Source organism: Arachis hypogaea, chromosome 5 (genome assembly GCF_003086295.3).
Source record: "Arachis hypogaea cultivar Tifrunner chromosome 5, arahy.Tifrunner.gnm2.J5K5, whole genome shotgun sequence".
NCBI classification, from domain to species: Eukaryota; Viridiplantae; Streptophyta; class Magnoliopsida; order Fabales; family Fabaceae; genus Arachis; species Arachis hypogaea.
This window is the reverse complement of record NC_092040.1, coordinates 27,742,531-27,814,619: the sequence shown is the minus strand read 5'-3', so window position 1 is coordinate 27,814,619 and position 72,089 is coordinate 27,742,531. Positions and strand designations below refer to the sequence as shown.

The 72,089-nt window shown below is 32.7% G+C and overlaps 4 protein-coding genes and 3 long non-coding RNA genes across 15 annotated transcripts; 4 read left to right on the top strand and 3 right to left on the bottom strand.

The window, feature by feature from the left end:
- Positions 1 to 4,745: 4,745 nt before the first annotated feature.
- Positions 4,746 to 5,996, top strand: LOC112803353 (uncharacterized). The gene is made up of 3 exons (XM_025846851.1): positions 4,746 to 5,286; positions 5,377 to 5,748; positions 5,845 to 5,996. Exons 1-3 carry the CDS (start codon positions 4,746 to 4,748, stop codon positions 5,994 to 5,996), a joined length of 1,065 nt encoding a protein of 354 aa, XP_025702636.1.
- A 4,328-nt stretch (positions 5,997 to 10,324) lies between these two features.
- Positions 10,325 to 15,764, top strand: LOC112801037 (uncharacterized). 9 transcript variants are annotated; one of them, XR_003201688.3, is made up of 7 exons: positions 10,493 to 10,950; positions 11,086 to 11,186; positions 11,885 to 12,135; positions 12,230 to 12,448; positions 13,380 to 13,532; positions 13,911 to 14,295; positions 15,458 to 15,764. It is a non-coding gene; the product is annotated as an uncharacterized lncRNA (long non-coding RNA). The 9 variants fall into 9 exon arrangements; XR_003201686.3 differs by having other exon boundaries at positions 11,072 to 11,186; XR_003201689.3 differs by having other exon boundaries at positions 10,494 to 10,950; positions 11,072 to 11,186; positions 11,885 to 12,087.
- An 8,509-nt stretch (positions 15,765 to 24,273) lies between these two features.
- LOC112801036 (metalloendoproteinase 2-MMP) lies at positions 24,274 to 25,562 on the top strand. Its single transcript, XM_025843546.2, has 2 exons — positions 24,274 to 24,773; positions 24,945 to 25,562. The coding sequence occupies exons 1-2, from the start codon at positions 24,343 to 24,345 to the stop codon at positions 25,312 to 25,314; spliced, it is 801 nt and encodes a 266-aa protein (XP_025699331.1). The 5' UTR covers positions 24,274 to 24,342; the 3' UTR covers positions 25,315 to 25,562.
- Positions 25,563 to 32,419: 6,857 nt separating this feature from the next.
- LOC140184860 (serine/threonine-protein phosphatase 7 long form homolog) lies at positions 32,420 to 35,156 on the bottom strand. Its single transcript, XM_072238050.1, has 5 exons — positions 35,076 to 35,156; positions 33,413 to 33,834; positions 33,119 to 33,256; positions 32,945 to 33,035; positions 32,420 to 32,857 (listed from the first exon to the last, which is right to left on the bottom strand). Exons 1-5 carry the CDS (start codon positions 35,154 to 35,156, stop codon positions 32,420 to 32,422), a joined length of 1,170 nt encoding a protein of 389 aa, XP_072094151.1.
- An 18,123-nt stretch (positions 35,157 to 53,279) lies between these two features.
- On the bottom strand, positions 53,280 to 55,103 carry LOC140184567 (uncharacterized). The gene is made up of 2 exons (XR_011881637.1): positions 54,889 to 55,103; positions 53,280 to 54,364 (listed from the first exon to the last, which is right to left on the bottom strand). It is a non-coding gene; the product is annotated as an uncharacterized lncRNA (long non-coding RNA).
- Positions 55,104 to 60,273: 5,170 nt separating this feature from the next.
- LOC112801035 (uncharacterized) lies at positions 60,274 to 61,818 on the bottom strand. The gene is made up of 2 exons (XR_003201684.2): positions 61,448 to 61,818; positions 60,274 to 60,771 (listed from the first exon to the last, which is right to left on the bottom strand). It is a non-coding gene; the product is annotated as an uncharacterized lncRNA (long non-coding RNA).
- A 6,870-nt stretch (positions 61,819 to 68,688) lies between these two features.
- Positions 68,689 to 70,640, top strand: LOC112801033 (metalloendoproteinase 5-MMP). Its single transcript, XM_025843545.3, has 2 exons — positions 68,689 to 69,395; positions 70,129 to 70,640. The coding sequence occupies exons 1-2, from the start codon at positions 68,758 to 68,760 to the stop codon at positions 70,553 to 70,555; spliced, it is 1,065 nt and encodes a 354-aa protein (XP_025699330.1). The 5' UTR covers positions 68,689 to 68,757; the 3' UTR covers positions 70,556 to 70,640.
- Positions 70,641 to 72,089: the final 1,449 nt, after the last annotated feature.

Genomic DNA, 72,089 nt, shown 5'->3' with positions numbered 1-72,089 from the left:
ACCATTATCCATTCTGAGCGTTTAACGCCAGAAAGGATAGGGGGAAAAGATTTTGTTTTCACTTCAATTTTTTTTTCAAATTTTCATGTTTTAATTCATAATTTTTGCACAAACATATTACAAATTTTCATCTCTCAAATTCAATTTTCAAAAATTTAATAATCTTCTAGATTCTTTTTTAATTTTCTTTCAAAATCTCTTTCAAATCTTTTTCAAAAACTCATTTATCTTTTCTATTTCTTTCCAAATATTTTCCAACTCATCATATCCTCTTTTAATTCTTAGACACATCAACAAAAATTCAGATTTAACTTCTTTATATCTTTTCCATATCTTTTGAACTTTAAAATCTCATCTCTTTTTTCATATCATGATTCATCTTTTACAAATCATATCTTCCTATCATATCTTTTTCAAAAATTTTCGAAACCCACCCCTTCCCTTTTAAATACAGGTTCGGCCATCCCTCATCCTCCACCATTCAAATCTGTCTCTCCTTTCCTTTCTTTTGCTTGAGGACAAGCAAACCTCTAAGTTTGGTGTATTTTTCCGTGATCACTGAGCAAAAACTCACCAAGATTATGGCCCCTAGAGGAAAACAAACCACTTTAAGAGGTAAGAAAGAGAATAATCCAAAACCACTTTGGAATCAAGAGAGGTTCTTGACCAAAGAACATGCACCATTACCACAAAATAATGGGTTTGAGGTCAGTGATCCCAGAAGTTAAGTTCGATCTAAAAGAAGATGAGTATCCGGAGATCCAAGAACAGATTCAAAACAGAGGTTGGGAAATTCTGGCTAATCCTGAGACAAAGGTTGGAAGAAACATGGTCCAGGAATTCTACTCAAATATAAGGTTAACAGATAAATAGAGAATGACGGGAACTGCCTTTCATACCTTTCGAACTATGGTCAGAGGGAAGATTATTTACTTCCACCTTGACAAAATAAGAGAGGTCTTCAAGCTGCCTCAACTACAAGATGATCCAAAATCCTTTAATAGGAGAATGGTGAGAGTAGATAAGCGTTTGGACCAAGTTCTAGAGGACATATGCCTCCCTGGAACCAAGTGGATAACCAACTCAAAAGGTGTCCCAAACCAACTCAAGAGAGGAGATCCCAAACCAGTCGCGAGGGGCTGGTTGGACTTCATTGGGCATTCTATACTGCCCACTAACAACCACTCTGAGATCATTGTCAAAAGAGCAGTGATGATTCATTGCATCATGCTGGAAAATGAAGTGGATATTCATAATCTGATTTCTTGTGAGATTTACACAATTGCAAATAAAACTCCACTGAAGCCAAATTGGCTTACCCAAACTTAATCTCTCTGCTATGTAAAGATGCTGGGGTAAACATGGGAGTGGATGAGTTCATCCCAGTTGAGCATCCAATCACTAAAAAGTCAATGGAGGGACAACAAGTACACGACAACTCCATCAAGAGGAGGGCACAGGAGTTCCTCCCAGAAATCCCTCAAATTGACTACTGGGCCCGCCTAGAAGCATCTGTCACCAAGCTGCAAGAAGCTATGGATCAACTTAAGGAAGAACAGCAAAATCAAAATAGCATGCTCTGCAAGCTGCTTAAGGAACAAGAAAAGCAAGGGCGTGAGCTATAGGAGCTGAAGCGCCAAAAGCTCTCCCTTGAGGGACCAGATACCCCACAGATTGAAGGAGCACCCATATCCCAAAACAAAGGTTGTTGAGTCCTAATCTTAAATCTGTGATAACTTTTACTATTAGAAACCTATCTTAAGAATTACATGAGTATTAGTGATTAGGGTCTTTATTTTTATTTTTATTTTTATTTTTATTATTATCTCCAAGTAAGCTATAATTTGTTCTTCATATCATCACTAAACATGAATAAAATAGTAGATTTTCTCTAGAGTAAGGAGGCAGTTATTTCAAGTTTTCAATAAGAAAAATTCTAATTATTTTTATGTGGTGGCAACACTTTTTGTCTTCTGAATGAATGCTTGAACAGTGCATATTTTTCATAGTGAAGTTTATGAATGTTAAATTTGTTGGCTCTTGAAAGAATGATGAAAAGAAAGAGAAATGTTATTGATAATCTGAAAAAATCATGAAATTGATTCTTGAAGCAAGAAAAAGCAGTGAAAAAATACAAAAAAAAGAGAAAAAAAATGGCAAAAAAAAGAAAAAGAAAGAAAAAAAAAAAGCAAGCAGAAAAAGTCAATAGCCCTTTAAATCAAAAGGCAAGGGTAAAAGGGATCCAAGGCTTTGAGCATTAATGGATAGGAGGGCCCAAAGGAATAAAATCCTGGCCTAAGCAGCTAAACCAAGTTGTCCCTAACCATGTGCTTGTGGCATGAAGGTCCAAGTGAAAAGCTTGAGATTGAGTGGTTAAAGTCGTGATCCAAAGCAGAAAGAGTGTGCTTAAGAACTCTAGACACCTCTAACTGGGGACTTTAGCAAAGCTGAGTCACAATATGAAAGGTTCACCCAGTTATGTGTCTGTGGCATTTATGTATCCTGTAGTATTACTAGAAAACAAGATGCTCAGGATCACAGCCAAGACTCATAAAGTAGTTGTGTTCAAGAATCAACATATTAAACTAGGAGAATCAATAACACTATCTGAATTCTGAGTTTCTATTGATGCCAGCCATTCTGAGCTTCAAAGGATAAATTGAGATGCCAAAACTATTCAGGAGTAAAAAGCTACTAGCCCCGCTCATCTAATTAGAATTTGAACTTCACTTAAAACTATGAGATGTATTACCTCTTGATCTTATTTTTATCCTATTTTATTTATCTAATTGCTTGAGGACAAGCAATAGTTTAAGTTTGGTGTTGTGATGAGCGGATATTTTATACTCTTTTTGGTGGTATTTTCTTGTAGTTTTTAGTATGCTTTAGTTACTTTTTAGTATATTTTTATTAGTTTTTATGCAAAAATCACATTTCTGGAATTTACTATGAGTTTGTGTATTTTTCTGTGATTTCAAGTATTTTCTGGCTGAAATTGAGGGACCTGAGCAAAAATATGATTCAGAGGCTGAAAAAGGACTGCAGATGCTGTTGGATTCTGACCCTCCTGCACGCGAAATGAATTTTCTGGAGCTATAGAAACCCAATTGGCAAGCTCTCAATTGCGTTGAAAATTAGACATCTTGGGCTTTTCAGCAATGTATAATAGTCCATATTTTTTTTGAGATTTGATAGCGCAAACTGGCATTTTAACGCCAACTTCTTACCCTTTTCTGGCGTTAAACGCCAGAACTGGCATAAAAGTTGGAGTTAAACGCCCAAAATGGAACCAAAGCTGGTGTTTAATGCCAAGAATAGCCTCTACACATGAAAGCTTCAATGCTCAGCCCAAACACAAACCATGTGGGCCCCGGAAGTGGATTTCTACACTATCTATCTTAGTTTACCCATTTTTTGTAAACCTAAGTTACTAGTTTAGTATAAAAACTACTTTTGGAGATTTATTTTGTACCTCATCATATTTTACATCTGAATTTGTATCTTCTACGGCATGAGTGTCTAAACCCCATGGTTGGGGGTGAGGAGCTCTGCTGTGTCTCGATGGATTAATGTAATTATTTCTGTTTTCTATTCAATCACGCTTGTTTCTATTCTAAGATACTCATTCGCACTTCAACATGATGAATGTGATGATCCGTGACACTCATCACCATTCTCAACTTATGAACGCGTGCCTGACAAACACTTCCGTTCTACCTTAGATTGAGTGTGTATCTCTTGGGTTCCTGGTTCACGAGTTTGAGTGCCTCTCCTGACAACAAAGTGTTCAAATCCGTGAAACCAGAGTCTTCGTAGTATAGGCTAGAATTAATTGGCAGCACTCTTGAGATCCGGAAAGTCTAAACCTTGTCTGTGGTATTCCGAGTAGGATCTGGGAAGGGGTGACTGTGACGAGCTTCAAACTCACAAATGTTGGACGCAGTGACAGTGTGCAAAAGGATCAATGAATCTTATTCCAGCACAAGTGAGAACCGACAGATGATTAGCCCTACGGAATCCGTAGTTAGACTATTTTTACTGAGAGGACGGACGATAGCCATTGACAATGGTGATCCACCAACATACAGCTTGCCATGGAAGGAGCTTTGCGTGCTTGAAGAAGACAACAGTAGAAAAGAAGAGATTCAGAAGACAGAGCATCTCCAAAACCTCAACCTGTTCTCCATTACTGCATAACAAGTATTATTCATTTCATGTTCTTTTACTTTTTACAAACAAAACTCTTTTCATTATTAATCTCCTGACTAAGGTTTACAAGATAACCATAGATTGCTTCAAGCTGACAATCTCCGTGGGATCGACCCTTACTCATGTAAGGTATTACTTGGACGACCCAGTGCACTTGCTGGTTAGTTGCGCGGAGTTGTGAAAAGTGTGAATCACAATTCCGTGCACCATTAGGTCTAGTAACATTGTGCACGTGGTTACTGATAATGCTGCGAATTATGTATCTGCTGAAAAACTCATTCATGAAAAGTATCCAAATATTTTTTGGTCTCCTTGTGCTGTTCGATCACTGCATCAATCTTATTTTGAAAGACCTAGCAAGTATGCCTCACATAGCTGACCTTGCCTCTTGTGCTTCAAAAGTGACTGTGTTTATTTAGAATCATATGATTTTCTTGTCATGGCTTAGAAAAAGAAAAGATTGGAAATAAATTGTTCGACTAGGAGTTACACATTTTGCTACTGTTTTCATTACTTTGAAAAGTATATATGATCATATGGAACACTTGCAAGCGTTGGTGGTGGACAAATATTTCACTTCTCATAAATTATCCAAGAGTGTCAATGGAAAGATGGTTACCTCAATTATCTTGGATAGTAAGTTTTGGGACGATTGTATTACTATTGTTATGCTTGTTGGTCCTCTTATTAAGTTATTGAGGCTTGTTGATGCTGATGAGAAACCTTCTCTGGGTATCGTGTATGAGGGCATGCAAAGAGCCAAAATTGCTATCAAGACAATGTTTAGAAATAGAAAATCTGCATACACACCTTATACAAGTATCTTGAAAATGCGGTGGGATAAGCATTTGAAGCGTGACCTCCATGCAGCAGCATACTTTTTGAATCCAGATTTCTTCTATAGTGAGGCGTTTGTTGAGAAGGCAAATATCTTGAAGTCTTTGCTTGATTTATTTGATATTAAAACTCTTTGCAATGACTCAGTTGCTGCAATGCAAGAGATACAGTTGTATCGAGATCGAAAAGGAAGTTTTGGAAGGGAAAGTGCTTTGAAAGCAATTAAGAGACTTGAACCTGGTAAGTTATTATATTTCTATGTTCAATTTACTTTGAAGGTTTTTTAAAATATTGAATGAGAATTGATGTTTGACTTTCATATCCTGGTAGGTGAATGGTGGAGGCTACATGGTGGGAGTGCTCCTAACTTGCAAAAAATGGCAATTCGTCTTCTTCATCAAACACCTTCATCATCCGGACATGAGAGGAACTCGAGCCTCTTGGAACAAATCCATTCAAAGAGGAAGAACCGATTAGAGCATCAAAGGCTAAGTGACATTGTTTATGTGACTTATAATCTACGCCTTCAATCTAGAATGCATCGCAAGAAGAAGAATTATGATCCAATTGACGTTCAAAGCATTGACACAGTAGATTTTTGGGTAATGCCGAATGAAGATGATCTTGAATTTACTAATGGAGACATCGAAGGCATTGAAAATTTAATTTACACGGATAATGCTATGCCTTCATATCCTAAAGGTAATTGAAATAGCAAAACTTGTTTCATTTACTAAAGATATCTGTTGTAAAGTTATAACTTTAATTTTTTCTTGGTTTTCTATTTTATTTTATTAGATGGAGGAGATGTGGAAGTTGATGTGGATTTGCCTAATGTTGCTGATTCTTCAAATACAGCTTCTTTTGGTGGTACTTCTGATGATGGTGGCTTTGGATTACCTATTTATGATGGAGATATTGGAACACTTAATGATAATTATGATTTTTGATGAGTTGCACCTTTGATTAGTTGAAAACTTGCTAGTAATTGTTTCTTTTGAATGTAGAACATTATGGATTTGTTATTATGTGCGTTTTTTTTAGTTATAAACTTTGATGTTTGAAGTTGTTTGTGAACCTCTAATATTAAGTTATGGATAATTTATTATTTGAAATTTGAAATTTTATTAAGTTAGAAATTATTGAATTTATATATTTAAAATTATTTTTAGATTTTTTAATAATTTTATTTAATATTTTATTAAACCGGTTCAACTCCAGTTGAACTCCGGTCGAACCAGTGAACCATTGAACCAGTGACCTCACCGGTTTATTAACCGGTCCGGTTCTCGCAACCTTGAGTATATGGGACAAGTCAAGCATGGATATAAATATACAAGCAGATTGATGTCTTTTTTACAAATATTAATTACTATTTTATTATGATAATTGTTGTCAAACAAGGAATTTATTATTTTGTTAAGAATTATTGATGAATATGTATTTAAAGTACTAACTGAATCTTTTAATATCTATTTTAATTAAAATTTTATTATTAGTTATTTTGTCTCTTTTTGAATTTTTTTTATGTGTTCAAATTTATTTATTAATTAAAATTATTACACATGTACAAACAAAAAAAGTTATTGTGAAGTTTATCTTTTTTGTATTTTCCCTAAAAAAATGACTTTTATTTTTGCCAAAAAGGCAATTCTTCTACTAGTTGCATATTGGCTTTAAGCAACATTTTAATAAGTTGCATATTTTGAATATCCAAAAGAAAAGGCAATGTTTTAAAAGGTTGCATATCCAAAAGAAAAGGCAATGCTTTTAAAGGTTGCATATTCAAAACTAATAGGCAACACTTCAAAAGATTGCAAATTCAAACTTATAAGCAACGCGTAAAAGGGTTGCATTTTATGGCAAATAGGCAACACTTTTTAGTAGTGGCCAAAGTATGAGAGAAAAGACAACACTGCAAAAGTGTTGTCTCAAACACACCTCTGAAGTGTTGTTGTTTTTCAACCAAAGGCAACACTTATCAAGTGTTGCTCTCAAAAGCGTTACTTTTGAAACAAAAAAGTGTTGCCTTGATCTAAGGCAAGGACTGCATATGCAACGCTGCCCAAAAACGTTGCCTTAGGTCCAAAAGTGTTAGATAAAAAATAACCTTTTGTCAGCCTTTATGCAACACTTTTTAAATGTTGCCTCAACCTGAAAATGTCGTAGGGAGGGAAATCAGTAACCAATGCCCAAGCGGCTATTGTACTTGCTACTGGAGATGCTTCTGACGTAGTCAATGAAGAATTTGCAAGCATTGATGCAGAATATATGGCTAAAAATGCTGTTGCTGCACATAGTGCTTTGGTAGCTCAGGTTGAAAAAATTTTAATAGAGAGGGAAAGGATTAACAGTGTTGAAGAAATGGCTGACGAGGCAAAACTAGAGTCATATTGAGTTTGCTGGGATGATGCCATTGTGGTAATTAGAAATTATGTTGGTTGATTACCTTTAATTTGTTCATAGTTGCTTATATGTGATAATAATTTATTGGGATTTGGTGGCATATATACAGCTAGCTTTGAAAATTTTCACTTGATAATTTTCGGTATATTTTGTGCTTTATTAACAAAGAAATTTTGCTCTGTGATTGGTTTTCTAGTTATTTGATCAATGTTTTTTGCAAATGTAAGAAAAAATAGGTAGGTAATTAAGAATCTCCATTGTTCTAACTCTATGTTCTGTGTAAAAGTTACTATAATATTAAGTGCTTTTTTTTATTGTTGTTTTGGCCTCTAATAATGTATTCTAGTACTTCGCTCTAATACAAGAATAGTGGCTAAATGTACCTAGTACTATCACAAGAAAAAGCAATTGTTTTAAAAATATTTTCTATAATAATAATAATAATAATAATAATAATAATAATAATAATAATAATAATAATAATAATAATAATAGAAGAGGCAACGCCTAGATGCCTTAGGAATAATAGAAATGGCAATGCTTTTAAACTGATGCCTTAGGAATAATAGAAATGGCAATGCTTTTAAACTGATGCCATAGTTGAGTGCAATATACAATGTTGCCTAGGATTGCTATACTAATAGAATAGGCAACGTTTTTCATTAGTTGAAAAATTAATAAAAAAGAGAACACTTAATAAGTGTTGCATTAAAGTTTGATCAAAAGCGTTGTTTTTGTTTTAGAATAGACAATGCTTTTAAAGAGTTGCTTTTAGAAACGTTGTTTTTGAAACAAAAAAAAAACATTGCTTTGACTTAATACGATGGCTGTGTCTACAAAGTCTTCCTAAAATATTGTTTTAAGTCTAAAAGTGTTGTTATAAATTAAAAGTAACTCCTTTTTAATTTTTAGGTAACACTTTTTAAATATTGTTTCAGACAAAAGATATTATAATAAAAAATATCTTTATGTTAAAAAGAAAACTCAGAATAAATATCATTAGAATTGCTCTCGGTGATGGTGTATAAATAACCAGCTGGATAAATAATAATAGAGGTAAAATTTCTCATTATTTTTCCTAAGATTTTTTTTTCAGTCTTCACGCACCACAAGAGAGAAAAATAACGTTGGAAGTCCTCTCCATTTTCATGCAACGCTCCCTTTTCCATGCATTTTCATGTTAAGCCATTTTTGTAAACAATAAAAATAGCAAATTCTTTATTTTTATATTATTAAATTAAATATTAATTTTTTAATAAATTAAATAATTATATATAACCATCATAGCAAGCACCACTACCACATTTTTATCTATTGCAACATATTTTCAAAACAACACTTTAAAAGAGTGGCCTAAAATAAAAATAGATAACACTTTATACTAAATGCTAGTAAATAGAGCGCTATTACAACATATTTTTAACCAACATATTATAAGTGATGTCTTAGATAAATTAAAAGACACTTAACAAGTGTTGCTCTATCAAATATATAAGACAATTATTATAAAATCAATAGGTTACATTTTATAAGTGTTGTCTTTAAATTTATTTTAAACTTCGACTCTTAAGTGTTGCCTAAAATTTTTAATACCTCTCTCAGAAATAAATCTTATAATTGGTACATAATTTAGATTTGCTTCCCAGTATCCAGTTCTCCACCGATTTTGAAATAAAACGAATCCAACTTAGCAGGAAATAATAGAAGTATTTCTCAGACGAGAACGAGCAAGGAAAGGGGCTAGGTTTAGGGTTCTACATTGTGCTGGAAAAAGTGAGCACGGTAATGGGAAGGGACACGAAGAATGACAAAGAGAACGAGAGAGAGGGAGATCAGGCATCGAAGAAGGAAGAGGAGAAATATGGAGAAGGCGACAATGGAGAAAGAAGTCGCCACCGCCGCTTCCTGCACCTCTAGAGCTATCTCTGCCCTGCGCTGCTGTTGTCGTTTCTAACTTGCGCTGCCGGATCCGTCGCTGCTGTAATCCCTCTTCTCTGCCTTGCGCTGCCTGAGCCGTCTCTGGTCATCGCTGCTCGATGGCTCATCAATGCCTCACGTCCTCGCTGCTCTGCCTGAACCGTCTCTGCTGTATTTCTCACTGCTCACTGCAATCATGTCTCAGGTTAGGGTTTTTTCTCTTCCGTAATCTTAGGAAGCTAATTCTATTATCAGATTGGGGAAATTGAGGAATGTTTTTAGGATGTATATATGTTCTTTGAGAAGGTCTAGTGTATGTGCTTATTGAATATGCTTTTTCGAGTCGCTAGCATATAATGCTATGCTTTGACGTTCAAGGCCCAAACATGTTCAGAAACAACTGTATGTACTGTGTATTTTTCCTTTTCTTTCTATTTTCACTTTCATCATCATGATGTGCGTCTTTTCTGAGTTTCTTGTGCTGAATTTTCAATGTTTTCCCTAGCTTGTGGTCAATACGGGCAACCGCAGAAGCTTTCAAAGTTGCTGATGTTCCTGCCAAGGTTTTCGTTCTTTTGATGGAAAACAGTCAAAATACTGAGGAGATTTTTCCATTTTACACACAGATCCTCCAGTTCCAGGCTCAGTGGTATTACTTTCTTAAATTCAAGCTAAGTGATATACATATAGTGGTCACTACAAGAAAAATACCCATTCAGCCACACTTTTTTTAAGCTACATTTGAAAAGCGTAGCCTATTCTATGAATAGGCTACGCTTTTCTCCGTGTTGCCTTTTTATAAGAGAAAAGGATACACAATTGCAGCATCATTTAAAAAGTGTAGCCTTAGGTATTATCGAAATCACTTATAAAGCGTAGCGATAGATTGATACCTATAGATTCACTTTTCGTATCAAAGGGAACGCTTTTAGAGGGTAGCCTATTTATTAAGTTTTGGGTGCATTTTAAAAGTGATGCCTAATGTATCTAGAACTAAAAACTTAACACTTGTAAATTTTTTTCCTCTTAACACTTCTAATTTTTTTCCCTCTTAACTTTTTATCCAGCTTACACTTAGTGAAAATTTTCCCTCCAAGAGAAGAAAACCCCGATCTATGCTCACAAAGAAAAACAAAGAAATTAAAGAAAAACCCTCAGCTATGCTCACACTCAGCTCACAAAGAAAACCATTTTACTAAAAGAAAACCCTCATCGTCTTCACCCTCAGCTCGCTCGTCATCGATCACCCGCAGAAAACCCTCCTGCCTCGCGAATCGGAGCTCACCACTGACCTCCACTCACCACTCACCGTCACACACCACTCAACACTAACCACTGAATGAACGCTCGAAGCTAAGTCGACCTCTTGCACAGATCGTAGCGCGCCGCCCAGACCGTTCATCTACCTTCGTAGTCCCTGCTCTCACCATCGCTGGTCACCATCGTCGTATCTGCGCTCATTGTCGCCACTCAACCAAGTTGTCTCTGCTCTCACCGTTGCATGTCACCCTTGTTGTCTCTGTGCCGACCGTCGCCGCGCGCCTATCATCGTCGTTCTCTCTGCTCACCATCGTCGAGAAGGTGTGTATAGATTTTCATTTGGTTCTGAATTTGGAGGTTTAGGGTTCCGATTTAGGGTTTTTAATTTGGGGGTTTGGTACACTAATTGCCTGTTATCAGTGAAATCTGAAGTTTGGTTTAGTTCAAGTGATGCAGTTGTTGTTTACTGAAATCTGAATTGAGTAGATCCTGGAAAAGCTGTCCTTAATGGTGCTCTTCTTTGAATTCTGTTGAAGAACTAATTGAGGATATCGTAGGTAGCAATTTATAACTATTCTGTTGTGTTTCATGAATATAGTTTTCCTTTCTTAGAATCAATGAATAAGTTAGTGTGATAGAGAATTTTCTGACTAACATGATATAAGTTAGAAATTAAATTATTGTAGTTGGTCTATCAATTTTTCTTGAACTGTTGCCAGATCTTTCTATTCCCATATGCTCTATTTTAATGTTCACTAAACCTCTATGATAGTGATGCTATTAGCATTAGCACTAAGTCATACTTATTATCATTAATGGAAAATTACAAATTATAATTTTTTCATCTTCATGACCTGCTTCCTTATATATACGCCTGCTGAATAGTGTTATCAAGTTTAAAAGCATTCAAACTACATTAAACAGTTGAAAGAAAGATCAAAGAACTTTGATACGAAATGCAACATAGTTAATTAGTTATTAGATCTCTGCTTATCTGAGACAAAATCCTACTTAGTTTATTGAAATTCGATTGTTTTTAGGTTTTTTTATACTACAACATCTAAGAATATCAATATGTATCATTTCTCCTTTTGTTCATGGTTGGTTTTTTCATTAGCTTATTCATTGATACTGAATCCTTGCCAGAAATATCATTTAAATTTTTTTTCCTTTAATCAAAACTCTCAACTTCTAATTCTAGTATCTTTAACATGCAATAGTTAGTTGATGTTAAATTACTAAAATTCTGGGTCAGGTAAGGATCAGGATTCCTAAGATCACAGCATGATCTTTTGCAGAAGAATTACTAACTAGATCCTAATTTTGAATGAGTTCAACCATGGAAAGACTTTGACCTATTGAAGCTTAGTCCATTGTAAGACATCAAGCCACAATTTTCTGTAGTTTCCTAAGGAATGCTTGAGCACAATATTGGTGGCTTTTGATTTGACCAGAGAGGTAGTTCATAGTTGCAAGCTTGATCCTTGTGTTCAGAGAGTTTTATCAGTATGTTAAACTTGTGTTCCATGTGATTGTATTTGTATTTCTCTTACTTGTTTATTTTGAGTTTTTGACCTTAATTATGTGATGAATGTTGCAGGCAAGACGAGCTTTGAGGGCAGTGGTGAGGCTGCAGGCTATATTTCGCGGAAGGCTAGCGAGGAAGCAAGCTGCTGTTACTCCAAGGTGCATGCAGGCTCTTGTTCGAGTTCAAGCTCGCGTCCACACTAGGAATGTGAGGAACTCTCCAGAAGGGAAAGCCGTGCAGACACTATTAGATCAGTACCGCAACCAAGCTGATCCTATCAAGAAGGCTGAGGTATTGTAAAAGCTTTTTAAATTCCTCCCCCCAAAAAAGATTCTATAATGGAGAAAAGTACTCATGTCATCCAAAGATATATACATAACACTCAAGTTAGTCCTGCACTGATCTTAAATGTCATTGTAGTCTCTCTTTTTTGAAATTGATATAAATTTTTAGTTCTCTTAGACATCAATATGTATCATTGCCAACTTACTCATGTCATCAAAGCAAGATCCTTCAATTTTCACTCTTTATACTTGTCTGATTTTGTAGTTGATGGTTTTCCACCTTTTTTAGCAAATTGAGATGAATTTTTTTCTTTTGAAAAATAATCTCCTAAAGATTGGCTCTGTACAGTGATGAGTATAGTTTTGCGCCATGTACTATCTAATTAAGATGCATGCCACTTTATTATTGTGATAACAAATGATTATTGTTTGTCTACTTTAACTTTAATCTTTGTTGATTGAGATTCAAGAAACTGCATGTAATTAAACAGGATTAGATTAAAGAGAGGTTGCATTTATTTCTTTGGTCTCTTTAATTATAGTAACAAAAAAGGTCAAAACCCAATGAAATTGAAAATGAATTAAATCTGAAGTATTTGACTGAAAAAAGGAAACATTAAAACTCTCTCCGCTTAAAATTTCTTGATTCCTTCAAATTTGTGTGAAAAAATCAGCTTGCATAAAGTTAATTAGAACTATTTCCCTAAAAATTACTATTATTACAACTCTTTTCATTATTAAAGAACACTCTTTGACAACTGGATATATAGTTGCATTGCTTCCAAGGATACTTTCACATTTTTCAAGAGCATCGTTGTAAAGATGAAACAAGAGAACTTTTAACAAAGGAGCTAGATAGATCGATTAATAAGTTATTGATTAGACTTATTGATGACATCTAAAACAAATTAAATAGACATACTCTAAATCCAATGCAGGGTTCTTGGCCACATCGCAGGCGAACACCGGAGAATTCTGTGCCCTAACTCCACTGGAGCTGAAGAACAGAGCCACGAAACAGAGCAAAACAGAGACCTTGGGTGCTCTGTTTTCCGAAAGAGCCATTCCCATTATGGAATAGCCAAACAAAGGTACACTAGTTATGAATATCATGAACTATGTATATATATAATATTGATATAACATGCTGGAGTGGATCATAGAGCAGAAGAATATTATTTAATTAAATAATTGGAGTGGTAAGAAGTAATAAGTAATAAAGTGTTATTTTGTTGTAGCCCGTGAATGTGATGGGTGTTTGGTAAGTGGGAAGAAGAGATACCCTATTATTAAGGTGTAGGTGCTATTGTCAGAGAGTAACACAGAACAAATCAAGGAATCTATATACTAGTTTTCTTTTTGAATCAGGACCTCCTCTAAGCTTAAACTAGTCCGTGAAACTCAGCAACCTCTTTTTCTTTTTTTACTTGAGACACTCATTTTGTTTGGATGCTCAACTTGCACCACAGATATATTTTTGAGGAAGCTGCTGGTGAAACAGATGAGGAAGCTTTTGAGTCTTTATTTGGAAAAGAACAACCAGGTCGGGTTAGGTGCTACGGAAGATCTATTACACGACGTGACTTAAAAAGGCATGCAGAAATTTCTGACCTCAAGCAACAACACCAGGAGGAAGTCACATCTTTGAAGGCTGAACTTGGAGAGATGAAGGCCAAACAGCAGCACCAAGAGGCTGACCTTCATGGATTGCGAAACATGATTAAGTTACTTGTTCAGCGATCTGAACCTGGAATGAGGCCGGAAGAAATTGAAGCTTTGTTACAAGATGCCCAACACTCTCCAATTGATGCAAATAGCGCTCATGGATCAACACATATTCCAAACATGAATATGGTATGACCAGTTTTTTCTTATTCCCTAATATTTGTTTATATATTGTTAATTGTTAATTAGGATTTTGAGTTTAAAATTTTTATTTGTTAGAACTTAGGAGGATGCCATATCTTTTTAATTTGAACTGAAATTGAAGAAGATGGAAGCTGTGATTTGGTTTTTTTGGTTTTGTTTTTTCATTATTTAATTTTAATATTATTGTTATCAGGGTGAAAGCTGTAATTTTTCTGGTTTTTCTGCTTTTTCTGATTTTTCTGGTTTTGGTTTTCTGATTTTTCTGATTTTAGTTTCCATTTAGTATGAAGTTGTGTTAGTCCGTTTTATAGTTGTCCTTTATGGTGATTTAATTAAATTGAAGAAGATGGAAGCTGTGATTTGGTTTTTTTGGTTTTGTTTTTTCATTATGTAATTTTAATATTATTGTTATCAGGGTGAAAGCTGTAATTTTTCTGGTTTTGGTTTTCTGATTTTTCTGATTTTAGTTTCCATTTAGTATGAAGTTGTGTTAGTCCGTTTTTTAGTTGTCCTTCATGGTGATTTAATTAAATTGAAGAAGATGGAAGCTGTGATTTGGTTTTTTTGGTTTTGTTTTTTCATTATGTAATTTTAATATTATTGTTATCAGGGTGAAAGCTGTAATTTTTCTGGTTTTTCTGCTTTTTCTGTTTTTTCTGGTTTTGGTTTTCTGATTTTTCTGATTTTAGTTTCCATTTAGTATGAAGTTGTGTTAGTCCGTTTTTTAGTTGTCCTTCATGGTGATTTAATTAAATTGAAGAAGATGGAAGCTGTGATTTGGTTTTTTTGGTTTTGTTTTTTCATTATGTAATTTTAATATTATTGTTATCAGGGTGAAAGCTGTAATTTTTCTGGTTTTTCTGCTTTTTCTGATTTTTCTGGTTTTGGTTTTCTGATTTTTCTGATTTTAGTTTCCATTTAGTATGAAGTTGTGTTAGTCCGTTTTTTAGTTGTCCTTCATGGTGATTTATAGTATCCCCCGGAATGTGATTGTTATTTTAAAGCAAAAGACTTTGGTGATATGAAAAGTAGAGTAGTTTCAATTATCCTATGCCTCTCGGATATTGTATGTGTTATTAATCTGTTAATTACTTTTTTCTTCTTGTACTTTTTCAAATTATAATTATTTTTCTATATAATTATGCAGGATAATTCTGAAGATGTGAATGAAGATGTGAATGAAGATTGAGATGCTTATCATAATGATTTATTGACAAAGGTGGAAATTAAAAGATGTATGGTTGATGATGATGTCTTTTATTAGAAGCTAAGATACATTTATGTGATATAATATTTTGATTTTTCCTAGTTTATTAGTAGTAAACTCTAAGTGCATTATATGAGTATACTTATTCTACTTTGAGATGTATGAATGCTCAAAATTATGATCATTCCAATATTTTTGGTTCATTGTATACTTATATTTTGTTTCAGTATAATTTTTATTGTTTAAAGATTATTGTATGGTATTATTTTGGGCGTATACATTTTTATTTTATAATAATTAACTAATTTAATTAACGATACAGGATTATATATATTATATTCTCAAATATTAGAGTTTAGATAAAAAAATTGTTAGAAATTTCTGTTTATATATATATATATATATATATATATATATATATATATATATATATATATAAATAAACAGAAATTTTAAAAAAAATGAGGGACAAAAGGCTACACTTATATAGAGTAGCTATAGGTATACTATTTGCTACATTTATAAAGTGATGCAGTAGCTCTGAAAAGTGTAGCCTATTCCTTAGAATTATGGTAACTATTAGTGCTGAAAAGCGTAGCCTTAGGTTCTGAACAGCATCACTTAAAAAGCGTACCCTATTCTCAAAGGCGAGAAGCGTAGCCTTTGCTACAGAAAAGCGTAGCCTTTGAGAATAGGCAACACTACTATAGGCATCGCCTACAAAAGTGTCTCCGAAGCTTAAAAAGCGTAGCCTTTTCCTAAGGCATCATTTTTTTTTGGTTTTGGCTACACTTTTTAAGTGTACTTGAATGGGTGTTTTTCTTGTAGTGGGTATTAATTTCTTAAATTCAATCATGATTAACAATAAATGCAAAAATGAATAAAGTGCTATGTGTATATGCAGGTCTATATTGTGTATATAGGGGAGAAGAAGAAGAATAATTGGGATGAAATTTCCACACAGTCATTGCATCATTCCATGTTACTAGAGGTTCATGAGAGGTTATATAAACTTATGTACCTATTAATTGTTGGCTGAGAATGCTTCCAATTCAATCAATTTATTGCTAGGTTTTTCACAATGCTTCCAATTACCTTCCCTTTTTTCTTTTTCTCTGCCTAACTAAACTTACTTCTTCAGGGAGGAGGAAGAGGTTGATAGATTCAACAAAGTTCAAGAGAGTTTCTTTACAAGTTCTTCAACTCTCAGTATACTTGAATTCATGTTAGTGTTCAAAACTATTATACTTAGAACTTTCATGAAAATAAAGCAATTAGTGATGTGTTGTGTGCAGTAGAGATTCTTTTTCTCTCCATTTCTTACATTGATAAATTCCTATCTATAAACTCTGCTTCTCCATGCTCGGTGTTTCTTCCATGCTCATTGCATCGTAGGCATTCATTCAACGCTTTTCTTTATGGTATATCTTATCAAACTTCATAATTCTAATTAATTAATTAATTATTATTTTTTTCAATTCTCAATGTTCAGGAAGTACGAGGAAATTAACCATTGAATGTGCAGGAATTCTGCTACATCACTGAAGATACATACACGAAAAACAAAGGAATTCTCTCTCTGGAACTTTGTTTGCAGCAATTGGAAACCTAACAAATCTTCGTCAAGTGTGAGGACTCAGAACAAATCTTCTTTCCAATTTTGCATTCATATTTGTCCCTTTCAATGCTTCTTTTTTCCGTAGCTAAGCTTTCAACTTTTTTCTTCTACAAACACTACATGTTTATCTTATTTTTCTTCTTGTTTTGGTTATTACAATTACTAGTTTCTAAGCAGTGCTTGTCCTTATGTGTATTCACCTCAACATCTGTCTTTTTCTTTTTCTGTTCCAGTATTCCTTTAGTTTTTGTTTTCATATCTGTATTATTGGAGTTTGTATCACCTTCTGAGAAACCTAAGCATAATTCTCCACATTATGGGTAGGTTACTGTAGAACAACAATATCTCAGGTCAAATTCTGCCAGAGCTTAGAACCCTTCCAAAGCTTCAGACATTGGATCTTTCCAATAATTGATTCTCTAGGATGATTCCTTCCACTCTCGGCCAATTAGATAGTCTCCAATACCTATGAGTAGTTTCTTATTTTGTTTTTCCTTTTATTATCATTTTTAAGGAGTAAATTGATTTATTAATTTTGTTACTAATTGTGAGTAGTTAATGCAAATAAGTAAAAATTAAACAAAGGTATTTAGATGAAAATGATATGATGATAAAGGTAATATAGTAGATCTTTCTTTGTTGCTTTTAGATTCTCATGCCCACCCCAGCCCAGGTCAGGTCAGATCAGCGAGCCCCATGAATGAATGAATGAATTGAAGGAAAGAAAGGTTCAAATTGGGGCTGGGATAGAGAAAGCTTGGTGTCTTTTTATACGGTTATGGACTCTGATATTATTTTCTGGTCTCTTTCTCAGGTTTGACCCAGCAGAAAGGACGCCATCTATAATCAAAAGGAAGCACAGCAAATCGAAAGGACGCCATCATTTGACCCAGCAGAAAAAGCAGGAGATTAAGGAAGCTTCTGAGTTATTTGACACTGATGGCTCAAGTTTTTTGCATTCTATCTATAATCAAAATAGTAATGACTATACTTTAATGTATATTTTTAAATGCTAATACTGTAATTTTAGGTATTATTGATGCCATGGTACTGAATGTTGCCATGAGGTATGTTTTATCTTTCACAAGATTAAAATTTTTAGTAATACTTCTTGGCTATGTAGTCTTCATAACAAAATATCATCTTTTTCAGGGCCCTAAGGTTCGAGATGACAGAAGAGGTATTATTAGCTATATGCTCAATTATGTGTTCCTTACTTATGGTTGAATGGAGTTTCGTAAGAGAAAGTGGTTTGTCTATAGTGCTGTATGAGACATCATCTTGTCATTCTTTCACAAGAATATAACACAGAATCAGAAGAAGATAATTTTGAAGATGACTTTGAATGATTTATACTTTTTTCCTTCATTACACTAAATAGTAAGGAAGTGGAAGTGGAATGAAAGATGTATCACTCTTTTATATATGTGTCTTATGGCATGTCCTCTTGTTTATTTCTATTAAATAGTAGTCTTCTTTTTTTTATTAACATACTGCAAAAACAGCCCTCTTGTGATTAATTTTATTTCCTCTTTATTTTAAGGTTCTAATAGAATATGTTTATTTTGTTTTATTTCAGAAATACAATGGAAACAAGAACTACTCCAAAGCAGAGAAAACTGGTAAAACAGTATCATTGGCCTCTGCATTTTCCTTGTTTTGTCCACAAATTTCTGTAGGTTCCAACGGCAGTGATCTTGATTCACCCGCACATGTGAAGGTGAATGTTGAAGTTAATGATTTGAGGTTTGTTTTTGCATTATCTCTATAAATCATGAATGGTAATGTCTAAGTGGTTTAGAAGATGGTGTTATCTGCATAATATAAGGTTATTCTCCACATGTATTCAATGGGGCAGCAAAGCACTGACTCATACTATCAAATGGAGTTTATGCACAATTTCTAGTTTGCATTTTATTTATAATGGAGATTATGTTTTATCACTTGAAAAAAAAAAGAAGAAAAGTAAAAACAACGGAGTTTATGTACAACTTCTAGTTTGCATGTGATTGTAGTCATATATTTTTGGCAATTTCCATGAATAACTCAAATCTTTTTCCCTTTTGTCCTCCTTTTGATTTCTTCCTTTTTGATATCTGACTCCAGCAATCTCTAAATTACCCTTCTCTTTTGTTTTTGACAATATTATACATTTATACTATTGTTCTTGCTTTTATATCCGTGTATAGCCTGAGAAAATTTTCAGGATTTTGATAGTTAAGTGTTCGATACGGAATAATACTTGAAAACATTGTTGCTTTTTATATCACTTACTGTCCAAGTTTTCTACATTTTTTGATGTAACTTTTCGTATCAACATAACATATATTTATATGCAGATCCTGGAGCCAAGCATGAGGCCGGATACGGTGCTTTTATGACTGGTTGCATCTTTGATATAATATCTATAATATTATAATATTTAATATCATCAAGAAATTTCTATTATTATAATTTTTCAGTTTTAATGATAAGTTGCTTATTTTTTGTTGTGTTTTATTTTGTTGAAAATTATTAATAAATATGTATTTGAAATACTAATTGAACTTTTTAATATTTATTTTAATTAGAATTTTATTATTAGTTATTTTGTCTCTTTTATAATTTTTTTTATTGTGCACAAATTTATTTATTAATTAAAATAATTACACATGTATGAACAAAAAATTTTATTGTAATTTTTTTTTGTATTTTTTATTACAAAAATAACTTTTATTTTTGCCAAAAAGGCAACTCTTCTATTAGTTGCATATTTTGAATATTAGACAACATTTGTATGGTTGCATATCCAAAAGAAAAGGCACACTTGTGTAGGTTGCATATTCAAAAGAAAAGGCAACACTTGTATAGATTGCATATCCAAAAGAAAGGGCAACACTTATATAGGTTGCATATCCAAAAGAAAAAACAATACTTTTAAAGGTTGCATATTCAAAACTAATAAGCAACACTTCAAAGGATTGCAAATTCAAATTTATAAGCAACGTGTAAAAGGGTTGCATTTTTTGGTAAATAGGCAACACTTTTTAGTAGTGGCCAAAATATGAGAAAAAAGATAACATTGTAAAAGTATTGTTTTAAACACACTTTTGAAGTGTTGTTGTTTTTCAACCAAAGACAATACTTACTAAGTGTTGTCCTCAAAAGCGTTGCTTTTGAAATAAAAAAGTGTTGCCTTGATCTAAGACAACGGCCTTATATGCAACGCCCCTCAAAAACGTTGCCTTAGGTCCAAAAGTGTTGCTATAGATCAAAAGTAACTTTTTGTTAGCTTTTAGACAACACTTTTTAAATGTTGTCTTAATCTGAAAATGTTATAGGGCACCTAAATATTGAGCAAGTGCAGCATTGGAATTTGGAGCGTGTAAATACGTGTCGTTCTTTGTGGGGAAGCAAGGTGAAAGCTAAGGTAGTGTTTGATTAATTTTTAATATGACAATATTAATGGCATGTGATTTTTTACTGATGAAGGCCACCGTCAATAATTGTAGAATTTAGAAAAGACAGAATTTACGCGCTAGCAATGATAAACTACTACAGATAGAAAAAAAGAATCCAATGACTTATATATAATGATGGACTGCCGAAAGTAAATTGTTGAAAGATTAAATTAAGAATTCAATATTTAATGTTCTCAAAAACCCATCTGATTAGTTAGAAAAAGAACGTGTTGTATTTACTTTATTATTACAGATTCACATAATACATATAGAAGAATAATAATGAGAAGGAGGGAACGAAAAAAAGAAAAAAAGAAACAAGTAAGAGTATAATATGGTTTTACATAACACAAATAAAAGAACAAGCTAAGAGAATTGTTAGAAGACTAATCTTTTTATTAATATTATTAGTTAATATTTTATTTTTATATTATTAAAAATTTATTATTTTTAAAATTTAATATTAAAATATTTTTGTTAATCAAATATTTAGAGAGACAGAGAGAGAAGCTATGTAGGCACTGAGGCACGTATGTAGCATGAGGCTCCTTTTATAAAGGGTAAAAAACTTTAAATTGAAAGTTAAAAGTTAAAACTTTTTGTCGTGCTGCAGGCTTTTCCTGATGTTAATTGATTAGATCTAAGAACATCTAAGTATCTAACATTAGTTTTCAACCAAAGTATCTGGTCATAATTTGGGGAAGTAATACTGATATTACAAATTTATATTATATTTTACTATTAATTCGAAATTAAAACGGTTCGCAATTGTGATCCAAAGTTAAATATGCAGATTGATGGCAAATTATTGTATATGCATAATTTATTTTTTAATTGAAGAGTATATATCGAAATAAATTTTTAAGAAATTTTCGCATCTAATATTTTCGTCTTTAAAATTTTTTTATTAGGTTGAAGTTTTTAAATTTTATAAAAATAAATTATATAAACTTTTGTTTTATTCAAATACATTATTTTTATTTGGATAAATAAGTTCTCAAAAATATGATGGAAGAACTTATATACCATATTTTTATAAAATTCAAGAATTCTAACATAATAAAATGTTTTAGGGACAAAAATATTGGATACAAAATTTTTTAGAAATTTATTTAAGTATATACCATTAATTAAATTATAAACTATATGGATTAACAAGTTATTTTTTCCATGATATAGAAGATAATAAATAATATAATTAAAAAAATTAAATTTGACACATATCCCATTTTGGACACGTTGTTTTTAGTAGGAAAAATATTTTAGTTCATTATTTTTTGCCATTATTTGATTAAAAAATTTTGCTAGAATCTCTGGACCAACAAAATATAGGTAATGTGTCAAAGATAATGATATTCCCTTAATATATTTCCATCCATCACTCTAGAAAAATCTAATCCATGAAATATTTAACTTAATTTTCATTTATTTTTAAAAATTCAATTGAGAAAAGGGCCTGCTACACATACAAGTAAAAAGGTCGTACAAGTTTTATAAGTTATCAGCCCAAACTTTATTAACACGCGCATTAATTCATTTTGAATGGAGCGTAACTACACGCGCCCCACTCAAACGGTTCTTCTTCTTCTTCTTCTTCTTCTTCTTCTTCTTCTTCTTCTTCTTCTTCTTCTTCTTCTTCTTCTTCTTCTTCTTCGTTTTTTTTTTCGATTTTCATGGTTTCTAAAATTCTTCTTCTTCTTCTTACTGCACGTTCTTCTTCCTCTTACTCTTCTTCTTCTCCTTTTCTTTCGTTTCTGCACGTTCTTCTTCCTCGTTTTCCTCTTCTTCTTCTTCTTCTTCTTCTTCATTTACGTCTTTTCTCTCTGTTTTCTTTTTTTTTTTCGATTTTTCGTGGTAAAATCGTTTTTGAAGAAGAAGAAGTAGCAGAAGATGAGGAGGAAAAAGAGAAAGAGTTCTGAATTATGCATAAGATGTACTTCAACGAATTTTGGGTGTATTTTTTTAAATCCTTTGGGTGTATTTTCTGTAACCCTTTGGGTGTATTCCTATAATCATTTGGGTGAATTTTTGTAACCGTTTGGGTGTATTTTCTGTAATCCTTTGGGTGCATTTCTGTAATCATTTGGGTGTATTTGAGTGATATCTGACTGATATCTATAAGTGTATCTGACTCATATCTATGGGTGTATCTTACTGATATCTATGGGTGTATTTTTCATTTCAGAAAAAATGGCAAGCATTACAGAAATACACCCAAACGATTACATAAAATACACCCAAGAGATTACAGAAATACACCCAAACGATTACATAAAATACACCCAAGAGATTACAGAAATACACCCAAACGATTACAGGAATTCACCCAAACGATTATAGAAATACACCCAAAAGATTACAGAAAATACACCCAAAGGATTTAAGAAATACACCCAAAATCATGCATAATTCAGAACTCTTTCTCTTTCTCCTCCTCATCTTCTGCTACTTCTTCTTCTTCAAAAACGATTTCAGAGCTTGATGTCAAAAAATAATAGAAATCGAGAATAATGAAAAAAGAAAACAAAGAGAAAAGCACGTGAAGGAGAAAGAGAAGGCAAGAAACAAAAGAAAAGAAGAAGAAGAAGAGGAAGAGGAAGAAGAACGTGCAGCAAGAAGAAGAAGAAGGTGCAATGAAAACGTGTCGTAACAGTATGTGGAGGAACTAACGTCAACGACGAAGAACAAAACGTGCCGTAACAGTATGTGGAGGAACTAACGTCAACGACGAAGAACAAACCAGTGAGAAAGGAGAAGAAAAGAACGATAAAAAAAAAAGAAAAGAAGAAGGGATGTAGTGCATGTAGGGAACGTAGCACTTGCAGCGAATTTTGGGGATTAGAGTTTAATTGGCTTGTAAGTATTACAAGCCCTAATCGCTTGTACCCAGAGTTTTCCCCTTGAGAAAAATACACTAATTAAAAGGAAGGCCAGTGTATTAAAAAGTTAGAGAGGTGAATCTAGTAATTGCGTTGAATTATAAGTTAGTCTAAAACCCTTGAGAAAATGAGTTGATTAAACAATGCAAGGTTATAATTATTTTTAGGTGAAAACATTTCATAACAAAACCTTGATTTTTGGTTCTTAAATTTAACATATGTTGTTATAACTTAGCATTATCAAATGTTCATTCTCACCTCCCAATTTTAAATTCTGAAATTTTTTTATTATATATCCCAAATCTTTCAGAAAATGAAAATGAATAAATAACTTTAAAGCTAAAAAAGATTGACTATTGTTATTCAAATATCATTTTTCAATAAAATATTACTTCCTAAACATTTTCTTTTAAGATCGAATATGTCCAACAAAAATATTATATATATACTAAAATTAGTCATCAAAATTAATTATTATGTATTTATATATAATATATGTAGTTTATTTTATATTTTAATATATATTTTATATTAGTAATTAATTTTAATAATTTATTTTAATAGGAACGCATATGTATTGTATTTGTGTATCCAAAGCTAGCCTAACAGATCTTGCGCTCAAATAAAGTCAATTTTATAGGGGCTTTTAAATTATTTAACTTTCTTTTTAAAATAAAAAATTAAATATTTAAAATTTATTAAATATTACTAATATATCTCTTTTGGCAAATTAAGCAAACCATAGCAATCAAATGACCAAGTCCACCATAAGTAAATGCACGCGCAACCCTCTCAGTTTCTCCTCCCTCACTCTTTTTATTCTTTATATAATGTGCTAAGAACTCCTCATTCCTCAGTCTCAAACCACAAAAACAAAATAGAGTCAACATGAAGAGACATCTTCTGACACTGTTATTCTTCTTTCTCCTTCTTGACTCATCTCTTTCAATACCGCTGGAACCTACCATTGGAAATTTCTTTACTGGTTTTGGAAGAGCCGTTGCTGGTACCTTTAAAAACATACGTAACTCCATCCGCAGCGACGAAGACGCGACAAAAGCTCGCGATCAGGCAAGGGATTACTTATTGAATCATGTGCCGGACCTGGTAGGCTCTCAACCACAGCCAGGTGCTTCGCAGTTCCGCTGCGGTGGCTTCCACTACTTTCTCTCGCCTACCCAAGGCAGAAACTGGTTCTCTGACCGCACCAATCTCACCTACCGTTTTAACCCGAAGATCCAAGATCCGTTCGCCCAGGTGTTGAGAGACTCATTCAGGCGGTGGTCAGAGGAGCTAAGCCTACCACTCAGAGAGAAAAGGTACGAAAGTGTTTTAAATAAATAAAAAGTTGATTAAACTCAAATAAAATACATGCCAAAACTAATTATATACAGCCTTTTGTTTACTAAGTATATATAATCATAACAAATATAATATTAGTTATGATGATAAGTATTTCATATTGTATTTATTAATTGTTTGTGTATCAGGTATGACGAGCACGACTATGCAGACATCACGATTGAATTGTACAACTTCCCGGACAACATGGTGGTGGGCGATAGCCGTATAGTAGAACTTATTCCTTCCAACTTTGATGCTGCTGTTGGCCGTGTTGGGTACATTCGTTTGGATGATAACAAGAATTGGGGAGTTCTTAACATTGACATCGATACTGTGGTGATGCACCAGTTAGGACATCTTCTTGGGCTTTCACACTCCAATCGAAATGACTCGGTTATGAATCCTAATATTTGGTCTGGAAAGCCGAGGAAGGTGTTCTCAATCGGTGAAAAACAGCAGATCAAACAAGTTTATTCCCCTAATGGAAATGGAAATGGAGTTGGGTCCAGTCCTTAAGGATTGATTTCCGCATTCCTACCTGGATTTGCATGCATGTTCCTCTTGTACTAGTTTTTTTTTTTTTTTTTACCGCTACGTGTGACTGTGATTGTGTGAATGTTTTTTAGGTTTTGTTTTTTATTTCTTCGTGAAAGTCATTACCTCTTTGCCCTCTTGCCACGTTTTTATCAATGCAACTATGTATGCAGTAAGGGTTTATGTGGTTGGAGGATTAATAAAATGGTGAATGCTATGCTATTTAAAAATGGTATTTATTTATTAAAAAAACGTAAAAAATCAGTATTTAATTTAAAAAATATAAAAATAAATAAATTTTAAAAATTAAAATAATATTACAAAAAATAAGTTAGATAAAATTTAGACACCAACTCATAAACACCATAGAATTAATTTAATAAATATTTTTAAGTACCTTTAGAAATATTATATTTAATTCAAAGTTTAAAATATTATTTTTAAGTAAGTTTTATTCTTAAGAATAAAAAAATTATGATTTTAATTTTCATCCTCTTCTTGAGTATATTGAATTCCCACTAAAATAAAATTTGGATAACAAAAACAAAAGACTAAATTATTATTTTTGTTAATCTAATTTTTGTATTCCCTCTTTTACTTCTCCTTTTTTACATTTCACGTTGAAACAAACTTAATTTTGGCATAGATATCTTTCTCAAATTTATGAAGGCTCACTACAAAATTTTTGTTATTTTGTGACAAATTTTCTCTATTTTATGGCGGTTTAAAACTTCTATATAAAAAATTTTTGGGAGTTTCACAAACTTTTAAAATTTGATATGTTATGAACATATTTGTGATAGTTTTTCAAAATCACTAGTAGCTCATTTGGTGGTATTTTAAAACCCTACAAACATAATATTTAATTGAAAAAAAATTGCTAGAAATTAAATTGCGGAAACCGTGTGCATAATTAAAAAATAATATCACACAATACTGTCGTCATTTAAATTTAAATTGACACCAATTAAAGTACTAAAATATATAATTAGACATTAGTTATAAGTTCTTCACAAATTGGTAGGAAGACATCAAAAAAATAAGTTCTCCACACATAGAATAAAATCATATATCTTAAAATTATAAAGCTGAACTAAAATCACTATAAAAAAATAGAGTATTTATAACAAAAATTTTGTATCAAATTTTAAAATTGTTACAAATAGTTATTTTTTCATTACAATAATTAAATATTATTATAAAACATGGATGTTGCAAAAAAAATTTATTTTTTGTAACGAAAAGATGTTTTGTCGCAAATGTTCATTACAGAATTTGTGCATCATTTATTTTTTGCTTGTGAGTTCACGTGGCAGGTGTGGTATGCATGGTTGACGTTTACTGATAGAGCTTGGGTCATTCCGGGAACAGTCAAGGAGTTCTTTGAGAGTTGGACTGGAGTAGTAGGTGGGAAGTCTGAGCAAAGAAAATGGCTGATAGGCTTCTGTGCGGTTATTTGGAACATCTGGTTGGAGCGGAATAGCAGAGTTTTTCAGAGGGTAGAGACAAGTGTTGAAGGAGTGAAGATTATGTCCTTCTTGAGTTACAAGGATTGGTGTGGAGTTGATCCGTTTGGTTGTTGATGACAATGCCGGAGATGACAACGGACTACAACTTTCTTTTTGGTTTATGTTTGTTTTTTCTTGTCCTGTGTTCTTTCTGCTCCACTTTACTGTATTGAGCTACCTATGTTCAAAAAAAAAAATTATTTTATCGCAAAAGTTCAATATGTTTTGTAACGAAAAAGTGTACTCTACCATAATCATAGTGAGATTTTAATTATAACCAACCTTAATTATAATTACCAATTTAAGGATTCACACTATTCTTTCACTCGCTTAGGTTATAACTAGTTTAGTACACCTCTAAATATTAACCCAACTTAGAGAAAAAAAAGAACGCATGTATACTCTTATTAGTACACACCTTCGAACAACACTCAAACAAGAACAATAATGGTTTTTGTGTTGACTATCTCTCTTTGTCTCTTATCTCTCACTATAAAATCAAACTAGACAATAAAATAATAGAACACACTTTAATGAACAAGGAAGAAAAACTTGAGTGCTATGACTGTGTGTATTGCAAATTTGCAATATGTCTTGCTTGCTTTCTTCTTTGGACAAAATCATCATATATAAGCATATTGATCTTCGTATGATTTGTGCGCGATATAATCTTTTATTGGTTTGGCCGGATCATAGAATGATATTCTTCACTTATTGCTGTTTTGTACAAACTTAACTTGCTTGTTTGGTCATCTTTTATTGCTTTCTCATCGGAGTCTAAAATAGTCATAATAATAAATTAGTTATAATAGACAATTTTAAATATGTTTATCATCACAAGGGTAAATATATATGCGAATCTTGACTCAACATTGCAATACATCAATTGAAATTGATGTAATATTAGTACATTAATTAAAATTAAAACTATTCAAAAATTGATGAAACATCAATATATTAAAAAATATAAAAAAAATTACACTACTTTTATTAACATAAGCAATAATATTATTTAATTAATAATCGTTTTTTATAAATGAAACACTACCCCTAAGGTGTAGTGTTCTTTGTATTTTTGTTATACGAAACGCTACACCTAAGGTGTCTTGCACTTTATTAAAATTTACTTTAATTTTTATTTTTAAAGGTATTTTTTGTCGATTCCTTTATCAAATTTTCTTTAAAAAAAATTTTGTCGATTCCTTTATCAAGTTTTCTTTAAAATTTAAAATTAAATTAATATACTTTCCCTCATTTTTGTAAAAGAGAAAAAAAAATAAAGATACAATTATTGACTACATGCTGATTAAATATATAACTTTAGTAAAAATATATATAACGTTGAATTACTTAAAATTTTTAGTTAAGTTAATATATATAGAACTAAAAATACTATGTGTATATAAAAAAATATTTATAAAATATAAATAATTTTTATATTTTAATATAATCAGTTATTATATATTTATTTATAAATATATATATTATTTAACTTTTATATATATATATATATATATATATATATATATATATTATATAAATAATTAATTTGGCGATTAATTTCACTTGATATGTTGCATATAGGACAATCATTACCACTAGTAAGTCAACTTTCTATCTGTTGGCAATGAAGAAACCATGGGGTCAGTGTCTTAATGATGGGGTATAATAACCAGCTGGATAGATAATAATGGAGGTGAAATTGCTCATTTTTTGGCTAATTTATTTGAATATGAAGGTTAGATTGGTGTTACGCTGGGTTATGGAGTTCATAGGGGTTTAACAAGAGTGTGACGGCGTTTAGCTGACAGATTGAAATCGGACGGTCCGATTTCTTGCATGGGGTTAGGGGACACAAATCGGACCGTCCGATTTGTGTGAAGTGAAGTTTGGTGCATAGAAATCGGATGGTACGATTTAAGGAAGAATTCAAATTAGAACCAAAATCGGACCCACCGATTTCTAGGTTCAAAAAACTTTTGGCGGGCTATTTAGTAATCGTACCGTCCGATTTCTTTATTCCAAAAATATCGAATGCTCATGCATGCGGTCGGACGGTCCGTTTTGAGTGACATAATATATATATATATATATATATATATATATATATATATATATATATATATATATATATATATATATATATAGATTTACCTACTCAACCCATTTCATTCTTCTTCTTCGCCAACTCTCAACATTTTTCTCTTTAGATCTCTTTTTCTTCTTCTTCTGTAGGTCTATTCTTCTCTATTATCATGGATGATAGAGTAAGATTAGAAGTGTATTATGATGGTCAAATTTTATTACAAACATCAGAAGGAGTGAAATTTGTGTGTCAAAATCCATTAGATATTATTATTCCATTTACACTATCATTTGAAGAATTAAAAGGTATCATTTGTGAGAAGATAGATTCTCAAACAACAAGATTGTATCGTGTATTCTGTACAGATATCCCATATCTGTATTTGGTGGGTTCGTGCAATTTCAAACGAAATACGTGACAGACGAAGCGAGCATGCAAGAAATGTTTTCAGTGTATCTCGGAAGTCGGTCGCGAATATCCTTTATCGAACTGTATATCGAGTTCGAGCAATCTGCAGCAGACCGAGATATTGAATTGCAGGATTACAACAGTGATAGTGAAGAAGAGTTCGAAAGTAACTACGTGGTCGTTGACCCGGGTGTAGACGAAGATCAAGCTGACGATGCTATGGTGGCAGATGTGGAGGATGTGGCAAATGCACTAGCAAATCAGGAGCCGTTTGTGGAGCCGAGTTTCATGCGGTCGTTGGATTTGGAGGCCATGCATGCACCGGAGTTTCCTCAATATGTAAATGCAAGTGCGCCATTAATTTAAATTAAGATTTCTAAAAGTATGATTTGCACATGGGTTATTAGTTTAGGAGAAACTGTTACGACCGGTTCATTCGGACCGACCTGCTCGATCGGACCGACCGGTTCGTTCGTACCGGCCGGTTCGTTCGGACCGGTCGGTTCGTTCGGACCGGCCGGTTCGTTCGGACCGGCAGGTTCGTTCGGACCGGCCGGTTCATTAGGACCGACCGGTTCATTCGGACCGACCGGTTCATTCGTACCGACCGGTTCATTTGCCCGAGTCGGTTCATTTAGCCCGACCGGTTCATTCGGACCGACCGGTTCATTCGGACCGACAGGTTCATCGGGACCGACCGGTTCGATCGGACCGACCAGTTCGTTCGGACCGGTCGGATCATTCGGACCGACTGGTTCATTCGGATCGACCGGTTCATTCGCCGAAGTTGGTTCATTTAGACCGACCGGTTCATTAGGACCGACCGGTTCGTTTGGACCGGCCGGTTCATTTGTATGGACCGGTTCATTTGGACCGACCGGTTCATTCGGACCGAACAGGACATTTATTTATAAGATTATTATTGCTGACAACTGTAATATTTGTGATGTGATTGCAGCAGAGCTTCCCCTTCTGCTGGATGGTGAATTTACTGTGGGAATGGAATTCAGTTCTAGGGAGGCAGTAATTAAGGCGATGAAAGATTATACAATCCGCAGAGGTGTAGATTATCGGGTGCATGAGTCAGAACCCACGACATTTTATGCTAAATGCACCCAGTATGATGCAGGATGTGATTGGCTGATCAGGGTGAGCAAGATGTCCAGAAAGTTCTGTTGGGAGATAAGGAGGTACAATGGTAGTCACACCTGTACTAGGGCCACCATTTCTCAAGATCATTCGAAGCTGGATTCCAACACAGTTGCAGAAGCAATAAAGCCATTGGTAGAAGTTGACCCGTCTATTAGGGTGAAATCAGTGATTGCGGAAGTACAGTCAAAGTTTAACTACACCATTAGTTATCGCAAAGCATGGTTGGCAAAGCAAAAGGCAGTGGAGTCAATTTTCGGAGGATGGGAAGCTTCATACGAAGCCTTGCCGATATGGTTTGAGGCTATGTGTCACAAGGAGCCATCCGCAGTTGTTCATTTCCAAATAATGCCTGCGTATCAGGGAGATGACGTGGTTCCTAATATTCGTGTACTTCACCGAGTCTTCTGGAGTTATTACCCTTGTATTAGAGCCTTCAGACATTGCAAGCCAATAGTGCAGGTAGACGGAACTCATTTGTATGGAAAATACAAGGGTTGTTTGTTGGTTGCAGTATCACAGGATGGCAACAACAATATCGTGCCGATTGCATTTGCAATAGTTGAGGGAGAGACATCTGATGCCTGGCACTTTTTCCTGAGTAACTTGCGACAGCATGTTGTGAGACGTGACGGGGGGGGCCTTATTTCCGATCGGCACGATTCCATTAGGTCTGCTGTTGATCGTAGTGACGGAGCTTGGTCTCCTCCCAGAGCATTCCATATGTTCTGCATCAGACATATAGAGTCCAACTTTCTGAGAAAATTCAAGGCTCCGTATTTGCAGAAGCTTATCGTCAACATAGGTATGATACTCACGATTACATTGACTCCTTAACTCAGTTATTATGATGAGGTTTTTTATGGTGGGTCACGTTTTAATTGACAGGTTACATCTTTGACTAATTTCTTGCATTTCTTCGCAACCTTTTTAAAAACGGATGGGGTATACCGACTAGCGCTCCGACGAGGGGGATCAGTTCTAAGGTTGTATCCTTTTCCTTTATCGCCAGTGCTTGTACCTGTGAAAACATTCAATAACCAACTAATCAAGTAAAATAATAAATAACCAAATAATTGAAATAATAATTAACCAAATAATTCAAATAATAAATAACCAAATAATTCAATAAACAACTAATTCAATTATCAACTCAAATTATCCATAATAATTAACCAAATAATTCAAATAATAAATAACCAAATAATTCAACAAACAACTAATTCAATTATCAACTCAAATTATCCATAATAATTAACCAAATAATTCAAATAATAAATAACCAAATAATCCAACAAACTGCTTTACCTTCAGTAGGCGTTGTACCTTCATCCGGACCATCACCCCCATCATCATCATCCTCACCATCCGCCTCATCCTCATCGTCGTCCTCATCCTCATCCGCATCCTCATCATCATCCTCATCTGCAACATCATCCCCACTAGAATGGTCAACCAGAAAGTCATCATTGGCCTTATCACCTGGCTGGTAGCTCTCTAAAATGAGATTCATCGGAACACGACGTTCAAATCTGCTCTGTGTGATACCCTTGCAGGCATCGTCACTCATACTAGAGTCAACAAAAAATCTACCTCCGGAGGTACCAGAGGAAGTGAGCTGTCGAGGTCTCGTATCCAATGACCGTCTACCTGGAGCAATCCCACTCGGTTGGGCCATCTGATCGGGGAGAATGGATCCGTAAGATGGATGTGAGTAACTTGGCACAGGAGCCATGAAACCAAGAAGCTGTGTAAAGGAACCCTGTTCACGTGCATCTTGGTGCGGGACACTCCAGTACTGCTGATATACTGGTGGAGTCAAGTAATCGGCAGAATGCGTGTCAGGCATGTATGGAGTAAACTGCTCAGCTGCTTCTTGTGCCTGTGTTTGTGAGGGGGGCGGTGATGGTTGCGGTGGTTGTTCTTGTTGATTCTCCTAATTCTCCTGATTATGCATAGGATCACCGTGCTGATTCTCTGGGTCAATTTGTGACAGATGCAGGTGGTCACCATATCTACCTCGGTACCATTGCAAGTAGACGGATGCCTGATGATGTGACGGCACAATGTGCTCAACAAGAACATGACTATACCGGTTCATCCAATGCATAACCCAGAATGAGTGGGTTCCAGACCAATCTTGATTCTTCGGACCTGTCAGAACTTCGCCGTATGCTTCACCTAGGTCTTCTTCCTGATCAGGAACCCCCTGAGCCAAACCAAATTGCCTCCTCAGTCTATCAGATGCATGCCACTCAATACATTCAAAAGATATAAGTGGAACTCTGGCACTCCAAATAGCTGCATGCTGACGGATGTCAGCAGGAATCACGTCCGGATCGGTCCTTCCAATTGCATAAGGCTCCCAAACAAACTACATACATTATACAAGTAACCAACGATTACACACAGAATAATAACACGAGTAAACGAAAAGAACTACTTATTTAATACAACAAACCTGTCCTTCTTGCAGAAGATCCAGATCTCTCCTATAGTTCTCAAGGTTACGATATCTGTATGGCCGATTCTCACGTTCCCAGTTCTGCCACCTGACATCAAGAGATTCGTTAACTTACATTTATCAATACAAGGTAAAATACACTATTTCAAAGCGTCTAGTAATTAAATTTACCTATTTGCAATCGGAAAGATTTGAGGATTGCTTGGAATCGGCGCAATGAATGGTAGACGGATCCATGCCCAGGCAAGCAACAGTGTCAGTAGACCATCAATCTCCTTGCAGTCGACACGAGTTGCTCTACACAACGATCTATACAGGTGTGCCAGGCAGGACGATCCCCAACTGAACTGTATGATCCCGCCAATGTTACGGAGTAACGGCAGAAACTTTCAGTGCACTCCTGCCGCAGACTTATCTCCAAACATAACGGTCCCAAACAATAACATTATATGGCACTTCACGTACCTATGAATCTGGACCTCATCAACCAACACTAATCGATTTTTCAATGCTCGAAACCAAACCAGCTTAATGAAACTTCCCCTGCAGTCTTTCTTCAGTGGTGCAACACCAAACTGATCCAAGCATTCGGCCTCTAAAGCCTCATAACTGCTCATTGTCGGTCCCGTAACTGGCAAACCATTTGTCGGAAGACCAAGAATTAGCGCCACATCCTCTAGTGTCACGGCACACTCACCAACCGGAAAGTGAAAAGTATGTGTCTCAGGGCGCCATCTCTCAACCAGAGCATTAATCAATGCCGACTGACATTGGACAACTCCAATCTGTGAAACATGATAAAAGCCGGTGTCCCGTAAATACCCCTCCACTATTGGATTGTACCGATCCGGCGGCATGTAATGGTCACATTGCAACATTCGAGAACCCTAAACAAAAACGTAATATTAATTAATTATCAAATTAAATTGATCAAATCATACTATCATTACCAAATAACTAATTTTACTAATTAAATTGATCAAATCATACTATCATTATCAAATCATACTAATTAAATTGATCAAATCCACGACATACTAATTTTACTAATTTTACTGAATTAACTGGGTTTTTATTATTATTATTATTATTATTATTATTATTATTATTATTATTCATAACACAACATACTAAATTTACTGAATTAACATTTAATTATTAACGATCATAAATAAAATAATTAATTAAACTCAGTTACTAATACTAATAATAACAACAACAATATAATATATCAATAGCTACCTACTCCAATCTAATATGTACAGGTCTTATTTTTCTTCTTCTTTCATTCATTCATTCTTTACATAAGACATTCATTCATTTCTTCATTTTATTTTAACTAAAATACATATAAAAAACCCAGTTCACCGGTTTACTAACCATATCATTCATACATACATACATAATTAATTCCTATTTTAATTTCTATTTCTAACCACTTAATAATAAAATCATACATACATACATGTTTAGTCTCTACTTAATGCCATTATAATATATATTACTAATAAAATCTAATATTATCACTATTATTATCATTAAATCAGATTATTCAAAAATAAAAACTTTACATAAGGAAATCAGATTATTAAATCAGATTATCATTAAATCATTAAATCAGATTATTAAATCAGATCATTAAATCACTATTTCTCTTCATTCATTTTTTTATTTTATTTTAACTAATAGGTATAAAAAAAACAGTATGACTTATTATTATTATTATTATTATTATTATTATTATTATTATTATTATTATTATTATTATTCCAATAAATTCAGTAATAATCATTAATATTCATTATTTTATTTATTATCTCTCTTTTAATAACAACATTATTATTATTATCATTCACTTGCTAACAACAATAATTAATTTATTATTTTATTATAATGTATCATAATTCTTTTTTTTAAATAATCTTATTACACTCTATAATCCTCTATAATCTCTGTATTATTATACTCTAACATTACTAATTCCTAAAATTTAACTAATCATATTAAAGTACTCAGACACTACTACTACACTAATTTCTAACATTATCATCATAATAATTTACTAATCTCTAACTTAATCATAATTATTATTTTACTTAAAATAAAATTTTTTAAAATAAAAACTTACATAATTAGGATGATCAAGATAATTTGCAATGTGAAGCTCCGGACGATTAACATCTCTTAATCTTCTTCTTCTTCTAGGCATTGTTACAAAGTGGTGTAATTTTTCTTTTTCCTCAGCGTCTTAAGTGGAGGGCCATGGCTGTGGGGTTAGAGAGGGATTGATGAGGAAGAGAGGGTTGCTGAAAGTGAAAGAATGAGGGAGGGGTTCATTCGGCAACTTTATTATCAATGGGTGCCGGACCAACCTTGCATGCGTGACACCTGGCTGGGGGGCACAAATCGGAACGTCCGATTTGTGTTCCTTCCCAGTCCCTAAATCGGACCGTCCGATTTCCTTGGTGAAATCGGTCCGTCCGATTTCTTCATCCCAGCCGTCACAGTTTGGTGAAGCACCATACAACCCCATAACGTTATAATACACCAGATTTTCCCCAATATTGAAAATAAAAAACGCCTCATTTTTTATCCTAAGGTTTTTTTTCATCCAATATCCACGCACCACAAGAGATAAAAATAACTGGGTGAAGCTTACTTAAGGTTAAGTTGGAGGTTCTTTCCATTTTCATGCAACCTTCTCTTTTCCATACTTTTTCATGCTAAGCCATTACCATGTGCAGCATTGGAGGTTAATGATGAATCTGTTACTACTGACACAGGTGTGTGCATAAGTGTCTGGTTTTTTTGAACATTTTTAGAAAAGCCTTGTCAATGGCTACAAATTAAGTAATGATTTCTAAGAAAATCAATAATTGAATAAAAATCCCATTTTTTACAGATGGATCTGGGCTTATACATTACATTTTGCTTCCAAGAACCTTAGTATTAGAAGAAACCCGTTGAACCACACTAATATAATAAATTAAATTTTTTTTATTAAAAATATAAAAAATTCAAATTTTTAATATATTTATTATGTATTTATTAAAAAATAAAACTTTTATTAATATATATTCTAAATACATATATTAGCTATGTATTAAGATTCTCTATAAACTGGTTATCTTTAATGACAATATAAATTAAAGTTATGTAGGTGGAATTAAGGATTCCTATTAATATCATATTTAATCCATGAAAAATCATGACATCCATCACTCTCGATTGTGAAGCAAAGCATATCACAAATGATGATCAAATGGAAGTCGTCATCATCAGAGTAGGAAAGTCAATGGAGCAGGGCGGGGGCGGGGATGCCTCCCTGCTCCCTATCCCCACCCCTAGATTTACTCTCAATTCCTTTTCTGTTTTTTGCCGTGGGAAAATATTCTTTCTCATCCCCATTTTTCACAGGGTCCCATTCTCTTTGGGGACCCTATTCCCCATTTATCTGATATTTTTAACTAATTATTAATTTTCATATGAATAGAACTGCAAGTATCTATCCTATACAAAAACAGCAAGATTTTATACAAAAAGTCTAAACGACAAGATAGTGATTTCTTTCGAAATGATGCAGTGAGGGGACGCAACAGCGAGCCACACTACAAGGGAGGCGGGAATTGGCGGCGGTTTTTTTCTTGATTAGCGCCGCAAAATCAAATGTCGACGGTTAACCGGTCCGCCATGGATATGGGCGCCGAGATTAGGTTTGGTGGCAGTTTCCAGTAACCGCTGGTATAACCGCCGCTAAATCAAAATTTCCCAGCACACCAATAGAAAATCGCCGCCGAATGAGCATGTCACGATTTGCTTCATAATTACTGGCAGTTTCCAAACCACCGCAATTCAACTCGATATGTCCAACTTCCCGCATGTTTAGCAGCGGTTTTAAACCGTCGCTAAATGGTCCTATAGGTTCATTCAAATTTACCGACGGTTGCAAACTGCCACCAGATGTAACACTTTGTATAATATTTGAAGCCAACCAGAGACGGTTTAAAACCGCCACTAATTTGAGAGAAATTAAAAAAAAAGGAAATTTGGGTTTTCAAAAAACACGCATAATTGGTTTAAAATATTATTCAATTATTTTTTTTAATTCTTTTTATATTTTTTATTATTTTAAGAGTGAATATTTTCAACCTTAGAATCTAAACTTGTAGCAAAAACAAGATTGAAATATAAGCAAAACCAAATTATATATCCATCAAAATACGAACAAAAATAAATCTCTTTCAAAGAGTTGCTCAGTCTAATTCAATAAAATGTTTATTTCAATGCAAAATATCTCTAATCCTAATATTCTATCTTTCACTCTATCATTCCACGAAACTCATCCCTACAGCAATGTTTGGTGGCAGCTCCTCACCCTGCCGTTGAAACAGATAAATCAGAGCACTCTCCATCGCCTTCATCTTTTTCTTTTCTACTGCTGCCTCATCCTCCATCGTCATCCTCTTCAACCTTTTGCCTTCCAGTTCTGCCTGCAGTTCAAGCAGCTTCCTCTAAGTCTCCTCTAGTTAGACTCCGTTGCCAGGCGCATGTGAATTTGGACCGAAGAGTTGACTAGGAGTCGGTCCAAAACCCACACCACGTACTCTACCTGGTTTCTCTTTTCCGAAAATCTGAGCAATGGAATCATTTTGAGACAACACCCTAGATGACTCATCCTGTTGCTCAATCTCTTCAATTCTTTCCTACAAACACAAATTAGCAAATACAATAAATATGTTGATGGGTCCATCTCATGTCAAGAACACACTAAAATATAACAACATAGGTTGCCAACAACTATAAAAAGAAATAAGGGATAAATGAAACTCAATCATTCAAATTCTACCCCAACTGTTTCCGTCCAAATTATATCGAAGTTCAAAATGTTTAGAAACATAACAGGTAAATTTGCAATGATAATTAAAGTAAGCTGAATTAGAATTTGTAAAGGTCTCTTAAGGTTGTGGTAGGCTTAGAGAAGGGGGGTTGAATCTATGTCTTCCTTTTAAGTTGCTGTTATGACCTTTTAAAACAAACTTTTAATTCTGATTCTGTTTGTACTCAACAGCGAAAATTTATGAGACAATATATTTTTGTCTCATGAATATCAGAAAACAGAACACAGCAGAGAAGAGAAAAGCTAACACCAGCATATATCCTGGTTCGGTTGCCTTGTGCTATGCAACCTACGTCCAGTCTCTTCCACAACAATTGAGGAATTTCCACTATAGTTAAAAGTATTACATACACCAATTTCACACTCAAGTTCTAACCTAACTTGACATTGGCTATGCTAACACCTAATTACTCACTTTTAGTACTAACCCAACTAAGAAAGGGATACCTAACAGGTATAAGATACAAGACACTGAACCAACCTAAAGAAATCAGAAAATAACTCTAGGCTTTTCACTCAAGTGTATCGCTCAGCCTTTTTCCACTCATGGCTTTTACTTGAGCTTTCTCACAATGCCTTTTCTCACAAGAAATTACAGAAAGATAAACATAGAAAAATACATCACAATTTGTAAAACATGAAGGAGATTGACTTCATCAGCAGCCTCTTTGCTATGTGCAAAACTAGATTTGCAAACCTCAGATACAGTTCTTCAGTATTGGCCGAATGCTTCTTTGAAAGAAAGCATTATCCAAGTAGAGGAACTTCTTTGCAGAACTCAACTCTCAAACTCTGGTTTTCTCTCCTTACTTCTGAATGAGCAGAAAGTCTTCTTTTAACTCCTTGCATGTTGCTGGGTTCTTCTTCCAAGGTCAACACCTTAAGCCTTGAGCTTCACCAACCCACAGATTCACTTTTTCTCCTTAAACCTTAGATTAGAAACTTTACTTCTGACTTCTTCATCTTGACCAAAAGCCATAAAGCAGCAACCACATGAGTCTTCTAATGGTCAACTTAATCTGAGCCCTTAAAAACTAACTTGGTCCCCAAGACATGTTTGAGATCGTGGATATGCAGCAGAGAGGAACATAAATCCTCTTTTCCATATAGTTCAAAACAGAGATAAGAGGGTTGAAGATAAAGAGAAGAAAGTGTGTTGCATGTAAGAGGAAATGAATTACCTTGAGCTTTCTGATCTTTTCTTAATATGGTTGATTAGACCTCACCCTTCTTTGCTTAACCTTCTCTTTCCTTCTTCTTTCATGACTAGCTTTGGGACTAAGCTCTCTTTCTTACTTTTTCTAAGTTCAGTGATTTGATTGGGACAGAAAAGAGAAGAACGTTGCTTTGTTAAAAGCAAGTGAGAAAGAATGAAGGCTTCAATCTTGTATGAGAAGCTTTGTGGGATCAACTTGGATCTATGGATACGGGCTTGGATCGGGTTTGATTTGCTTGGCCCGTTGGATCCTTTATTTGTTTTCTTTTGGGCTTCGTTTTAGTTGTCAACCCATCAGCCTTGTTTCATTTTTCATTTTGTTTGGGCTATAATTTAAATTTTGGCCTACAACATTTTATAAATAATTAGTAATATGCAATTAAAATTAATCAACACTAATTATTTATTTTGCCCAAAAATAATGTTTGTCATCACTAATTAATTTAGTTAATTTCTTAACTCAACAATCTCCCCCTTGATGACAAACATATTTATACAATAACTAAAATGGAATTGAAATTTAGTGAAGTTGGAAAACTTCCTTTGATGTTACTTGCTTTAGTGTTGCTCCCCCTTTCCTTCTCAAGAGTAGCTCCCCCTGGATTTATGATTTTCTCTTTGTTCCTGTTTTACATTGTACTTAAAGATAACCCAATAGAGATCTGTACATATTAATCTTGTCTAAGGGATATCAAGGAAACAACACTACATAATCATCCCAACATCAAGCAAATATCAGTAGCCAAGAGATTTAGCATGTGAAATCAAGTTTTAATGCAGCAATCAGACAACAAATCCCAAGCCAAAAAGCCAAAAAAAATCATAGGACACATTTATCATCATCTAGTATCCTATTGCTATTACTCCCCCTTTTGTCATCAAGGGCGGATAAAAGCATCATCAACAAAAAATAATGTCTTGAATCCTGCAGAAAAGAGTCAGTTCACAGTGCAAAGTACTAACTAAACTACCAAAAGTGCAACAGTATTAAAAGTTATTACAGTCATCCTAAATGAAACAGTTCAATAGTAGTAAAAGAAAAATAGAGTTCATGAGACAAAAAAGAGAGCAGCAGCAGCAGTTTTCATGAGACAAATTCTAGGCATCAGAACCATTCCCTTCCGAACCAGCTTCCTCTCCATCATCAGTGGCAGGGTCTTCATCCTTTTGAAGATTATGAATGAAAGTCATGAATACAGCCACTCTATCCCTTGATTTCCTTAGGAAATTCTCATGCTTGCTAGCTAGCTTCCTTTGTTCCTTACTCATGGCAATCATATGATTAGATTGGGAGACAAACTCTTGAACAATATCCTTGACCACATTCAGCAGAGCGGATTTCTTCCCAATAGAGATGGAAGTACCCTCGGTGGAAGGAGCAGGAGATTCCTTGGGGATAAAATCATCATCTTCATCATCTAAGACCACCCGTTCAGATTGAGTAGGTCATTTGGGCTGTTTCACTGAACCACCCCCTTTTAGGTATGAATGTCTATTTTGATATTCCTCATTGGTCAAGTCAACACCAAAATACTCACATATGCAAGTTAGAAACATGCCATAAGGAAGTGCTTTGTCTTTTTCACTCCTAACAGAGTCAAATATATATCTAACCATCAATTATGCAAATGAAATTTCAGTTTTGGTGAGAAGGGCATATAAAATAAGGGTATCAGTGTAGGAAACCCTTTGATATAAGCCACTTTGTGGAAGAATAATATGGTTGACCATTCGGTGCAACTGAGCACGCTCATATCCTAGGGCTTTGTGAGTGGGTGTAATGCCATCAATTAAAGAGACATGTTCACAAATGTGAGCCAATGCATCATGGTAAGAAATTCCAACACCTTCATCCCACTTAACCAAAGTGTAAGCACAAGGCCCAACATCGGTATACTTCAAAGTATCACTGATAGTTTCATTGTTTAAAACTATGTCTCAGCCCTTTACATATGAGTGAGCAGTGCCTTCATGATAAGTCATGTTGGCATAAAATTCTTTGACCAATAAGGGATAAACAGGCTTTTTGATGTCAAAAAGGTGATTCTAGTCCAGAAAAATTAAGTTATCAACAAAAGGAAAACCTTTTCTTTTCAAAGATGGTAAATCAGCTAGAAAAGATGGACACAGTATACGATACCGAATAACCCCCTCATAAAAGTCATTGTTCATGGCAAATTTGAATCTATAAGGATTATAGTTCGAATGAGAGGTCAAAAAATGAGCTTTGTGATCAAACGGCTCAATGTCAGGTTCACTAACTATTTTAAGAGGAACTCGAGTTTTACCTCGCTGAGAACGCACAGGAACAGACCCTGACCTAGGTTGAGGTGGCTCGGGAACAGGTTTTTCAGCAGCAGAGTGTTTGCCCTTGGATGAGGCAGGTTTCGAGGAGCTTGGTTTGGAAGGCGTTGCCTTTGGTGGTGGCGTTGGTTTGGCAGAGGCAGGATACCTTGGTATGGTCTTGGTTCATGCCATGAGATCCGTGAGAGGAGGAGAGGTAGGAGGAGAAGGAGAGGGTGTGAAGGTTTGATCTTGGGAGCGAGTTGATGGTTTGGTGGAACGCTTGAGGATTTTCTCACGAGGAGGCCTTTTAGCCAGGGTTTTCATCCTCATTTGGTAAGTTTCAGGCTTTTGATGGAAGAGAAGCAGTAAAGTGAGTGGGAAGAAACCGAAGGGTTTGAGGAGAAGTTATGGAGGGAAGAGAGGGAATGTTGGTAACCGTACCCAAAATAAAGTTTCTCAAACCATGCAACTGCATCACCACTGATTTGACTTGAAAAGACATGACCTCATTAAAGAAAGATTTTATTTGATTTAAAAATGAAACAGGAAATTAATTTTAAATTTTGAAAAAACTTAAAAATTAAATCAAACTGAAAATCTTTTTGGACCAGAAAAACATTGAATGAAAATCCTTTTAAAAAAATTAAACACACAGCCCAACAAAAGTTAACAACCAAACAAAAATGTAACATTCATATTTGGGCCCAGAGGTGGTTGGATTTAAGGAAATACATTGGACCACTCTAAATTTGATTTTTTAGGTTGGCCCAAATCATTTTTCACTTGAAACAAGCCCAGATCACGCTGATTAAGGGGAACATTCTTCTTCTGCCCAGAATTGTCTCATACCTGTTTATGAGACAAAAAGCTCCAACAAATACATCAGCAATTATCAAACAAAGAATCATAACTCAAAATTTCTAGACTAGTCCTAAGCATGCAGAATCTGTCCTCAGCTAATGGTTTTGTGAAAATATCTGCTAATTGCTCCTCTGATTTAACAAATTGAATGCCAATATCCCCTTTTTGGACATGTTCTCTTATTGAGTGAAATTTCACTTCAATATGCATAGTCCTAGAGTGCAAAACTAGATTTTTAGAAATATTAATGGCACTCATATTTTCACGCATCAAGGAAATATTTTTAGCATTTAATTTGTAATCGACAAGCTGTGTTTTTAACCATAAAAGCTGAGAACAACAAGAAGAAGCAGCTATATACTCAGCCTCTGCAGTGGATAAGGCCACTGTTGGTTGCTTCTTACTTGACCAAACATTTAAGGACTTTCCAAGGAAGCAACATAAGCCTGAAGTGCTCCTTCTATCAACTCTATCACCAGCAAAGTCTGCATCACAATAACAACTGCAGAAAAATCATCAATCTTAGGATACCAAAGACCAAAATTGGATGTGCCATGAACATATCTAATGATCCTTTTAACTGCTGAAAGATGTCACTCTTTAGGTTTGGATTGGAACCTTGAACACAATCCAACACTTTGCACAATATCGGGTCTAGAGGAAGTTAAGTACATAAGAGAACCAATCATTCCTCTATACCTAATCTCATCTACATCTTTCTCAGTTTCTCCCTTATCTGATTTAGAATTAGGGTGCATGGGAGTTCCCATGGGTTTGGCATTTTCTATACCAAATTTCTTAACTAATTCCTTGGCATACTTCTCTTGGTGAATGAAAATACCTTTTTCAGTTTGTTTAATTTGCAGCCCAAGGAAAAAATTAAGTTCACCCATCATACTCATGTCAAATTCACTTGTCATGAGTTTTCCAAATTCAGAACAAAAGGATTCATTTGCTGATCCAAAAATAATGTCATCAACATATATTTGGACTAGAATAAAAGAATAATTAGAATTCTTGACAAATAGAGTTGTGTTAGTGGTGCCTCTTTGAAAATCGTTTTTCAAAAGAAAAGAGCTAAGTCTCTCATACCAAGCTCTAGGAGCTTGTCATAAACCATAGAGAGCTTTAGATAATTTGAAAACATGATTAGAATGCTCTTTATTTTCAAAACCAGGAGGCTGTTCCACATACACTTCTCTATCTATCACCCCATTCAAAAATGCACATTTCACATCCATTTGATATAATTTAAAACCACAAAATGCAGCATAGGCTAAGAGAAGTCTTATGGCTTCCATTCGGGCAACAGGGGCAAAGGATTCATCAAAGTTTATTCCTTCTTCTTGGTCATATCCTTGTGCCACAAGCCTTGCCTTGTTTCTTGCAATGTTGCCATCTTCTCCTAACTTGTTCCAAAATATCCACTTGGTGCCGGTCACTTTCTTTCCACTTGGCCTTGGAACCAAAGTCCACACTTGGTTCTTCTCAAATTCATGAAGCTCATCCTCCATTGCTTTAACCCAAGAAGGGTCACTAAGGGCTTTATTGACATTTTGAGGCTCCATTTGTGAGAGAAAGGCAATGTTTGATCTTTCATTTGCCTTTCTAGTGAAAGACCGAGTTCTAACCCCTTGAGAGACGTCCCCAATAACAAATTCCTCAAGATAATTCGTCAAGAATCTCCATTCACGAGGTCTGGTAGACTTGGAGGCAGATTCAGGTACCAATGGATTTTGGGTGCTGTTGGCTTCAGGATCTCCCTCAGATTCATGAGACAAAATGGAATTGTCTCTCGAATTTTTAGCAACTACAGTTTCTAGGTCAGGTTGAGCATAATTTCTATTTTCTTGATTTTGTGCAATTTCAACGTCCTTTTGAATTTGATTTCCTGCATTACAATCTTCCAAAATACTTTGCACCAAGTTAGTATCACAAAATGTAACATGTACGGACTCCTCAATAATCCTAGCATCTTGATGATAAACTCTATATGCTTTACTAGTTGTGGAATATCCTACAAAGAAACACTCATACGCCTTTGGATCAAATTTGCCCAAATTATCCTTGTTATTTAAGACAAAGCATTTGCATCCAAAGATGTGCAAGTAGTCTAAGTTTGGTGGGTAACCTTTCCAAAGTTCATAAGGGGTTTTCTTCAAAAATTTTCTTATGATTGTTCTATTCAAAATGCGGCAAGCCGTGTTAATCGCTTCAGCCCAAAGGAATTTTGGAATATTACTCTCACAAAACATAGCTCTTGTCATCTCTTGTATGCTTCTATTTCTTCTTTCTACCACACCATTTTGTTGTGGTGTCCTTGGACAAGAGAAGTTGTGAGATATTCCAAATTCCTCACAAAAGGATTCAAATAAATTATTTTCAAATTCAGTTCCATGATCACTTCTAATAGAAGAGATTTTCAAATCCTTTTCATTTTGAATTTTCTTGCAAAAAGGTTCAAAGGCCGAAAAGGCTTCATTTTTGTGTGTAAGAAATAAAACCCAACCAAACCTAGTATAGTCATCCACAATTATTAAACCATAATGTTTACCACCTAGGCTTTGAGTTCTTGTTGGACCAAATAAATCAATGTGTAGCAACTCAAGTGGTCTTTTAGTAGAGATGTCTTCCTTTGGTTTAAAAGAATTTTTTGTTTGTTTTCCCATTTGGCAAGCATCACAAGTGATGTCTTTGTCAAACTTTATCAAAGGAAGACCTCTTACTAATTCTTTCTTTACAAGTTTGTTTATTTGAAACATACTTTCATGGTCCAGTCTCTTGTGCCATAACCACTTTTCAGATTCTTTAGAGTGAAGACACGCTACATTTTGATCCTTTAGTTCATCAAGAGTAAGTCCATACATATTAAAACGCTTGGCAACAAACATCACTTCATTTGTCTTTTCATTAACAACATAGCATTCAAGTCTTTTGAAAGACACTAAATATCCTAAATCACACAGCTGACTTATACTCAAAAGATTGTGCTTCAAACCACATACCAAAAGCACATCATCAATGAAAGTAGATTACTCATTACCTACTTTTTCAATAGCAATAATTTTACCTTTACCGTCATCTCCAAAGGTCACAAAACCTCCATCATACTTATTTAGTTTGATGAAGTAAGTTGACCTTCCAGTCATGTGTCTTGAACATCCACTATCCATGTACCACATGTCCTTTTTGTTCTTGGATGCTAGGCAAATATGCATGAAGAGTTTCAAGTAGCCTTAGGTATCCAAATTAATTTGGATCCTTTGAAGTTAATCCATCTTGGTTGCCCAAGTGCATTGAAATCACAAACAACATTATAAATTTTGTTTCCTACAACTCTCTTTTCAATGAAACATTGTGCATATGAGTGACCAGATTTCTTGCAATTTACACAATGATTTTCTGATGTGTATCGCTGAAATTTAGATGAGCTACCATGCTGGAAATGATTAAATGATTGAAATTTTCTGGTTTTTGGAAGAGGTGCATTTCTTTTGACAAACTGATTTTTGTTATAATTATTCCTCTTTGCAAAAGCATTTTCACCAGAATTTTTGAAAACTTTTGGATTTTTCGAATATGAGATTTTGTTGTAAAATGGTGGTTTCTTGAAAGCAACCTCATTTTTCGAAAAGTATCCCAAACCTGGCCTGTTTGAAGTAGGTTCGGTTCTTGGTGAATGTTCAGTTTTACTTGTGTGAACTTCATCAAATTTCTCCTCAAGTGTGGGAACATACCCAATACTAGATTTGTTAGATGTGATTTTTGTATTTGATGAAGAAGCCACAAATTTTATAGAAAAATCATTAAAAACTGCATTTTCCTTGGTTATGTAACCTAAACCAGATTTTTCAAATAATGGTCTTTGGCTTGTAAGTAATTTGTCCAAGTTACTAGAACTTTGAGCAAATTTTGCTAAGTCACCATTTAACCTTTTAATCATATCATTTAATCTTTCATTTTCAGCAATTAGCTCTTGGGAATGATCCATAATGTGTTTTTTTTTTTAATTTTTCAAGTTCAAATTTTAAAAATCAGTGTTCTTCAATAATGTCCAAAGCACATTCAGTTTCCTTCACTTTTTCTTTCAAAAAATCATTTTAAGCTCTTAACACATCTCTTTCAGATCTGCACTCATTGTATTTATCTAGCAACGTTGATGTATTTAAAGTGAGATAATCAATAATAGCATGTAAATCATCTATAGTCAAATCATAGTAATTTACCTCATCAAGATTGTTGTTTCCAGTCATGAAACAGTCTTTGTCTTCACCTTCAGATTCTTCTCCTTCATTTGAGTCGTCTCAAGATCCTCCCAAGCTGCCATGAGCACTCTCTTCCTTTCCTTCTTTCCTTTATCCTCCTTTTTGAGCTTTGGACAGTTTAGCTTGAAGTATCCAGCCTCCTTGCAGTAATGGCACGTCACCTTGCTCAAGTCGATCTTGTGCTCCTTTGAACTTGAACCATTGTATTTTCCCTTGTTCTTCATCATCCTTCTAAATCTCCTAGCAAAAAACAAAAGCTCATCATCTGAAATACCATCACTAGACTCACTCTCTTTTGGTTTTATTTGTGATTTGAGGGTTATTCCCTTTTTCTTTGAGTCTTTGTTTGTGTGTGTGGTTTCATAGGCAATGAGTTTTTCTCTCAGCTCATCATAGGTTATGGGGCTTAGGTTATTACTCTCGGTTAGCACAGTGGTAGTGGTTTCCCATTCTTTTGTGAGGCTTTTAAGGAGTTTTCTCGCCAAGGTTTGTTTAGCATAGTTTGTACCCATAGCATCAAGGTTGTTGATTATGATTGAGAATCTCTCAAACGCTTCATCAATGCTTTCTCCATCCTTCATGTTAAACATCTCGTACTCTTTTCGCAGTATATCAATCCTCGTTTCTTTGACTTGTTTAATACCTTTGTGTGTAACCTAGAGTTTTTCCCAGATTTCTTTGGCTGTCTTGCATCTAGACACCTTCCGGTACTCTTCAAAGCTGATAGCACAGTGAAGAAGGTTGATTGCTTTAGCATTCAACTCTATCTTCTTCTTATCATCTTCATTCCATTCAACTTCTTCTTTTGGAGTCACTACTCCATCAGCACTTGTTTTTGTTGGGATCTTGGGACCGCTCACAACGATCTTCCATATGTTGTAGTTAATGGACTGGATGAATATCCTTATCCTTTCTTTTCAGTAGGCATAGTTCTTCCCGTTGAAGAAAGGTGGTCGGTTGTTTGACTGGCCTTCAATGAGGGTGTAGGCAACTGTGGTTGTGCCCAAGTTGTTCGCCATTGGATCTTTGCTCCAAGCAGTTAAGCTTGATTCTTGAGACCTTAGCTCCTGATACCAATTGGAGGTTGTGGTAGGCTTAGAGAATGGGGGTTAAATCTATTCCTTCCTTTTAAGTTGCTGTTATGACCTTTTAAAACAAACTTTCAATTCTAATTCTGTTTGTACTCAGCAGCAGAAATTTATGAGACAATTTATTTTTGTCTCATGAATATCAGAAAATAGAACACAGCAGAAAAGAGAAAAGCTAACACTAGCATATATCCTGGTTTGGTTGCTTTGTGCTATGCAACCTACGTCCAGTCTCCTCCACAACAATGGAGGAATTTCCACTATAGTTAAAAGTATTACATACACCAATTTCACACTCAAGTTCTAACCTAACTTGACATTGGCTATGCTAACACCTAACTACTCACTTTTAGTGCTAACCCAACTAAGAAAGGGATACCTAACAGGTACAAGATACAAGACACTTAACCAACCTAAAGAAATCAGAAAATAACTCTAGGCTTTTCACTCAAGTGTATCACTCAGCCTTTTTCCACTCATGGCTTTTACTTGAGCTTTCTCACAATGCTTTTTCTCACAAGAAATTACAGAAAGATAAACATAGAAAAGTACATCACAATCTGTAAAACATGAAAGAGATTGACTTCATCAGCAGCCTCTTTGCTATGTGCAAAACCAGATTCGCAAACCTCAGATACAGTTCTTCAATATTGGCCAAATGCTTCTTTGAAAGAAAGCATTATCCAAGTAGAGGAACTTCTTTGCAGAACTCAACTCTCAAACTCTGGTTTTCTCTCCTTACTTCTGAATGAGTAGAAAGTCTTCTTTTAACTCCTTGTATGTTGCTGGGTTCTTCTTCCAAGGTCAACACCTTGAGCCTTGAGCTTCACCAACCCACAGATTCACTTTTTCTCCTTAAACCTTAGATTAGAAACTTTGCTTCTGACTTTTTCATCTTGACCGAAAGCCATAAAGCAGCAACCACATGAGTCTTCCAATGGTCAACTTAATCTGAGCCCTTGAAAACCAACTTGGTCCCTAAGACATGTTTGAGACCGTAGATATGCAGCAGAGAGGAACAGAAATCTTCTTTTCCATATAGCTCAAAACGGAGATACAGAGGGTTGAAGATGAAGAGAAGAAAGTGTGTTGCATGTAAGAGGAAATGAATTACCTTGAGCTTTCTGATCTTTTCTTGATATGGTTGATTAGACCTCACCCTTCTTTGCTTAACCTTCTCTTTCCTTCTTCTTTCATGGCTAGCTTAGGGACTAAGCTCTTTTTCTTATTTTTTCTAAGTTCAGTGATTTGATTGGGACAGAGAAGAGAAGAATGTTGCTTTGGTAAAAGCAAGTCAGAGGGAATGAAGGCTTCAATCTTGTATGAGAAGCTTTATGGGATCAAATTGGATCTATGGATACGGGATTGGATTGGGTTTGATTTGCTTGGCCCGTTGGATCCTTTATTTGTTTTCTTTTGGGCTTCGTTTTAGTTGTCAACCCATCAGCCTTGTTTCATTTTCCATTTTGTTTGGGCTATAATTTAAATTTTGGCCTGCAATATTTTATAAATAATTAGTAATATGTAATTAAAATTAATTAACACTAATTATTTATTTTGCCCAAAAATAATGTTTGTCATCACTAATTAATTTAGTTAATTTCTTAACTCAACAGTCTCTTGGTCCATTATGACATAGGGGAGTAAACCATTCACCAAAGAGGTAAAAAAACAAAATAACATAGAAAAGTAGACTATTACCCTATTAGAGGTGTTAACTTTATTGATCAATTATATGTAGTAGTACTTACACCTAATATGCTGGAAACTTGCTCTGTTATGTAACTGTTACTCCGATTTAGTCTTTTGGTATTTTGTTAATGCTGAAAACTTACTCTATTTTGCAATATTATTGAATGGTGTAGGCAGAATTGTTGATATAGTCTTGTTAATTTCATATCTGTTAATTTCATTGAAGTTCTGAAATTGTTGTTCAATTTTTATTCCATTTTTCTTGTAATGTTTTGTAATTGCCTATTGCTGATGGATCTGTCTTGTATTTGCTAGTTGGTGATGGCTATACATTTGTTTTTCAAATTTACTGATGGCTCAATGGCTCTGTTAGTCTGTTTTAGTGTTTTACTATTTTGTAATTGCTGGATAGTGATGGCTCTGTTAGTCTATTTTAGTGTTTTACTATTTTGTTGATGATTTTTTGATTTCTCATTGTGCTGCGACTGTTTTCAAAATGTATTAAGGCAAGATAACAAAATATCGTAATTACGTAACCTAAAAGCTATTTGATTGTTTGCTTAGACAAAATCTATTCATTATTGGCTAAAATTCTCTGCATATTATTTGTTCTTTTAACTAGAACTCATTTTACTTATGTGTTGTTAACTTGTTATCCTTTTGGGATTCTCTTCAGCAGAACACAAGTACTTGTAGCTTTGTCTGAAACCCACACTCTTGGAAGTAAAGGTTTTGGAAGTCCAACTTCTTTTGACAATGCATATTATAATATTCTTTTGGAGAAGTGGAAAAATTCAGGTAAGCTCAGAACTAAGTTAGAAAATTGTTCTCTGACTCAATTTTTTGTTTAATGAAAATGAAGGAGTTGAAGGCATAACATGCCTTCAAGATTCAATAACTATCTTATTTTGATGATTTGTGCTTGTCAACGGATCTTAATGTTAGAAAAAAGATTTCAGTTTTTTTTTGGCATCATTTTTTTTGCAACAAGCTATAAATGATATGAACATCTGTGATTGATTTGATTGTGTGCTCAGTTTTTCGGATAGACCAAATATGTTCAATCTTTTTTCTGTTACCTTTTGATTTTATGAACAACTTTTCTTGTCATTCTCAAATGCTGGTTTTGTTCTCTTAGGTGGCATGTCAAGTATGTTTGGCCTTCCTTCAGATCTCAAATGTCGATTTTGTTCTCAAATGCTTCAATATTAGGATTAAATTATTATTTAAATGGGTAAAACAATTTAGGATTAGAAGCATAATGTTCAATTTTAATATTTAGATATTTTTTTATCATTTAACTTTTGAGTTTGTATTTTGATAAAGATCATATGGTTTTAGTTGATGACATTTTCTATAGTATTTTAAATTTGAAAGATATTTAAAGATTTATATTAGACTATAATTATATTTTAGGATGTTTATTTATAATTTATTTATTATTTTATTTTAAAATGATTTTTCTGGTCAAACCACGATTAGATTAGTTGAACCAATAAAACTGTAAACTAATACTGAGAACGGTTCAATAACCGATCCAGTTCTCATAACCTTGCTAAAAATTCTAAATAATTAGTATATGTTAATTGATATATTATATTACACCAATTCTATACTTCAAGTGTTAAAGTGTTTTAATTATCTAATATATATCACATTACATTTTGAGAATATAACAAATATATCTTTGATGATTAGAAGATTACTAGAAGGATTAACTTAGATTTTATAGAGATTAACTTATAAGAGCACAAATTAATATAATTGAAAATGGGAAGACTAAATAATTGAATCACGAGTATAATTTGAAGAGTTTTTCTAAAATATTTATTAAAAATATTTTCTGTTATAAGATTATTTATTCCAAAAGTTTAAGTTTATAAGAGAAAATAACATTAACAATGGTTATATCTCTAAGATTTTTCTTCATATAAGAGTCTTTTTTGGGTTTGCTTAATTTTTGTGTAGACTTTTTTTTATTATTATTTGTCTTATACTATTTTTTTTTACTTTTAGGATTCACCAAAGATCGAACACTAGACCTTTTAAATATAGAAATCTGATACCATGTTATAAAACCACACATTTTAGAGATATAACCATTAGAGTAGAGTAACGAATAAATCCCTGAAAATTTATATTTTAGATATATTAGTCTCTAAAAAAAAGTATCAATAAAGTCCTCCAAGATAACAAACGTGAATAAGTTAATTCAAATTCAGATTTTTTACCCTAATTATAAGGGTTAATTTGAAGATAGTGTGTACATATCTACTATCTTAGAGGACTTTATTAATATTTTTTTTATGAACTAATTTATTCAAAGTATAAATCTTTAGAGATTTAATTGTCACTTTATTTTAAGAATAATTCTCCACATACAAGCGTTTCTTGATACAAGTCTTTATAAGTCATTTATATTAACGCGCTTCGAACTGTTACTACACGTTTTTCACTGCACATTCTTCTTCTTCTTGCTGCACGTTCTTCTTCCTCTTTCTCTTCTTCTTCTTTTCTTTCGTTTCTTGCCTTCTCTTTCTCCTTCTTCATTTATGTGCTTTTCTCTCTGTTTTCTTTCTTCGTTATTCTCGATTTTCATTGTTTTTTGACATCAAGCTCTGAAATCGTTTTTGAAGAAGAAGAAGCAGCAGAAGATGAGGAGGAGAAAGAGAAAGAGTTCTGAATTATGCATAAGGTGTACTTCAACGAATTTTGAGTGTATTTCTTAAATCCTTTGGGTGTATTTCTGTAATCGTTTGGGTGTATTTCTGTAACCGTTTAGGTATATTTCTATAATCATTTGGGTGTATTTCTAAAGTTCCATTATCTTCAAAACGATTTCAAAACTTGATTTCAGAAACCATGAAAATCGAAAAAAAACGAAGCAAGAATACCAGTGATAAACGCAGGTAAAACAACGAATGAAAAGGCAAAGAGAGAATGCACAAAGGAGATCGAACAAATTTGGCAAGAAACTCGTTTTCATGGAGGAAGAAGAAGAAGAGTAATTTATAATGCATGGTGAGTAGCGCGCTTTGAAAACAGGAAATTGTTGAATAACGTGCGTATATTTATTCTTGAATGTGGGAGTAATGCGCGTGTGTTTGTTGGGCTTGTGCCAACTTGTAAGATTTGTAAGTCAAAAAGACTTGTAAATCAAAAAAAATTGTATGTATAACAGACTTTTTATTTTAACTATTAATATTACCTTCTCTTATTAACTATTAATATTAAATATTCTAACTTTTCATTTTGATCACTTAGATTTGGATACTTTTTAACTGGGATTTAATCGCACATTTCGTCATATATTAGACAAGCAGTACAATGTGGTCAATTTTATTGAATTTTCAAGACATCTTGTCTTATACATATAATATTTATAATTCATAACCTTCTTTCATTCTTGATAGATTACATAAAGGAAAGAATGTTGAAACTTATATATAACAACACGAAAAAAGAATGAAGCGAAAACCTATTTCATTCTCCATTAAGCTAACAAGAGTTTTTCCTTAACAAGTAATTGCTTCTTTATTCGCCAAGTAGTATATTATAACGAGTTTGTAAGAGCTTGTCCTATAATTTATTTTCGTAGTGCTAGAGAAATAAAAAAAAAAGTTAAAACTTATTTTATTTAATATTTATTAATTATTACAATAATTAATAAATATTAAATAAAATAAGTTATAATTATTTTTAACTAATTTTTTTAGTTATCAAATATTTTTTAATTTATCTTTAAACATAAGATAAAATTATATCATTAAGAATTAAAAGCTCCTCAATCATATTTAATCAAACAAATCACAGTCGGCTCAAAATCTTCACGACATCTATCACGCTCAACAGATCAGAACTACAGTGAAACAAATTAAATCGTATAAATTCGATTTGTTTCATCGATGTACAAGGCAAATAAATTCAGCGACACATTAAATTGTTATAACAAGATCGTAAAAACTAAAAAGTCACCATCTTAAAAGTATATATATATATATATATATATTGGGAGTAAATGGAGAGATGAATCACTTTAACGTGGTAGAAATCACAAGTCACAGCAACCAGTGATGAGTAATAATGCCAACATTTGAAATTATTTTCGTTTGCTCCTATTAAAATTTTGGTACAATTGCCTGATTTAACAACATATTTTGGGCTAAAAAAAAGGGCCTGCTACACATATAAGTAAAAAGGTCGTACAAATTTTACAAGTTATCAGCCCAAACTTCATTAACACGCGCATTAACTCATTTTGAATGGAGCGTAACTACACGCGTCCCACTCAAACGGTTCCTCTTCGTCTTCTTCTTCTTCTTCTTCTCTTCTTCTTCTTCTTCATCTTCGTCTTTGTCTTCGTCTTCTTCCTCTTCCTCTTCCTCTTCCTCTTCCTCTTCTTCTTCTTCTTCGTTTTTTTTTCGATTTTCATGGTTTCTGAAATTCTTCTTATTCTTCTTGCTGCATGTTCTTCTTCCTCTTACTCTTCTTTTTCTTCTTTCGTTTCTGCACGTTCTTCTTCCTCGTTTTCCTCTTCTTATTCTTCTTCTTCATTTACGTCTTTTCTCTCTGTTTTCTCGTTTTTTTTCGATTTTTCATGGTAAAATCGTTTTTGAAGAAGAAGCAGCAGAAGATGAGGAGGAGAAAGAGAAAGAGTTCTGAATTATGCATAAGATGTACTTCAACGAATTTTGGGTGTATTTTCTTAATTCCTTTGGGTGTATTTTCTGTAATCCTTTGGGTGTATTTGAGTGATATCTGACTGATATCTATGAGTGTATCTGACTCATATCTATGGGTGTATCTTACTGATATTTATGGGTGTATTTTTCATTTCAGAAAAAATGGCAAGCATTACAGAAATACACCCAAACGATTACATAAAATACACCCAAGAGATAACAGAAATACACCCAAACGATTACATAAAATACACCCAAGAGATTATAGAAATACACCCAAACGGTTACAGGAATTCACCCAAACGATTATAGAAATACACCCAAAAGATTACAGAAAATACACCCAAAGGATTTAAAGAAATACACCCAAAATCATGCATAATTCAGAACTCTTTCTCTTTCTCCTCCTCATCTTCTGCTGCTTCTTCTTCTTCAAAAACGATTTCAGAGCTTGATGTCAAAAAATAATAGAAATCGAGAATAACGAAAAAAGAAAATAGAGAGAAAAGCACGTAAATGAAGAAGGAGAAAGAGAAGGCAAGAAACAAAAGAAAAGAAGAAGAAGAAGAGGAAGAGGAAGAAGAACGTGCAGCAAGAAGAAGAAGAAGGTGCAATGAAAACGTGCCGTAACAGTATGTGGAGGAACTAACGTCAACGACGAAGAACAAACCAGTGAGAAAGGAGGAGAAAAGAACGATCGAAAAAGAAGGAGAAGAAGAAGGGATGTAGCGCGTCGTACGTAGAGCAGCGCGTAATTTGATTTTATTGTTTAATGATCTTGTAAAGCATACAAGCCCTAATGGCTTGTATGCAGAGCTTTTCCCAAAAAAAAAACACCAAAGACCTGGATGTTGGTACAAAACAAGTCCGAATAGATCCAGACACAACACAAAATAAAACAGATATTTCATAATTTCACGGTCTAGAATTGCATATTTGCAGCATAAACCCCACCTGTGGTAAAAAAGCAATTCTTACATCAAGACCTGCATATCCGGTTTACGGTCATAAAACTGCCAGCACTGGAGCCACATCACCTTCACTAACTACTCGCATTCACCACTCCAGGAGACTGCAAAACAAAAAGTACCTGATTCATCGTTAACCTCATTTAATCAGGTGCAGGCTAAAACCCACTATAAAATATGTGTCGTTCTTTGTGGAGAAGGTGAAAGCTAAGAGTTTGATTAATTTAAAGAATATGATAATTTTAATGTACGTGTCTTTACTCAAGGCCACGGTCAATAATTGTAGAATTTAGAAAAGACATAATTTACACGCTATCAATCATAAACTACTAAAGATAGAAAGAAAGAATCCAATGATTCAGAATTTATGCAATATAATGATGAAGACTTCAGAATTTATGCAATATAATGATGAACTGCCAAAAGTAAATTAATGAAAGATTAAATCAAGAATTCAAGAATTAATGTTCTAAACACCCATTTGATTAGTTGGAAAAGGAGTATGTTTGATACATTTGCATGTATTTACATTATTTTACAGATTGACATAATACATATTAAAGAATAATAATGAGAACGGTACGAGGAAAAAAGGGGAAAAAAAGAGTGAAATAGTATAATATAGTTTTATATAACACATAAATAAACAAGAGAATTATTAAAAGGCTAATAATTGTTATCAATATATAGTAACTAATATTTTAGATTAATATTTTATTTTTATGCCATTAGAATTTAAGACTTTTAAAATTTAATATGAAAATATTTTTGTTAGTCAAGTGTTAGTTAATGAAAATGATAATTTTTTTATTAATCATATAAAAATGGTTAAAAGAATAATAATGAGACAGTTGCAATAAAAAGGAAAAAAAAAGGAGAGTGAAATTATGTGGATTTTTTTTGAAATAAAATAAAAAATATTATTATTTTTTCAAATTCTATTTTTCAATTTTAATTTTTTAAATACGATTTTTTTTTTGTTAGAACAAATTTGCCACACTCTCGGCTATGGTGAATTATAGAGTTCGTCTAACCCCAGTAAATTTCATCTAAATTTTTTGAATATCCCAAATTTTTAAGCTATTATCATTATTTTTAAATAGTATATAGATTTCTAAATAGTATATAGAAGTATATAAAAGTATACAAATAACAAGCATCGCTTTTTCAATATCGTCGCCAAATAAGCCATATTTAACAAGGTTTTTTTAATTATAAATTTAAAAAAATTATTATTTTCAAAAAAAATATGACTTATTCCTATGTATTCTTGTGTATTCCTATGTACTCTGAAGACGATGATAATGGTTGTTATTGTTAACTTTCTAACTATTTTTTTTTTACCCAAAATGATATTAATGAAAAAACATATTGAAAATTTTCTAAATCAGGCTAACTCTTTATAAAATATAGAGTTCATCGGTGGGTGCGACGAATTTGCTCTAAATACAAAAAAATGTATTTAAAAAGTTAAAGTTAAAAAATTGAATTTAAAAAAAATTGCATTTTATTTCAAGTGAAAAATCCGAAACTATGTATGCACATCAGCACATGGATTTTAATTTTAAGAGTAAATTATCGTTTTTATTCCCAATGTTTGGGGTATGTCCTAAGATTGTCTCAAAACGTTTCAATCGTTCTATTTAAGTCCCTAACATTTTAAAACTAATTCAATATTGTCCTGTCGTTAGGGATCCGTTAATAAAATTGATGGCGGGACAAAATTGAGACGAAAACATTGGGGACAAAAATGATATATAGAAATAAATTTTAATTTTATCCTTCAATAATATCAATTTTTTACTATACATAGTATTCAATTATTTTTTAATCACATCTAAGTAAATTACACTTAATCATATTACTTTCATTTTAAATAAATTATTTTTTTTATAATTTTATTCTTAAAAATTTTTAGTTATCATGAAATGTTTACAAAATAACTAGTATATAAACTTGTAGAAAAGAAAAAATAATATATATATATAATAAAATATAAATTATACATTTTGTCTATAATGTATCAAAATTCTTTAAAATTATAAAAAAATAAATTTATTTAAAATGAAAGTAATGTGATTAAGTGTAATTTATTTGTAGTTAAAAAATAATTGAATATTATGTACAATAAAAAATTAATATTATTGAAAGATAAAATTAAATTAAAATTTATTTTTGTGTATCGTTTTTGTCCCTAACATTTTTATCCTATTTAAGTCCCTAACGTTTTAAAATCATCTTAATTTTGTTCTGCCGTCAATTCTGTTAGTGTATCTTTAACGGTAAAACAATATTGAGTCAATTTTAAAACGTTAATAACTTAAATAAAATAATTAAAATGTTAAAAATAATTTTAAAATTTATTCCAAATATTGAGACAAAAATAATACTTTACTCTAATTTTAAATTTTGCATCAGGCTCCTTTGTAAAGCATAGGCGGGACCCTGTTAGTTGTCGGTGGAAAGTGAAAACTTTAAATTTTTTTTTTTGTCGTGCAAGCTTTTTTCCGGTTGTTAATTAGATCTAAAGAACAATTGACATTAGTTTTCTGATTTTAATTTTAATTCATTAATTAATAGTATAAAATATTTTATATAATTATATAATTATATTTATTTTATAAAAAATATTTGTTTTATTATTATAATATTATATAATTAAATATATATAAATTATTTTATATTAATAATTTATCAAAATTAAATTCTTAATTTTTAACCAAAGTACCAGGTCATTGTTTGGGAACTAATACTGATATTATAATTTATATTATATTATACCATTAATTCGAAATTAAAATTGTTACGAATTGAGCTCGAAAATCAAATATGCAGATTGATGAGAAATTATTGTATACGCATAAATTTTTTTATAAAAAATATTATTTAATGTATACACTAAAATTAATTATTAAAATCAGTTATTATATATATATATATATATATATATATATATATATTACTATTAGAAAATTAGTTATTACAAATGGATTTTTGACGGATTTTATCCCACAGAAATACAGACAGAATTTCAGATGGATTTTTTGTCAAAAAACAAAAAAAATGAATTAGCATAAATTACAGACGGAAAAAAAATTCATCGATAATTCTGTCGGAAAAGTCAATTTTTTTCGTAAAAAATGGTTACAGACGGAATTAAATAGACAAAAACGGTGTATTTTATTAAATTATTACAGACGGATTTTTTGTATGTAATTTAAAATTTTTCGTCGGAAAATATTGATGTAAACCTAACTTAACCCTGGTGTCTCCAACTTCATTCACAATTCACACACGTTCATTCACACTTCACACACGAGCTTCTTCCTCACGAGCTGCTTCTTCTCTGGTCGTACGAGCTTCTTCCACCGTTGCCGCCGTTCGCATCGCACAATCTCTTTGTCATCCCTTGCGTTGCACGAGCTCCTTCCGCCGCCGCTCTCGTCGCGTCTGCTCCCGTAGTCGCCATCGTTGCAGAGCTCCCTCCGCCGCTCTCATTGCATCTGCTCCCTTCATCATCGTCGTCACAGAGCGCTCTCCGCCGCCGCTCTTGTCGCGTTTGCTCCTTTAGTGAATTTAAGGTATAATCTGATTTTGTGATTTTAGTGCTTAGGGCTCAATTTTTCTATGCCAATTTTAGGTTTATCAATTTTTCTTCGCAGTTTCTATCTTCTTGTTGCTATTGATGCTGTTGATGCAGTTTCTATTTTCGCAGTTTCTACTTTCTTGTTACTGTTCTCTATGAAGAGTGGTGAAAGTGTAAAAGAGGTGAATTTCATATAATTTATTGTGCTGAAAAATGTTTCTCATGGTACAGGTATTTGTGGATGGAACAACTACCATGTCTACTCATGAAAGGAAAGCTAGAATTAGAGAATTCTATGGTATTTGTTCCTCAAATTTTGTTGTATGATAAGTTGTTTTGCATCTTTGGGTCAGTTAATTTAGCTTATTTGTTGAGTTTTTGCATTTATCAGCGGTAATTTATCCGTCTTTGTTACAACTTCAGAAAGGGGTTACAGATTCAGAGGATAAGAAACAAAAAGTTGTTTGTATGGAGAGGTATTGAAAAAGAGACAATGAGGATCATCAACAACATTCTAATATAGACATTGAAAGAGAAGAATGTGGAATATGCATGGAAGTGAATAGTAAGATTGTGTTGCCTAACTGCATCCATGCTATGTGCTTGAAACGTTACCGTGAATGGTACTCACTCTTTCTTGGTTGCTACTGCATCATGATTCTTTGTACTTCTCCATCAATATATTGTTGCAGTTGAATGTTATTTGGCAGTGTTTAGGTTGCTTTCATGCTTAGTTGTTGATTAGCACGAGAATATTGTTATGAGAAAGAAGGCAATGAAGGGCAATACTGACTGCAATATTGGTGCTTAAGTTGTTTGCAATATGTTCTTATATGATTCATCAAAAATATTGTCTTCAATTTTAGATATCCATTATCATCATCCGATTGAAATTTGGTTTGATACATGATAATATATCTACTTAGTGTTTTGGGTCTTTACATTGATCATTCTTTTGCAATTGCATACCAAATTTAAAGAGTTGTTGTTGCAGATGCATCAATCACTGTATCTCATTTATGACATGTTTTTTAGGAGAACAAGATCCCAATCATGGCCCTTTTGTCGTGATAGTCTGAAGAGAGTGAACTCGTGCGATCTCTGGGTACTTACCGATAGCCACCAGAGTATGATGAATCATGTTTGTTACTTTAAATTGACACATTCACATGGCAAAACAGAACATGCACTTAAGGGATCAAATTCAATTATACCATTGAACCATTTTATTCTCTTATTTGTAGGTATATATATGGTAGAGTTTCTCCCAAATTAGATGTTTTTGCTTTTGGGGCTTTATGAGCTTATTTCTGCTAAAGAAGCTATGATCAATGGTGGTGCTGAAATCAAGGGACTTATAGCTTTGGTGAATTTTGATAGCCTACTATGCATTACTTCTTCTTTTGTGTGTGATAATTGATAACATTAGAGGGCCTAGTGACTTTACATAAGTAATTCAACTTATCTTTATGTTCCTTCTTTTCTAATTTTTTTGGTGATTTTTGTGGCAGTTTCATCAAATTTTTTATCAACCAGATCCTAAAGGTGGTCTTAAAGAACTGGTGGATCCTAGGCTTGGAGATAATTTAGGCTTGGAGATAATTACTCAATTGATTCAGTTTTCAAGGTATTATCTACAAGGTTCTGAAAACCGAACCGGGCCATCGAACCGCTCTGGGTACTGGTTCACTGGTTCATAGGTTCAACCGGTTTGACCGTGGTTGAACCGTAAAAACCGTTTTATAATAAAATAATAATTAAAATATAAATAAGCATATGAAAATATAATTATAGTCTAATCTAAACTTTAAAATATCATTCAAATTAAAAGTACTACATAAACCAAATGTTATAATCTCATTCAAATACAAATTCAAAGTTCAAAAGTCAACAAACAACCAATCAAACATAACATAGCAGCATCAAAACGATCCAAGTTTGTCATCAATCATCAAAATCCTCCATAATTTGCTGCAGATTTGCCTCATTGAATTGTCACAAGTGCAAATAAATAAATGGAGATGCTCAACAACAATGAAACCTTCATTTCCACTACATTAATTATTCTTACAAAATTCAAAACTAGTGGTACAATTTCTTATAAAAGAAATGTCACAAGTGCAAATAAATAAATGGAGATGCTCAACAACAACTGGCACACAATTAAAAAAGAAGACTCAATGAATTGAAGAACTGAACATAATATAATGTAGCCATTCTTATCTTTAATTTGTCGATCCAACCACAATTTTAATTTTCTCTTAGTCCTCACTCTGTTCTACACTGAGAAAATGAGAAGCATTATTTCAAAACTTGTTCTTATTATTTTTGTAACTGTAACACTTGATCATCATGTTGTGGAATGCCGCACTCTTAACACTCTGAACAAGTACAACATCTCAGGTTCAAAAAATTCTTTGTTCACAAAATCATCACAAAATCAGTTCATATTTCATCACAGTTTCATGACTTTTATCACAGTTCACAGAGTTCACAGAGTTCACAGTTTCATGACTTTCATCACAGTCTAGCAGTTCACAGTGTCACAAAATCAAAGATCACAAAACCATGTCACAAAATCAGAGTTTACAAGATCAGACTTCACAAAATCATGTCACAGAATCAGAGTTAACAAAATCAGATTTCACAAAATCATGTCACAAAATCAAAATTCAGTTCACAAAATGAGTTCAGAAAATCAAAGTTTACAGTTTCAGAATTCAGAGTTCATCATGTCACAAAATCAAAGAGCTACTCAATGAACAGAGTTCACAATATCAGATTTCATCACAGCATCAGAGACTCAGAGTTCATCACAGTATTCACACTTCACAGTATTCAAATTTCAGAGTTCATCACAGTTTTCAGAGTTCATCAAAGTATCACAGTATCACAGTATTCAGAGTTCATCACAGCTACTCAATGAACAATAATAAGTTCATAATAAAATTTCAATTACCTGGAACTCGAAGGCTTTCTCTCAGAGCTCGAAAGGAACCTTCAGGCTTCAACGCGGAGTCGAGTGGTGACAGAGAGTGGGAGAGTGGGAGACAGACAGCGACGCCGACTCGAGTGGTGACAGAGCTCACTTCGCGGCGGAGCTCACTGCCGTGTGGCCGTGTGCGCCCGTGAGATCATGATGGGTGATGGCGTTCTCTCCTTCTCTCTGAAGTCTGAACCTTGATGAACGATGAGAATGGTGATTGGTGAAGCTGAACTGTGAAATGGGAAGGGCGAAGGCATTACCGCATTAGGGATTCAGATTTGAGATCTCACTTTCAGAAAATCAGAAGAGAGAAAGAGAACAGAGAAGAAGAAGACTACCCTCACTCCCTCAGCGTTGCCGTTCATCACATTGTTTTAGCCATTTAGGGTTAAACTTTTCCAGAGCTCCAAACGGCAGCGTTTTGCTGCTGTGCTAAAAAACCGGCCGGATAACGGTTCGGTTCGACCGACCGGTTACCGGCCAGTTCACCGATTTAATTCCGGTTCTCAAATTTCACGGTTTTTCTCATTGTCCGAACCGTTTTGGCATCCGGTTCACGGTTCGACCAGCCGGTTCGAACCGGTTTTCAGAACATTGATTATCTACTAAATCAATGGACTGTGTGAGGCTCCTATTCAATTCTACCATTGAATTGGAGTGACTCGTGCCTACTACCACCTGCCCTGTATCAGTGCTAAGGTAGTAAATGTAACACGGTCCCTGTTCCAATCTTCAGGTACCTTTTCATGAATTGTCAGAATATATCTAACATGATGTTGCAACACCAATGATACTTTTCATTCAGTTTATTTCTATTGGATTCTGTTAACAGGGAATACTCTTGGAGAAATTGCTGGTGAGAACAAGTGAGGAGGAGTTCTTTGAGTCAAATATGATGACTAACCATCCTCATTCAAGGCCTTCAGTAGTACAGATTCATCCTTCATATGATGCCAACCCATCCATGCTTCTTGCAGCTTTTTCAAAGCAAGAGTTTAGGAGGCAACATATTCCACAAGGCTGGCCTCAAAAGTTGGTAATATACTGATTTCTTTGTCCTATTTTCTACAGTGTCCTCTTCTCCTTCCTTGTTTTGGTATTTATCTTTTGTGTGAGATTATCCATGAAAATCTCACACTTTTTTTATGAATTTAATTTGGCGTACATCATTGTATAAAAGTTTCTAAACAAATATTTAATTATGCGCTGCCACATTATAGAAGTAGTATGTGATTGATAATAATAGTGTAAGACTCTTATATTAACAAAGCACTGAAGTTAAGGTGCTTTTCTTTTGTGTGGTATATTGGTATCTAGAGTTAGACTGTTGTATTCTTAGGTTTCTGTTTTGTACTTCTCTCCTCTTGTTTTTAGCAATTAGCATAATCCTTGGGAAAAAAAGGGGTGATTTTCTTTAGCAATTAACATATTCACTTTCCAAAGTGTGTTCGACTAATCCCTTATACTCTCACAGCATAGAATCCTAAGCGGTACAACACACTTTCTACTTCAACAAGTTCGTCTCAGTTTTCTTCTTTCTTCGATCTGCATCTCTTTTCTCTTTCAATATTTACACTTAGCTAACTATCTATTCTATGTTCAATTTTCGTTTGCAGGAATGGCTGACGTAGTCCAAGAGGTTGGCGTTGTTCCAGATCCTACTCAGATCGATGTCAAGCTTTTCAACCACTAGAGCTTCGATGACGTTCAGGTACTTCTTCTCTCCCCTTCTTCCTTTAATTAAGAAAGAAAAACACCAATTGTTTTTCTCACTCTGCAAATTGATGTTTCGTGAGCTAAAATAACAAGTTTTACTTATTTTCTGTTATTTCGTATTTGAATGTTTAGCTTTAAGTTCAGCGTAATTTGTTTTTTGGAGCAATATGTTTCAATTATTAATGAAATAAAAAAAGTTTTAATATAATGCATTTCATTTTTTCTATTAAGATGAAGCTAATTGTGAGTTAAATTAACTAAACCGTGGACCGAAACTGTTAGATCATTAGTTTGTAGCTCAATTGGTAGTTAAAGTTGCTATTGAGAAACATTTGAATTCTGATATAACAATCATAGTAGAACCTTAGTGATCTCAAACACTTTGAGGTTATTGAGGTTTTAATACTTATAATTAACTCTACAAAGTGAAACAAAATTGTTCGATGCACTTCCGTGTTAGCAGTTTTGGTATGTTCTGTGATAAATTATAACTCATTTGTTTTTACATTGGCTGGATTTTTGGCTTGCCTGCAGATATTTCTATCTTAGCCTATTCGATAGCGAACTAGAGGCTGCAAGGTTTTACCAATCGTATATCAAAATTCCTTACACTAATTGCCTTAAAAAAATTTTGGATTCCTTATTTTTAATCGCTTCACTCTTCTTTTTCTTTTTTGATATTTTAGTGTTCTAACATTGCAAAATTGATTAACATAATATTTCGTCTTAGCTTTATAAAACTAAACATAATATTTCACTCTCCTCCTCCTTCTCCTCCTAAGCTTCTTCCACTTCTCTTCTTTTTTCATCTTTTCATTTCAATAAAAACCAAAACTACTACTTGTTTCTTTGCCTCATTGCCAAAACCACCACTGCCTTAAGCTTAATGTGAAACCAAATTACTTTCATTCATTCATATATATATATATATATATATATATATATATATATATATATATATATAGAGAGAGAGAGAGAGAGAGAGGAATACTATATATTCATCAAACTTTTCCCAATACTATATATTCATCAAACTTTTTTCTTTCCTTTTTCCCTTTCTTTTCACCGGGATTTCAGATACCATTTTCCTCAGTATCAATTATCAAGTATCAACTCTATTACTGCACATGACTTCTTTGATTATCAAGCATTTTGATTATTATTATTATTAGTTTTTTCTCCGGTTGTTTTGTTGCAGTGCGACAGTAATTACGGCGTATTTGATGAGAACATGGAAAGGAGCATGATAATCATAGCAACTATTTTCTGCAATTCAGATTTTCACTAGCAACACTTTCAGGTTTCTCTTTCTCTCTCAAAAATTTTTTGTTTATTGTTACTACTACTACTACTTCCTTGGAGTTTAATGGATAAGGTAATTTAATTTAATATTCAAAACATGTCTTGTAGCTTATTTTTCTGTCATTTACAAATTTGTTGATTATTTCATGAACCTAGTTTCTTAACTGGAATACTTGGTGGTAAAAAGTATTTTATAGCAGGAATCTGACATGTTCACTTTCTCTGCAGATTGAACCTATTCACAATCTTTTTGCTGCTCTTTTCCTAGCCAGCATTGGAATGTTGATTCATGTTCATTTTCTCTGGAACTATGTTGACATTTTGGTAGCATCTGAAACTCATGTTCATTTTCTCTGGAACCATGTTGATTCATGTTCATTTTCTCTTCTCAGTCGTGCTTCTAATCTTCATCTAGTTGAGGTTTGTGCTAAAATGGTTGTGACTATACTGATGAATCTAGTCTTTGATAGTTTAACGATTTCTAATAAAAAATATCCCTGATGTTCTTATTATACAGTGATTTTGCTTTATCCATTGAACCCAAAAAGACAGAACTGGTGATATAAATTGATACTTAATTTTTGCCAATCAATAGGAATTCTGATATTTTATTAATTTCAGGGTAAACTATATTTGCTGCTTCTTGGGACTACAGCTCTTAGTCTGGTATGAAACATTTTTATATATTTAAATTAACAGCTAAAAGGATCTGTAACTGATCCATAATTGGGGGTTATAGTCTTGCAGATTTTAAAATGCTGTGAACATGGCAATATACACATATAGTTGATAAACTTGGTGCAAAGAAATGGATAGGACAATAAAAATTTCTCTCTCTTTTAAAGAGATTGTTCTTTCATTAAAAAGAAAATTTGAATTGAATGTCAATGTTAGACAAACTTTGATGTGGGAAAAAATTATCCATTCTTTAATATTGAAGTTTACAAAGATCAAGTGTTTAAGTCTGAAAAGCGTAAAGTATATCATAAGATACCATCAGTTTCAATGCTTTGAATTCAGTGATATTGCTATTAATTTATTATGAATGCATAATCCCATCAATAATTTCTCAGCTAATTTCTTCAGGTAACAACTCCTTTACTTTGCTAATATGTAGAAACTATAATTAGATATTCAGTCATGTTTTGCTACATTTGTAAAAGTAGTTGTGTTCATGCTTACTACTTGAATGGTTTGGGTAAAAGATTGGATTTGAAATTTAATTAAAAGTAATTGCAGTGGTAACAACTCCTTTTTGGTTCTTTTTTCTAATAATTGCCTTATTTGTTGTTTGAGTGTAGATCGGATATAGTAAGGTAGACATTCTCTGCTCAGAAAGTGAGAGCAGCGAATAATTTTAATAGACCAAGAATCTAAAGAAGCAAGTATATTGCCATCATCACTAAGAAGCTCAAAAAAGAATGAAGCTATCCATAAATTAGGATATTGAATCTTGATGAGTCCACTAGTAGTTATTTGTCATCTAATGTATTCAGATTGTATTATTGCATGGAAATAATTACTTCTTATTATAAAGAAAGCGCTTTGTACTCACTCGTGTGTTTTTCTATTTATACCATCAATAAAAATTTGTATTTATTAAATTTATATTTATTTTGTATGAAAATAAATTTATTTTGTAATGAAAAAATCTAAAAAAAATTCTATTTTACCTTACTGACGGATTTACAAATGAATTTTCTGTCTGTAATCAGAGCGTGGGATGATTTTCCAAGGTTTAAATTACAGACAGAAAATCTGTCAAAAAATTCGTCTGCAATTACAGACGGAAAATCCGTCTGTAATTACCGACGAAAAATCCATCGGAAAGCTCGTTGTCTCAGGAAAATGGATGGATAATTTACAGAGAGAACATCTGTCGGTAACTGGTAAAAATCCGTCGCTAATTTTTTGATCGAAAAAAATTCGTCGGTAAATAATTTCCGACGAGATTTTTACAGAGATAAAATCCGTCAATAATTTTGTCGGTAACTAAAAATCCGTCTATAATAAAGACTAAATCTGTCTGTAAATCTGTCTGTATTAATCCATTTTTTAGTTGTGATATATATTATTTAATTTATTTTTAATATATATATATATATATATATTTTATATTAGTAACTAATTTAGTGATTAATTTTAATGTATACCTAACTTTTTTAATTTTTTTAATTGACATTATTATAATTAAATAATATAAATAAACAACTAAGTTTTACATGTATCTGATTTTGGACATCGTGTTTTTAGTAGAATAAAATTATTTTAAGATGTACTATTCTTGTCATATAAATGAACAATTAAATTAAATATAGGTAATGTCAAATATAATATATTTTCTTAATATATTTCCATCCATCATTCTAGAAAATTTTAATCCATGAAATATTTAACATCATTTTTATTTAATTTTTAAAAATTCAATTGAGAAACATACACTAATTGAAAAGAAGGCCACTGTATTAGAAAATTAGAGAGGTGAGTATAATGATGATTACGTTTAGTCTAAAACCCTTGAAAAAATGAGTTGATTAAACAAGGTTCAGTGGCAGAGTTTGAAATTTCTTTTTGGAGAGGCTAAAGTTTTTTTTAACACAAGATATATAATAATAATAAAACAAAATTAAAATTTGATTAAGAATATTTGTTAACTTTATTTTTCATTCAATAATTAATATATTAAAAAAATTTTTAATTCTTATAAAGGAATATATAAGTTATTATTTTATTTTATTTTAAAAAAAGTTACATTAATAAATTAATACACCGATTTTTTAAAAAATTAATTTTAAATACTTTTAAAAATAGTAAAAACTAAATAAAGCAAGGTGGATATAAAATTATACTTGTCGAGAATCGTTTAAAATGAGATTTGAACACAAAATTTTAGAGAAAAAAAAAACTAAGTTTAGTAAGATAGCCATATCAACCATAAAATCTATGGAGTATCACATGTATAACTAATTTTTTTAAACTTTTTGAAAGGGTCATGGCTCCCCCATTGCCAACAATTAGATTGTAAGATCTACAAATGACAGGTTATTTTTGGATGAAAATATTTCTTAATAAGGCCTTTGTTTTTTGTTCTTAACATATGTTGTTGTAACTTAGCATTATCAATTTTACCAAATGTTTTTAGATTATCTTTCTATTTTTATATTCACAATATTATTATCACTTCTAAATTTTAAATACTAAATTCTAAATATAATTGAAAATCTAAAATTTTTCAAAAAATAAAAATTGATAAATATATAATTTTATAGTAATGCTAGGTAATTAATTTTTTTTAGTAAATATCAACCAATTTTTTTAATATTATTTTATTTATCTTAAAATTTGGATCTAAAATCATAAATTTTTTATTTTAAATTCTAAATTATAACACTAGATATTAAAGTTGGCTAATTTTAACTAAAATTTTAGTCATAAACCTGAAATCTTTGAGAAAATAAAATTTGATAAATAATTTTAGCATTAAAAAAGATTGACTAATGTTATTCTAACATCATTTCTCAATAAAACATTAGTTCCTATACATTTTATTTTAAGAATATGTCGAAATTAAAGCTAGCCTAACATATCTGATTCTGATATTTTCAACATAGGCGTGGTAGGTTAATAATGACCAAGTTCACCATAAGTCAATGCGCGCTCAACCCTCATCTCTCTCACCGTCACGTTTATTTTTTTAAAAATTGGTATAATTTTTGTGTAATATTCTATTATTAAATTTTATAATAATTTTTAAAATTGTGAGAGTAGAATAATATATTTCTTTTGTATTGATAATACGTTTTTTTTTGTATTATAAAATTTACAATATAAAAAGAACGTATTGTCAAGATAAAAAGACGTATTGTTTTATTCCAACAATTTAAAAAAAATATAAATAAATAATAAAAATATTAAATAATGTAAATAATGAATATATTAGATATTTATTTTATTAAGTGTGTAGATGACTATTCTAATATTAAAATTTAGATAAATAATTTAAAAATATAATATATTTTTATTTAATTAGTAATTATTCATGTTATTCAAAAAATTATTAATTATCTAACATTATTCTTTTAAAAAATACCATAAAATCTAATAATAAATTTTTTTAGTATACAAAAAAATTAACCCCACTCTCACTCTCACAATCTCACCTCAGTCTCAGTCTTTCCACCGTCCCTTTTTTTTTTCTTTATATAATGTGCTCAAAACTCCTCATTTCTCAGTTTCAAACCACAAAAATATAAAATAGAGTCAATATGAAGAGACATCTACTGACATTGTTATTCTCCTTTCTCCTTCTTGACCCATCTCTTTCACTAATGCAGCTATCTGGCGCTGAAATGTTCGGCGTCGACGTCGAGGGATTCGTCAAGCAATTGAAGCAAATTTTTCCAGATGTGGCACGCGATACCGGACTCAACTTTTTTACGACAATGTTGGGCTATATAAAACAGCCAGGTGCTACGCCGAAGAGTAATATCCCAGGCCTCCATTATGTAAAACAGTATCTCAACAACTACGGTTACTTACAAGACTCATACGGCAGTAGTTTCACAGATGAAATGGATCAGAACACCGTTTCCGCCATCAAACAATATCAAAACTTCTTCGGTCTCCGCGACACCACCGGAAACCTCAACCAAGAGACTCTAGATCTGATTTCGCGGTTCCGCTGCGGTGTCCCGGACGGTAACCTCATCTACTCTCTCTCCCCTACCAACCGTGTGTCGTGGCCTAAAGGGAAAAACTGGTACTCTAACCGCCACAATCATCTCACCTACGGTTTTTACCCTCAGTTCCCAGATGACATCGCCACCGTGTTTAGAGACTCATTCAAGCAGTGGTGGTCAGACGCTATAACGGAGGAGCTAAGCCTAACATTCAAAGAGACAAGGTACGAAACGTGTTTTAAATAAAATAAAACCTTGATTAAACTCAAATAAAAACATGCCAAAACTAATTATACAACCTTTTCTTTACCTAATAACTAACTAGAGAAAATTTCACTATTGGGATACTAAAATGATTTTTTTTATTTATAAAATATATGTTTTTTTATATTTTTTAAAAAATATTTTTTAATTCTATTTTAAATTTTTTATTAACTAATATCAACCTTATTTTTTTTAAAGAAATAAATTATTTTGTATAAAAGTATTCTTTAATAAAAATTTTATTTTTTCTTTGTGTGATTAACTTTTAATAACTAAAAAATTATTGAACGGTATTTTAGTAGAAAAATAATCTAATCATTAAAGAATTTTTAAAAGATATTTTAGTAAAAAAAAATTAATCACTAAAAAAATTAATTTGTTAAAATATATTTTGATAAATAAAATTTAATCACTAACAATAAATTTTTTGTTAAAAGATACTTTAATAAGAAGTAATTTATTTTTCTTACACGTAAGTTAACATAAATTTTAAAATGGGTTAATTTTTTTTTAAGTTATAAGAAAAAATATATATAAAAGTTATAACAGAAAAAAAATGTATATTTTATAAATAAAAAAAAATATTATTTTAGAAATTTTCAGAAGAGAAGAGGAGAATTTTCTCAAACTAATATATTAGTAGTTTTGATTATAAGTATTTTATATTATATTTCTTAATTGTTTGTGTATCAGTTACGTCAATGCAGATATCAAGGTTGGACTCCAAAACTTCAACGACAAGATGGTGGTAGGGATAAGCCTTATAGAACTTAGTGTGTCTAACAATGCTGTTGGGTACATGCTTTTGGATGCTAATAACAAGAACTGGGCACTTCCAAATGTGGGGTCATTGGGAAGTGGTGGAATTGACTTGGGTGCTGTGGCCATGCACCAGATAGGGCATCTTATTGGGCTTTCACACTCCGGTGACAGTGAATCGGTTATGTATCCGTATATTTTGCCTGGAAACCAGAGGAAGGTGCAGCTCTCAAACGATGATATACAGCAGATCAAGCAACTTTCTTCCGCTAATGGAAATGGAAACGGAGTTGGGTCCAGTCCTTGGGGATTGATTACCACATTCCTACTTGGATTTCCATGCTTGTTCCTCTTGTACTAGCTGTCTTAACCTCTACGTGTGACCTCTGATTGTGTGAATGTTTAAGTTTTAGCTTTTTATTTATCGGAAAGTCATTACCTCTTTACCGTCTTGCCACATTATTTTTATTAGTTAATTGATTCAAAAAATGGTTTTAATATTTTTTACAGAGTTAATAGTCAAAATCGTCCCTGAAAAATACCTCAATCTCTATTTTAGTTCTCGAAAGATAAAATTAATCGAAATCGTCTTCGAAAGATACACGATTTGGTCACGTTAGTCCTTCCGTCAGTTGGATGATGACGTGGTGGGTTAATACCACGTGTCACAAGATGATTGGTTGACGTGTCAGATTAGTGACACGTGGTGCCACGTGTTACTTGACATGTAAAAAAGTTATTTATAATCAAAATAGTTCTTAAAAATTGAGAAAATTTTAAAAATTAATCAAATTAGTTCTTATATAATTTTTTTATTTTTTCTTGATAATCTTACATTTGAAATATTTTTTATACTACTAATTTTAATAGAAATATAATTGACAAACAAAAAATTAGTAATTGTATCTTTTCTTAAAAAAATTTTCAATAAAATTATCTCTCTCCTTTAATTCTTCTCAAAATCTCTCTTATTCTTTTCTATTCTAAAATATTTTTCTTACATTATTACATTTTGCTGAAATATATATATATATATATATATATATATATATATATATATATATATATATACTCAAAATTGAAATGTATGTATTTGTTAACTTAAACAAAGTTATATGCTCAAAATAAAAATTTATGTATTAAAAGAAAAATTATATAATCTATCTCAAACATATGAAATACACAAAAATTTATTATGATCTTTACATGTAGTACGCTTAAAAAGCAATTCGTTTAGCATATATAATAATAATAATAATAATAATAATAATAATAATAATAATAATTAAGCAACAAATTTTTAATATTTTGTAAAGTTTAAAATTGGAACAAAATTTGTGGATCTTCTTGAATTTTGACTTTTAATATCATTACCATTACATCCTATATATAAGTAATACTGTAATGAAAAAAAATGTAGTAGAAAAAAATTAGTGATATAACTTTGTTTAGGTTAACATACATAAATTTTGATTTTGAGCATATAACTTTGTTATTAGGTTAACAAATACATACATTTTAATTTTGAGCATATATATATCCCAGTAAAATGTGATAATGTAAGAAAAAAGTTTTAGAATAGAAAAGAATAAGAGAGATTTTGAGAAGAATTAAAGGAGAGAGATAATTTTATTGAAAAAATTTTTAAGAAGAAAAGATACAATTACTAATTTTTTGTTTGTAAATTACATTTCTATTAAAATTAGTAGTATCAAAAAATATTTTAAATTTAATATTATCAAAAAAATAAAAAAATATATAAGGACTAATTTGATTAATTTTTAAAATTTTAAGTATGAAAATGACTTACGTCTGAACTTTTAAAGACTATTTTGATTATAAATAATTTTTTTACATGTCAAGTGACACGGACATGCCACGTGTCACTAATCTGA

Coding starts and splice junctions, on each gene's coding strand:
- LOC112803353 (XM_025846851.1), top strand. CDS start 4,746: ATGGAACACTTGCAAGCGTTGGTGGTGGACAAATATTTCACTTCTCAT. Junction 5,287..5,376: donor AATTAAGAGACTTGAACCTG/GTAAGTTATTAT, acceptor ATATCCTGGTAG/GTGAATGGTGGAGGCTACAT. Junction 5,749..5,844: donor TATGCCTTCATATCCTAAAG/GTAATTGAAATA, acceptor TTATTTTATTAG/ATGGAGGAGATGTGGAAGTT.
- LOC112801036 (XM_025843546.2), top strand. CDS start 24,343: ATGAAGAGACATCTTCTGACACTGTTATTCTTCTTTCTCCTTCTTGAC. Junction 24,774..24,944: donor CTACCACTCAGAGAGAAAAG/GTACGAAAGTGT, acceptor TTTGTGTATCAG/GTATGACGAGCACGACTATG.
- LOC112801033 (XM_025843545.3), top strand. CDS start 68,758: ATGAAGAGACATCTACTGACATTGTTATTCTCCTTTCTCCTTCTTGAC. Junction 69,396..70,128: donor CTAACATTCAAAGAGACAAG/GTACGAAACGTG, acceptor TTTGTGTATCAG/TTACGTCAATGCAGATATCA.
- LOC140184860 (XM_072238050.1), bottom strand. CDS start 35,156: ATGCCTAGAAGAAGAAGAAGATTAAGAGATGTTAATCGTCCGGAGCTT. Junction 33,257..33,412: donor GATGAGGTCCAGATTCATAG/GTACGTGAAGTG, acceptor ACACCTGTATAG/ATCGTTGTGTAGAGCAACTC. Junction 32,858..32,944: donor ATCTTCTGCAAGAAGGACAG/GTTTGTTGTATT, acceptor TAATGTATGTAG/TTTGTTTGGGAGCCTTATGC.